Genomic DNA, 72,089 nt, shown 5'->3' with positions numbered 1-72,089 from the left:
GTTGTTTGTGCTATCCTTGCCAGTAGCTCCGGCTTTGAACCTTCATCAGATATGATGGAACCCAGGTATTTGAAGGTCTTCACTGTCTCAAGTTTCTTCCCGCTGACTTGGATTACTGTAGTGATGCCTTGAGGGTTGTTCATCATTAGCTTGGTTTTTTCAGCGCTGATCTCCATGCCAAATGCAGAGGATGCTTTGTCTAGATGTTTCACCAAGCTGGCCAATTCATCTTCATTTCCCATGAGTCCATCGATATCATCAGCAAATCGGAGGTTTGTGATGGTTCTTCCCCCAATGGAGACTGTGCCTACATGGTCTTCTAGGGCATCATCCATGATTCTCTCCAAGAAGACATTGAAGAGAATGGGGGAGAGGAGGCATCCCTGGCGCACACCAACAGTGGTACGGAACCATTCACCTCTACTGCCGTTCAGAAGGACTGCGCTTGTGGCCTTGTCATACAGCTGTTCAATCACTCTGACAAGGTTGGATTTGATGTTGTACTTCCGCATGGTAGACCACAAGGCGGCATGCCAGACCCTGTCAAAGGCCTTCTTGAAGTTGACAAATACATGGTAGAGGTGTTGTTGGTGCTGGAGGCATCTCTCAGAGATTATTCTCAAGTTGAAAATCTGTTCTGTAGTGCTCCTCTTCACTCTAAAACCAGCCTGTTCTTCAGCAATGATGGTCTCGGCTTCAGATTTCAGCCTGTTCAAAAGTATCTTCAGCATAACTTTGCTTGGGTGGCTGATCAAGCTGATGGTGCGGAAGTTGTTGCAAAGCTGAAGGTTCCCTTTCTTGGGCAGTGTGATGATCAGTGACTGTGTCCAAGGGGAAGGCCATACTCCAGTGTTCCAGATGTTATTGCAGATGGTAGTAAGGGCTGTTATCATTGCCTCTCCTCCTGCTTGCACCAGTTCTCCAGGTATATTGTCATTTCCTGCAGATTTGCATTTTTTCAGTGCTTTAACTGCTGCCTCAACTTCTTCTCGTAGGATGGATTGTGTGCCTTCTTCTGTTATTGCTGCGAGACAATTGAGTACTGTTGGGTCACCATTGAGCTGGTGGTTGTAAAGCTCCGAACAGTATTCTGTCCACCTGTCCAGTATCTCTTTGTTATCAGTGAGGCATTTTCCTGCTTTGTCCTGGATACTTGTTGGTCGTCCTTGTTTCTCAGCGGTGAGGTCTTTTACCAACTGATAGGCTTTTTTGGTGTTATTTCTTTTTAAGCTCTCCTCTATTTCTGTGCATTGCTGTTCAATCCAAGATTCTTTTGCTTTCTTCATCTCTCTTTTGACTTTGTTGTTTGCTTCCCTGTATTTCTTGGCTCCCTCTGGGTCTTTCTTCTCCTTCTTCATGTACAGTTTATTGTATGAATTATTTTTCTAATGCATTTTTTCATAATAAAAGTAAATACACTCACATTCAATTTCATTGGGAACAGTGTTGTTGGTCTCCCTTTTTTGCCAGTGCAAAGTTTGATGTCAGTTTGGTTGTGGCAATTCTCAGGACAGATCCGAGGTGTTCATCAGTTAACTGGGATCTGTGATGTGCTTTGGTGATGTTCATCACGCTGAACGTCTGATCACAGATGTAGGTAGAGCCAAACAACACCAGCATCCTCTGTGCCATCTTCCGAATGTTTGGAAACGTGATTTCGCTTAGTGAAGCATAAAAGTCATCCAGTTTAAGGGAGTTGAACTTCCACTTTAAGATGGAGTCAGACTGAAGATCTATCATGCTCCGCCCCGGACATCCACTCCGCAGATTACAGATCTCCCACGCCAGCGCTGATCCGGATCCGGGACGGGAATTCCAGCTCACCTTCAACTCACTTCCTGGGTCTCACCCCTGCCTATATAAAGGCCATTCTGAGACCCTGACTTTGCCAGAATGTCTTGTTTTGCTATTCCAGCTGTTTCTGTGCCTTTATTGCATTTCATGGTTTTTGCTCAAGCTATTTTTCTAGTTTATGGTTTTTGCACTTAGGGTTTTCTTATGTTTTTTTGCTCTAGTGTTTTTGTCAAGTTTTTTGTCTCTTTTTACCTGGACTATTTTGCCATTTGTTTTTGTCCCGTTTGTTCACCTTTTTGACATGCCCTTTTCCCCTGGATTAAATCACCTTTTTTATTGGATTACTGTCTGTGTTCTGCTTGTGGATCCTTCTCACCACACCTCCACCTCCCCTAACAGTACGTTCTGGCCAGCATGGATCCAGCGGAACTCACCCGTCTGAGAACGGCCATCCAGCAGCAAAGGACTCTCCTCGGGACCCATCAACAAGACCTCCAGCAGATCACCCAGAACCTGGCCAACCTGGCCACCCTGTCCAACTCACTCAACCTCCTCACCACACAGATGCAGCGCTATCAAGCCATGCCTACCCCTTCCCAGCCATCTCCTACTTCAGCTCCTGCCATTGCTCTTCTCTATGAACCGAGACTTCCAGCACCTCAGCCCTATGATGGAGAACCAGGTACTTGCAGATCGTTTCTGTCTCAATGCTCTTTAAGCCTAGAACTGCAACCTCTGGCCTTCCCCACAGAACGCTCCCAGGTAGCATATACAATCACGATCCTCACCGGCGAGGCCAGAGAGTGGGGAACAGCGGTCTGGGACGCCGATGCACCCTTTTGTTCCTGTTTCAAGGACTACGCCATCGAGTTCCGGATGTTGGTGACATCATGCAGTTGGAACGAGAGTGCCCAGATCAACGCGTTCCTGCACGGCCTGTCTGACGCCATTAAGGACAAATTGGTATCGTGGGAACTGCCGTCAAACCTCTCCAGCCTCATGGACCTCACCGACCACATCTATGCCCAGGTCCAACAACGGAGGAGAGAGAAGAAGAACCGCCCCAGCTTCACCTCCTCTCCACCCCCTGCCACGTCCGTCGAACCCATGCAGGTAGACCGGGGTTGGGTGTCAGTGGAGGAACAACAGCGCTGGCGGAGCACAGGGGCCTGTTTCTATTGCAGTCAGTGAAGACACATCTGCCAAGCCTGCCCACTAAAGGGAACGAGACCACCAGTGAATCGAGGGGCCCTGGTGGGCAACACTCGGAACCAGCCCCCCGCTGATCGACCGTTACTCCCTGTCATCATCATCCACGACAACCAGCATCACCATCTCCAGGCTCTCGCTGACTCAGGGGCGGACAGGAACCTGATCTGCTCTGCCACCGCCAAGCGTCTGGGAATTCCGCTACTCGCCCTCAACATCCCTCTCCCAATCCTGACACTCAATGGCACCAGCTTAACCACCATCACCCACCTCACCGCCCCACTTATCAGGATTTCCGGCAACCACTCTGAAACCATCCAACTCCATGTCATGAACAACCCCCACATACCCATCACCCTAGGATTACCCTGGTTAACTCAGCACAACCCCCACCTAAACTGGTCCAATAATACTATCCTAGGCTGGAGCCATTCCTGCCTAGCTTCCTGCCTGAACTCCGCTCTGCATCCCGCCAAACCACCACAGGCTTCGGCCAGCGAGTTTCCCGACCTCTCTCACGTGCCTCTGGAATACCAGGACTTAAGACTTGTTTTCAGCAAGACCCAAGCAGTGTCCCTCCCGCCTCACAGACCCTATGACTGTAGAATCAACCTCCTGCCCGGGACGGTGCCACCCAAATGGCAACTCTACTCTCTTTTCTCCTGTTGAAAGGCAAGCCATGGAGAAGTACATCTCCGAGTCTCTGGCAGCTGGGATCATCCACCCTTCCTCCTCCCCAGCAGGAGCAGGATTTTTCTTTGTGGAAAAGGACAAGTCGCTCCACCCCTGCATTGACTATCGAGGTCTCAATGCCATCACCATCAAGAACCGTTACCCACTACTGCTCATGTCTACGGCCTTTGAACTACTCCAGGGAGCCAAGATATTCACCAAGTTGGACTTGCACAATGCCTACCATCTCATCAGGATCAGGGAGGGGGACGAGTAGAAGACGGCGTTTAACACCACCACTGGCCACTACGAGTACCTCGTGGTCCCTTTCGGCCTGACCAACCCGCCCACAGTCTTCCAGGCACTCGTCAATGACGTCCTAAGGGACTTTAACATCTTTGTTTTCATGTACCTGGATGACCTCCTGATCTTCTCTTGCTCCCTGGAGGAACATCGGGGCCACGTCTGGCAGGTCCTCCAGTGCCTGCTAGAAAACAAGCTGTTTGTCAAGGTGGAAAAGAGCGAATTCCACCAGAGCTCTGTCTCATTTCTGGGGTTCATCATCTCCCTGGCTAGGATCCAGATGGACCCCCTCAAGCTTGAGGCAGTTGCAGACTGGCCTACCCCATCCTCGTGACGAGAACTCCAGCGTTTCCTGGGATTCGCTAATTTCTACAGGTGCTTCATCCGTGACTTCAGCATGGTGGCCGGACCTCTCACTGCCTTGACCTCGATTAAGACCAAGTTCAAGTGGGGGGAGGAAGCAGAGAAAGCCTTCTTCATGCTCAAGTGCAAGTTCACCACAGCACCCATTCTCACCATACCCAATCTGACCAAACAGTTCATCGTGGAGGTCGATGCTTCCGAGTCCGGGGTTGAAGCCATTCTCTCCCAGAGGGCCAGCGATAACAAGGTTCATCCCACTCCTTCTTCTCTTGCCAGCTGTCCCCTGCTGAACGTAATTACGACATCGGCTACAGAGAGTTGTCGGCCATCAAGCTAGCTTTGGAGGAGTGGAGGCACTGGCTCGAGGGGTCGGCTCTCCCCTTCCTAGTCTGGACAGACCATAAGAACCTGGAGTACCTCAAGTCTGCCAAACGTCTCAATACCCATCAAGCCCATTGGTCTTTCTTCTCCTGGTTCAACTTCACACTCTCCTACCACCCAGGGTCCAAGAACGGCAAACCCAACGCCCTGTCCAGGATGTTCTCTTCCCACCAAGAGGAGTCCAAGCCACCCAAGACCATCCTTCCTCCACGTTGCCTGGTGGAAGCCGCCATTCTAGAGGTTGAGACGCTCATGCAGAAGGCCCTGGAGCAGGACCCCGGTGAAGGTAACTCAAGCAACATACCACCTAACCATCTGTTTGTTCCCTGTTCTGTGTGAACCCAGGTGCTGCAGTGGGGTCATGGCTCCAAGTTGGCTTGTCACCCAGGAGCTGCTCGAACCCTGGCGCTCATCCAACAGCGCTTCTGGTGGCCATCCATCAAGGAAGACGTCCAGGAGTTCGTGGCAGCCTGCGACACATGTGCCCAGAACAAGACAGCCAATCGACCCCCTGCCAGCTTGCTAAGACCCCTCCCGATTCCTCATTGACCCTGGTCTTACACCGCCCTGGACTTCGTCACAGGACTCCCCAACTCAGGTGGCAACACATGCATCCTCACAGTTATCGACTGTTTCTCCAAGGCAGTCCATTTCATCCCTCTGTCCAAGCTTCCCACAGCTAAAGAAACCGCCGAATTACTCATCCTCCATATTTTCCGCATACACAGACTCTCCACTGACATCGTCTCCGACCGGGGCCCTCAGTTCACTGCGCAGTTCTGGAGGGCCTTCTGCAAACTCATTGGGGCCTCCTGTAGTCTCTCCTCAGGGTTCCACCCTCAAACCAATGGCCAGGCAGAACAGACGAACCAAGATTTGGAGGTGGCACTCATGTGCATGGCGGTCCAGGGATGCCGGTTCTTGGAGTAAGTACTTACCTTGGGTCGAGTACGCTCATAACACTCTCTTCCTTCATCTGCCACAGGTCTCTCACCCTTCTAGTGCTCCCTAGGTTACCAACCACCACTCTTCCCCAACCAAGAGGAGGAGGTTGCCATACCCTCAGCCCAGATCTTCATACGCCGCTGCAGGAGGATGTGGGCAATGGCCCAGAGAAGACTCATTCGCTCTGCCCTAGCATCCAAGAGGCAGGCCGACAAACACTGCTCTAAGGCGCCCACCTACCGGGTGGGGCAATGAGTCATGCTCTCCACATGCCACCTGCCACTCAGAACCGTCTCCCGCAAGCTGGATCCCAGGTACCTAGGACCTTTCCTCATCAGCAAGGTAATCAATCCATGTTCCGTCAGACTGGCATTACCACTCACCATGTGACGTATTCACCCCACTTTCCACGTGTCACAGCTTAAACCTCTGGGTTCCAGTTCTTTGAAATGCTTTCCCCAAACTTAACCAACAGACATGAGAGTGGTAAAGCAAGTCCTGGTGATCAGCATGACGATCAGCATGACGATACTGAAGTCTCCTTGCTCGTATAAAGTTAATAAGCTTTACAACTGGATTCTTAACATGATTAAGCTGCAATACAGACTTACACAGAGATTCATGATGGATGATGCAGTGAAGGAAAATTACATCCTGCTCAGGATTTTCCTCTTTCACTTTATCTTGGATTCTTTTCAGCAGCCTGACATTTTTTCTAGTTAAGTTTGGCGATCCATCTGTGGTGACATTGGCAAGTTTACACCAAGGTAGCGTCAGCCTCTCAATGACCCGGACACCCTGTCATACAAGTCCTCTCCTCGCGTTTTCCCCTTTAGGGATTCCATGGTCAAAAATTCCTCAGTTATCTCAAAATTGTCATTAATCTCTCAGATAAAAATTAGGAGCTGAGCGGTGTCTTTTATGTCCTTACTTTCATCCAGTGCCAGTGAATATAACTTAAAGGACTCCGCCTTTTTGTTTACTTGGTTGGCTATATCTTCATCAATCAGTTCCACACAGTGAATCACTGTCCTGTGTGATAAACTAATTTTTTCAAACTTGCTTTTGCTCTCTGGACACAAGAGACCTGCTGTCTCTACCATGGATTCTTTCAAAAACTTGCCTTTGGAGAAAGGCTTGCTAGCCTTTGCTAATTTGAATGCCAGCAAAAAACTTGCCTTGGTACTTGACTCTTGAATCATAGTTTGTCGGTGAATTTTTTTTTTTTTTTGCTGCATCTGCAAATTGGCTGCCAACTTCTGAGCAGTAGCGGCCCGCTCTTGCACTGACAGCTTGCTAGCATAGCTAGCGTGCTTGGAAGTAAAATGATGGCGGATATTGTATTTTTTTGAAAACTGCAATGGCTTCCTGACATAAGACATACAGCCGTTGATCGGACTTCGGTGAAAAAAATATTTTGTTGTCCACGCCTTATTAAACACTCAGCACTCACTGTTGACTTTCCTTTTCTTTGGTCTGCTCATTTTTACAGAAGGGGTCAAAGGTCAATTGTGTCTGGAGTGCGCCATCTAGTGGGAAACACCAGGTATTATAGGGAAAATGGAAAATGAATATGGTTTTTACCTTAATTTGGACATGTTCAGCGGGCCGGATTAAAAAGCCGAATGGGCCATATATGGCCCGTGGGCCATAGTTTGCCCATAGTTATGCTAGCCTGATAGCTACCCCAGCAGCGGTCAAGAACACGTGTGTGGAAGCACTCGGCCAGAACAGCAGCTTCCTCTAGCTTGTTCACCTCCTGCTCACTCAGGTAGATAGCTACAGATTCAGGGAGACAATTCAGGACATCCTCCGAGAGAACCAGTTGTTTTAAGTCCTCCCTGGATTCTACCTTCTGTGCACTGCAGCACCTGTCAAACAAGCCTTTCTCTCTAGCAAACTCTACAAAAGTCTGCTGCTCCAACTTTCTTGCATTCCTGAACCTCTGGCGATAAGCTTCAGGGACCAGTTCATAGGCATGTAAAATTGTGGCTTTCACCACATCATACTGGGTAGTTGCGCCACACTGGGGGCTTAAAAACACCTCCTGTGCCTTTTCTGAAAAAACACAGTGAAGCATCAGAGACCACACTTCTTTAGGCCAGTTAAAGGGTGGCTGCCACTCTCTCAAAGTGGACAAAATATCTATCCACATCCTTCTCTAAGAAGGGTGGAAGAAGCTGGATGTTTTACCCACATCAAATACAGGCTGTTGGGAACCCAGAGAAGTTAAGGAACCTGATATAGGATGAGGAGACTGATCTTGTTTAAAGGGGAACAGAGGGCAATATATAGAGTAAATATAACAATAAAACACACATTGATGAACCTTATTCAAGACTTACAAAAGTTTTTTGTTCTAAGGTTGGAAAGTTAGTGTTTTGAAAGTAGCTCGAGCAAACTATTTCCGCAGTTTGAACAGCCCGCCATGATATTAATTTTATCCAATCAGAATGCACGTTCATTTTCTCTGCGTAACACTCATGATGTATGTATGTGCCCAGTTGTGTTGGCTCATTGAGGTTGGGAATAGCACGTGTGAAATACCTGTTTCTGCCTCTTGCGACAATTTCGCAAGTCCATGGGTGGCGCCTATCTCATTGCAGCAAATAAATTCTGCTGGACTCGTGAGCAACTCCACGTTACATTTTCCGCACGAGCACCACGCCGTGTCACCTGCACGCAGACGCTCTGCCCCACGCTCGCCATGCCCATGGTCAGCATCAGTCTCATCCTCGCCGTCATCCGAGCTTTCTTCTCTTATTTCATCACCGGAGTCGAGAGTACCTCTCCTAGGTTCAAACTGGTACCCTTCTAAGCCATAGCCTGCTTGCAGTGTGTCTTGCGGGATCTCTTCGTATGATTCGACAGAGCTGTCGCTTTCACTTGATGCACCCGACGCCATTATTACACGCTTATCTCCTCTATTTCGGAGAGTTCCGCTAGTGCAGTGGGTAGCGCTGACGTCACGGTCTTTTAAAAATGGCGACTCTTGTGCGGGTTAGCGTATAAAGTATTATATTTACAATTACCAAGATATTTCGTTGTTTTCTAGTACATAAATTTGATAGAATACTTAAGAATATGTTACTTTGTCACATCAGCAACCGTATATATTATATTTTGTACCCCTTTAAGGGCCATTTCTAACTCAAGCTTTTTGAGGGCGAACACATGTTCTTCATGTTCATGTTCCATATGCATGATTTCTCATTGATGTTCAGGTTTGCGAAGCTCCATCTCTCGCTCAACCTCCAGTTCCTTCTCTTTAAGTGCCCTAGTCTCTCTCTCAGTCTTCTGCTTTTCAAGCTGAAGTTTATCTGATGAAACCTCTGCTTCTTTAAGCACCCCTTTTAAAACAAGCTGGTTTTTAATTGCAATAAACAGTGTCTTAGTTTCTTCTCCTGAGCTGTTGAGTAACTCATAATGCTCAGCCACTTACTAGAGTTAATCTTGAGTTAGATTCAACAGAAACTCTTCAGAAGGGCTGGCAATAAATTCCTCATGAGATGCCATTTCCAAAAATTCTGCAAGTGACTACCAACTCACTCAGTAACAGACAAACACCACTAACACAGGGCACAAACTAGCAATTAGAGTGGGGTAATACGCCCCCGTGGGGTAATACGCCCCTGGCCTGTTTTACCCAAAATAACCACCAGATGGCACAAAGTTACATTCTATTGTTGCTATGGACTGGCTTGACAACGGGGATATACAAATATCCACTGTGGATCGCATATCAGCAACGCAGCGGAGAGAAATCAAATTTCATGGTAAGTGATATAATTTTCAGATATCAGTAAAACTGTATTTAGATAGCTGCTATTTCGTCAGATATCACAGCTGTGTATGTGGTATGAGTAGACAATTCAGTACGTTAAAAAAATACATTAGGTATAAAAAGTTGAATCACATTTTGAAAGTAAGACCCTTTTTTGTAAAAGTGTAGTCTGTGGGGTAAAACGCCCCCTCAATGGCGGGGTAAATGGCCGCCAGGGGGCATCGTTTCCTTTTATCATAATTACTGTATTTCATACATTTCTGAATAGCAGATACATAGTTTTTAATAACATCTCGCTTACCTGGTTGAGTAAAGCAAGTAATTTGAACTTAATATTAAAAATAATTGAAATAAAAAAATTGAAATTAAAATGTGAAATATAATAAAATAATGCATCTATTCATTAATTCAGGGACATTTTCTTGTTTCTTTCACGTTATAGGCTTAAGTAAACACTTTTGCTATCCAAACAGCTTTTTTTTGAGTGAGGGGGCCTATTGCCCCACCTCAGGGGGCCTTTTACCCCACTGGGGGGGGTAAAAGGCCCCCTTGGCACAATGTTTGTTTTTGTTAAAAAAAAATTTAAGTATTAACTTTAGGCAAACTTTAGGTGGCATTATTGTTCATGTCACTGTTGTCAAAAACTATGATTAAAACTAAACACATGGTTCATTTCAACTTGGAGAAAAACTGAATTTTCCTTAAGGGGGGCTTTTTCCCCCACTCTACTCTAAGTGTTAGGTTACCTATTCCCCCAATAAGTACCAATGCCACTAAAGCTACCTTAACATTAGCTTTACTTTATTTAGTAGAACCAGTTAAACAAGCATACACACAGTGAGGCACAAAACACAGGCAACTAACACCCCCCCCCCCCCCCCCCCCACACACACACACACACACAATAGGCTAACCCTAGGCTGACACTTGCACGACTTTTGGCCACGATTTTGTCGTGGCAAGTCGTGCCATTTTGGGGCACGAACTGGGAGGCTCCCGCACTGTTCACGACTAGTTCACGCATAGTTCACGACGAGTTCACGAATGCATGCCCGTCCACATTCACGAACCGGCACGACGAGTTCACGCATAGTTTGCGCATAGTTTACGCACTTCCCGCATTGGCACGACGAGTTTGCGCAATTCGGACGGTGTCGTGCCGACTTGGGCACGCCTGTGTCATGCACAACCTCATCCTCATCAGATACCCACACGCAATTTCAGAAGTGGACCGCGAAGATCCGGACACACATGATCTGATCCCTGGTGGATGGAGGACTGGCCGACACCTGCAGGGGCTGCTGCCTCTAACCGGCCATCATACCCAGAAGGATGCAAAGGATCAGCGAGACTACCTGTCACATTACTACATGTCCCCTGCTGGTGCTGTCCCTTGGCAAGAAAGAATGGGAGTAGCTTCATGAGCTGCATCCACAGTTGTTCCATTTTTGAAATAAAAGAAACGAAACTCCCCCCCCCAAAAAAAAGTCATGAAGGAATAGAAAATAAAAGACATTAAAGAAAAAAGCAAGAAAAAAAATTGCGAATGGCGAGAAGTGTCCGGGAAGCCCTATATATACCCCCGCACCGACGCGAGCGCCACTGTCGCGCAGTAGTCGTGAACTGCTCGTGAACTGCTCGTGAACTCGTCGTGAACTGCTCGTGCCATGCGCAAACTGTTCGTGAAGTGCATAAACTAGTCATGAACTGCTTGTGCCATCAATGCGTGACCGTGTCAGTGGGAAGGCACGGCCATGCTGCGACGTGCACCAATTCGTGAACATGTCGTGAACTACTCGTGAACTCGACGTGAGCTGTTCGTGAACTATTCATGGCAGTTCGTGACAGTCGTGGCATGGCGCGCACTTCTACGCACTGGCACGCATCCTCCCGCATCATCCCGACGAGTTCACGACGAGATCACGAACAGTTTGCGCATAGTTCACGACCCGGTCGTGAAATTTTGTCGTGACCAAAATTTTGAACATTTCAAAATTCTCATCCCGACATGGCACGCAGTCACGACGGGTTTACGCACACTTCACGCCAGTTTACGACTAGTTTGCGCACTGGCACGACTCGAGTCGTGCCAATGCGTGCCACGGAATCGTGCAAGTGTCAGCCTACCCTAAACAAGCCACAAGCAAATGTTACCAATTGCACATAGTAAGCCAACAATAAGGACAAAATACTAGTTCACTTAATATATTGCTCCAACAAAGTCAATATCTCACTCACATTCTCTAAAGACAACATTACTTTCAAAATTCAAAACTCAAGCATTGGCATTGCCTCCCAGCACAGTAACTTTTAATAGCCTACACCTGGGTGTGATTTGCTGAGGGGGATGGTGGGGATCATCCCCCCCCTCTGGTTTTTATCTCTGCTGAAAAAAATCCTCGGGGACAACCCCGTCAATAAAACAAACAAACCAAAAAAAAAGTTGACATGACAGGCATGTTGTGACACAGTTTTCTATGGTCTACATTGCACTCACTTTCAAAATGACCCGAAGTGGCAGCTTTGATGTTCACGAACGTCCCCAGCAAATAGATACATTGTAGATAATAACAATATCCAGAGTGTGAACGTGGATTTAGTGCCATGAATCACATCCTTACTGATGAGCGCAACAGAATGAATGTATCCACACTGACCGCCTTCTTTTCCTCGCTGTCAATGGGCCAGACGTGCGTTCCTTCCCTGCTGAGAAATTTGCAGAAATGTGGATTAAAGAACGGCGAAACACGGCGGATAGCGCACCGACGGGAAAGCAGAAAAGGCCACATGAACTGCGCCATCAGAGCAAACTGTTCATTTAGTATTCATGTATTTTAGTGATTTTCGAGTCACTGTCCATTTAATCCGGAGGGAGAGAAACATCACAGCAACGCGACAAGCAATGCGAACTTTGTTGTGCGTTAGTGTTCGTGTATTTAGTCAGAGAGATAGGAAGATGAATTTACTATCTCTGGTTCGTTTTCATTTAGTGTTTGTGGCAGCGGGGGCGTGGTCAAGCATCGGTCTGTGACAGAAGGACGGCAGGACAGAACTGATTTCACACAACTCGCTTTTATTCAGCTTTTCAGCTTCTATCTGCACTCGCACACACATCAGTCGTCTAGTTGGGGAGAGAGCTCCCTCTGCTCTTGCTCTCTCTCCTTAAATAGGGCGCGGTCACTGGGAAGACACAGAAATACATTAATTAACGACAGGTGTAGTGATTCTGCCACTTACCTTCCCTGACTCCGCCCTCCTGTCACAGACCGATGCTTGACCACGCCTCCGCTGCCACAGTGTTATTCATTTGATATCATCGGATGTTATTGAGCTGTTAGCCTATTGTTACCTTAGTTTTGTGACGTTTCATGATTAAAAAAAAAAAAAACATCCCCCCTTCTGGTTTTTTGACAAATCGCACCCTGGCCTACACGTTTGTTTGTGGAGCCTAAAACCACCCCAGAGATAGGCTACACAAATGACAACGAATGTCACTCGATCTATAAATAGGTCACAATATGTTCCGTAACAAAGCGAAATACAACACAGCAAACACAAACCACAAAATGACAAAAAAAAGTTTCACTTACCTAATCCACAAGCATGGACCAAAATACTCCACATTCATCCAAGTGAAACCGTCAGCTGGTCACCGCCGTTACCCAGCTGCGTGTGATTAAACAGTGCTCTGGTGACCTGGATATCCTATAGAGTGCTTCGAGATCAGCATGAACCCGGTGGCGGCCATATTGGAAGTCAAACGTCGCTGTGTCAGTGATTTGTTGTTGCTCAGCGAAGCAAAATGCCGAATACGTGTGTCATTGTTGGCTGTAGTAGCCGGGGGGAAAAGGGTGGCAAAAGCTTCCACAGACTCCCTAAAGTCGTGACAAACCAGGGAATTGCAGCACAGGAGAAAGGCGAGCGGAGGAGACGACAGTGGCTGGCTGCCATTAACCGATCAAATTTAGGACAACTAGACTGTATCCAGATTTGTTCTGATCACTTTGTGACAGGTAGGTTAAATTGTCTTGAATTTCAGTTACTAAAATAAATGTGATACAAACTATTATCTTTTCTATGTACTTTCAGCAATGATTAATGGATATATTTGTATATTTGTCACATTAGGTAGCTTATGTCTACTGCAGTGCATTGTTGCATCAAATGGCATTTAAGATCTAGGCCTAGTAATGTTTATGTACACATGCTGTTAGTACAAGTTACATACTAGGCCTACATTTTATTCACTGACTAAAATAATTGATAATTATGCGGCAACAAGCTGGGGTCAGCTTTCCATTCCTTCTCACTAAGAGTGTATGGATCTACATTCCCAATGAAACGTACCTTCTCAGCATAACGCTCCCGTGCCTGCTTATCCAAACTTTCACAGTAGTGCTCCATCACTTCAGATGTCTAAATTCTTAAAAAATCAAAGCTTCTAAGCCCTCTAACGCGGAAACGAATCGGTGAATGTGTACTCTATGATGTGTACTCTGCGTGCTCTGGAGTGAGTGACTTCCAAGACGGCCGCGCCGACCGCATGGTTACTATTTTTAACATCATCTCGGAGCACTCTATAAACGAAACTAACTTACCTAGCTAGTATTAAGGGGTGTGTTGGTCTTGGGGTGGCTGGTTAACACTAAACTTCATTGCGGTGTAAAAACTGCACAAAAGCGTGCCCCCAACAGGAATACGTGACTCCCGACCAGGATTACCCCCAAAAACAACAAACTAAAATAAGAAAGGCAAAATAACACAGTGCTCTGATGGAAAGGCAGAGCCTAACTGAAGCACTCTTCCTTACCAGAGACTGATGAGCTAACTGGCTAAAACGACCAAAAGACGTTCTCACCTGGATGCAGTGAGTTTATGATCTCGTTTTCACCTGCTAATCCTGGATGAGCCCCCACAATTATGTTATGGCGGGCTCGTTCCACACAGCAACATAATAAAGGGACATGACAACAAGCATATGAGTTTAAATCAAACTGATAATTTATTAGAAAAGAAAGCAAAAAAAAAACCCCTAAACAAAACATTGTATGTCTAGGGGAGCGTAAGTGAGTATAATGACATGTCTGAGTGGGTGCAATGAATGCGTCAGTATATAGACCAATGGGGGAAAGTAAGCAAAATGCGTGTGAAAGGAAAATAAACTATGTGCCTAAAAATGCCCCACCCCGAGAGAGAGAGAGAAGAACCCCTTTTATAACAACACCCCAGGTACAGGTGCACTCAATATTAATCAGCTTAACCAGGTCTAGCCCTGTCCGTGCACTGAAGGGGGCACGGGGGGTCCCCTTCACACACAGTGGCATGCAAAAGTTTGGGCACCCTTACTGAAAATGTCTGTTACTGTGAATAGTTAAGTGAGCAGAAGATGAACTGATCACCAAAAGGCATAAAAGGTAAAGACGACATTTTTCAGCGTTTTCTGCAAGATTTGTGTATTATTTTTGTTTTGTACAATTGGAGAGTGAAAAAAGAAAAGGAACAATATGCAAAAGTTTGGGCACCCCAATACATTTGAGTTCTCAGGTAACTTTTACCAAGGTTCCAGACTTTAATTAGCTTATTGAGCTGTGGCTTGTTCAAATTCTTTGTTAGGAAAAGTCAGATGACGCAGATTTCAAAGCTGTATAAATTCTCTGACTCCTCAAACTTGTCCCTAAAATCAACAGCTATGGGCTCCTCTAAGCAACTCCCTCGCATTCTGAATAATAAAATAATTGATGCTCACAAAGCAGGAGAAGGCTACAAGAACGTAGCAAAGTGTTTTCAGGTAGCCGTTTCCTCAGATTGTAATGTTATTAAGAAATGGCAGTTAACAAAAACAGTGGAGCTCAGGGTGAGGTCTGGAAGATAAAGAAAACTTTCTGAAAGAACTGCTCGTTGGATTGCTAGAAAGGCAAATAAAACCCCCTGTCTGACTGCAAAAGACCTTCAGAAAGATTTAGCAGACCCTGGAGTGGTGGTGCACTGTTCTACTATGCAGCGACACCTGAACAAATATGACCTTCATGGAAGAGTCATCAGAAGAAAACTTTTCATGCATCCTAGCCACAAAATTCAGCACCTGAAGTTTGCAAATGAACATCTAAATAAGCCTGATGCATTTTGGAAACAAGTCCTGTGGACTGATGAAATCAAAATAGAACTTTTTGGCCACAATGTGCAAAGGTATGTTTGGAGAAAAGAGGGTGCCAAATTCCAGGAAAAGAACACCTCTCCAACTCTGAAGCATGGGTGTGGATCGATCATGCTTTGGAGTTGTGTTGCAGCCAGTGGCACAGGGCATGTTTCATTGGTTGAGTGAAGCATGGATTCGAATAAATACCAGCAAATTCTGGAAGCAAACATCACACCATCTGTAAAAAAGTTGAAGTTAAAAAGAGGATGGGTCCTACAATAAGACGATGATCCAAAACACACCTCAAAGTCTACAATGGAATACCTCAAGAGGCACAAGCTGAAGGTTTTGCCATGGCCCTCACAGTCCCCTGACCTAAACATCATTGAAAATCTGTGGATAGATCTCAAAAGAGCAGTGCATGCAAGACAGCCCAAGAAAGTTGTAGAACTGGAAGCCTTTTGCAAGGACTTGTTAGGACTGGGACTGTTTTGGCCTCTAGAGGCCGCTGTTATTTCCTTTGCGTGTCATGTTTGTTTTGGCCTCTAGAGGCCACCACTGTTCCTGTGTTTTGTGTCTGTGTTAATTGCCTGTTTAGTCCTGATTATTTTCACCTGTGTTCAATTTAGTTTGTGTATTTATACCCCCTGAGTTCAGTTCTCTTGTCACGGAGTCTTTGTGCTGTTATGTTTATCTCCAGTTTCCTCTGTACCGTGTTCTTTGTTTTGCACTTTGCTTTTCTGGTTTTTTGGTTTTTGTTTTGTACCTTTGGATATTTTTATTTTTGTTATCTTCTGAGCTTTTGGATTTTCTTTTTTTTGTTTTTTCATCGGATTGTAAATATTGTACATAGTGTAAATAAACTGTTGTTTGATACTTTTTCTACTTCTGCCTCACGCCTCTGCATTTGAGTCATCCCCCTGGTGGCCTAGTGGGGGTTTGCTGGATTATCACACCAACGAACCAGGCTCGAATCCCAGCAAATCCCTAACAGAAAGACTCCGTCATGACCAACTCAGCAGAGGCTGCTTCAACTGTCTACCCGGCCAACCTTCAGGGAATTATGGCAGCTTTGACATGCTTCGGAGCGACCATGGACGTACGCTCACCAGCCAACGTGAGGCCCTTGCTCGCCACAAGGAACTGCTTCAGCAAATTGGGAAAACCCTGGCACAGCTGACATCTCTGCCTGCATCTCCTGATCCAGCTCCCGCTCCTGCTCCAGTGCCTCTTGCCATGCTGCCTTCTTCACCTCGCGAACCCAGCCTTCCTGCACCACAGAGGTATGACGGCAAGCACAGTGAGTGCCGAGAGTTCCTTACCCAGTGTCAACTCACCTTTGAGCTTCAGCCTACCACTTACACTACGGATCGCCGCAAGATTGCCTTTGTGATAACCTTATTAGCTGGTAAGGCGTGAGCCTGGGCTACTGCTATCTGGCAGAGACAGGGACCTGAGTGCTTTGATTTCCAGCTGTTTTCTGAAGAGATGCTTCGGGTCTTCGATCAGGCGGACATCAGTACCGACGCAGCCCGAAAGCTCATGTCCATCCGGCAAGGAGGAAGCGTCGCAGATTACGCCATCTCGTTCCGAACGCTCGCAGCAGTAAGTGGATGGAACGAGACTGCCCTGGTGTCAGCCTTCCACCATGGTCTGTCTGATCCCATCAAGGATGGTCTGGCCTCTATTGGATGCCTAAGTGACCTCGAAACCCTCATCTCACATGCTATTCGTCTGGACAACAGGATGAGAGAACGCCACCAAGCCTTGAGCCCCCCCGGCCTCCCTACCTCTACCTGGAAACTGTCTACCCCCTTCAGTGACTGTCCAGAACCCATGCAAGTGGGTCGTACTCGCCTCTCTGCATCTGAGAGGGAGCGCAGAAGGAGGGACAAGTGCTGCATCTACTGTGGCAAGCCTGGTCACTTCCGAGCATCATGTCCCGAACTCTTGGGAAAAGGACTGCCCCGTCCAGCCAAGGGAGGGTTGTGACGGGGCCTACCCTCTCTCCCGGACTCCCTGGCCAAGGAATCTACATCCCGGTCTCCATCTCCTGGGGTGAGTCTGTCCACTCTTGTCAAGCTTTGTTAGACTCAGGGGCGGCTGGGAACTTTATGGATATTCACTTCGCCCAAAGCATCAATATTCCGACTGCACCTCTTGAAGTCCCACTGTCTGTGTCTGCCCTCGATGGCCAAGCGTTAGGTGATGGAAGAGTCACCCAAGTTACCTCTCCAGTCTTCCTCCAGTCTCAAGGTCACAAGGAAGAAATATCCCTGCACCTGATTCCTTCACCTGAGTTCCCAGTTATTCTAGGTCTTCCTTGGCTTACCCGCCACAACCCTCGTATAGACTGGGTTACAAGCCAGGTTGTGGAATGGGGCCCTGCATGCCATGCCTCTTGTCTGCTCTCTAGCTCTCCTGTGTCTCCTGCCGAGCCCCCTGATCTCACCGAGTTATCTCAAGTTCCCACAGAGTACTGGGATCTCAAGGAGGTCTTCAGCAAGAGCAGGGCCGCCGTTCTTCCTCCGCACCGCGCCTACGACTGTGCCATCGACTTGCTCCCTGGGACTACCCCTCCTCATGGCAGACTGTTTTCCCTCTCTCAGCCAGAACGCAAGGCCATGGAGGAATACCTCAAAGACGCCCTGGTCTCTGGGTTCATTCGACCCTCCACCTCACCTGCTGGTGCCGGCTTCTTCTTTGTCGGCAAGAAGGATGGGGGGCTCCAACCATGTATTGACTACAGGGGCCTGAACAAGATCACTGTGCGCAACCGATATCCCCTTCCGCTGATGTCCACAGCTTTCGACCTGCTCCAAGGTGCCACCGTCTTCACCAAGTTGGACCTACGGAATGCATACCACCTCATCCATATCCGACAGGGAGACGAGTGGAAGACTGCCTTTAACACCCCGTCTGGGCACTACGAATACCAGGTGATGCCCTTCGGACTCACCAATGCACCAGCTGTTTTTCAGGCCCTAATCAACGACGTCTTAAGGGACATGATTAACCTGTACGTTTTTGTCTACCTCGACGACATCCTTATTTTTTCCAAGACCATGCAGGAGCACCGCCACCATGTCCGCCAGGTTCTCCAGAGGCTGCTACAGAACAATCTGTTCGCCAAGGCCCAGAAATGTGAATTTCATGTTCCCGAGGTCTCCTTTCTGGGATTTATTGTACGGACAGGCCAACTCCAAATGGACCCTGCCAAGACCCTGGCCGTCCGGGACTGGCCTACTCCCAAGTCCATTAAGGAGGTTCAGCGGTTCTTAGGATTCGCTAACTTCTACCGCAAGTTCATCAGGAACTTCAGTTCTGTAGCAGCACCCATGTCGGACCTCAGCAAAGGGACAGGTGGATCTTATGTCTGGTCTCCTCAGGCGGAAAAGGCATTCAAAGACCTCAAGGACCGCTTCTGCACGGCACCCATTCTGGTCCTCCCGGACACCTCCCAACCATTCATCGTGGAGGTGGACGCCTCGGACAGTGGTGTCGGCGCGGTGCTCTCTCAACGTTCGGAAGGAAAGCTGCACCCCTGCACTTACTTCTCCCACCGCCTGAGTCCTGCGGAGTCCCGGTACGATGTGGGGGATCGAGAACTGCTAGCGGTCAAACTGGCCCTTGAGGAGTGGAGGCACTGGCTGGAGGGAGCGCAACATCCATTCCTGGTTTGGACTGACCACAAGAACCTAGAGTACCTCCAGCAAGCCAAGAGACTGAACCCTCGACAGGCTAGGTGGGCCCTGTTTTTCAGTCGGTTTGACTTCACCCTCTCGTACCGCCCCGGCTCCAAGAACACCAAACCTGACGCGCTGTCCAGGCTGTTCTCTGCCACGAACAGGGAGAGTGAAGTCGGGCCTATTATCCCTGTGTCCCAGATTGTGGCCCCTGTCTGCTGGGGTATTGAGGAGGCTGTCTGACGAGCCCAACGCCAGGACCCCGGTCCTGGGACGGGGCCACCGGGCCTCTTGTACGTCCCACATCAAGCCTGGGCCAAGGTTCTCCAGTGGGGTCACTCTTCCCCTCTCACCGCCCACCCGGGAGCTCGGAGGACCCTGGACTTCCTGAAAAGACGCTTCTGGTGGCCTAAGATGGAGAAGGAAGTAAGGTCATTTGTCCTGTCCTGTGAGGTTTGCACCAGAACCAAGAACCCGCGACAGCATCCCCAGGGTCTTCTGCATCCTCTGACCATTCCCCGGCATCCCTGGTCCCACGTGGCAGTCGACTTCATCACGGGTCTCCCTGAGTCACAAGGTAACACGGTCATTTTGGTCATAGTTGACAGATTCTCCAAGGCTTGCCGCTTCATACCACTGTGCAAACTCCCCTCTGCTCTTGAAACAGCTAAACTTATGTTTAATCATGTCTTCCGAGTCTTTGGTCTCCCACAGGACATCGTCTCAGATCGAGGGCCCCAGTTCTCCTCCCGAGTGTGGCACGGGTTCTGCAAGGTCATTGGAGCCACTGCCAGCCTCTCCTCTGGGTTTCACCCACAGTCCAATGGTCAGACGGAGAGGCTCAACCAGGACCTGGAAACCACCCTGCGAGGCCTGGCTATGGATAACCCGACATCGTGGAGCACCTGGCTGCCATGGGCGGAGTACGCCCACAACACCCTGCAGTCATCGGCCACCAAGCTGTCGCCATTCCAGTGCCAATTCGGGTTCCAGCCACCTCTGTTCCCGGACCAGGAGGAGGACGTGGGGGTGCCCTCGGTCAACCAATATGTGAGACGGTGTCGGAAGACCTGGAGCAAGGTCAGGAAGACCCTCATACAGACCTCCAGAACCAACCAGACTCAGGCCAACTGCCATAGAAGACCTGCACACGCTTTCCGCCCTGGGCAGCGGTTTGGCTGTCCACTAAGGACCTTCCGCTGCGGGTGGAGAACCGCAAGCTTGCTCCTCGCTACATTGGCCCCTTCAAGGTGGTGCGCAGGGTGAACCCTGTCTCCTACCGGCTCCAGTTGCCCCGGACTCTAAGGATCAAACCCACTTTCCATGTTTCCCTGTTGTGGCCCGTACTGACTTCTACGTATGCCCCTGCCCCTAGGAACCCCCCACCCCCCCGCATCTTCCAGGGTCAGACTGTGTTCACTGTGCATCGCCTGCTTGACTCCCGCCGGGTCCGTGGCGGGTTGCAATATCTGGTGGACTGGGAGGGCTATGGTCCTGAGGAGCGCAGCTGGGTTCCTGCTCGGGATGTCCTAGATAAAGAACTGTGTCGGGACTTCCATTCGGCCCATCCGGATCACCCTGGGAACGTCAGGAGACGCTCCTGGGGGGGGGGGGGGGTGTCCTGTTAGGACTGGGACTGTTTTGGCCTCTAGAGGCCGCTGTTATTTCCTTTGCGTGTCATGTTTGTTTTGGCCTCTAGAGGCCACCACTGTTCCTGTGTTTTGTGTCTGTGTTAATTGCCTGTTTAGTCCTGATTATTTTCACCTGTGTTCAATTTAGTTTGTGTATTTATACCCCCTGAGTTCAGTCCTCTTGTCACGGAGTCTTTGTGCTGTTATGTTTATCTCCAGTTTCCTCTGTACCGTGTTCTTTGTTTTGCACTTTGCTTTTCTGGTTTTTTGGTTTTTGTTTTGTACCTTTGGATATTTTTATCTTCTGAGCTTTTGGATTTTCTTTTTTTTGTTTTTTCATTGGATTGTAAATATTGTACATAGTGTAAATAAACTGTTGTTTGATACTTTTTCTACTTCCGCCTCCGCCTCTGCATTTGAGTCATCCCCCTGGTGGCCTAGTGGGGGTTTGCTGGATTATCACACCAATGAACCAGGTTCGAATCCCAGCAAATCCCTAATAGGACTAATGTGTGAAAATCCCCCAGGTAAGAACTGAAAGATTATTAGCTGGCTACAAAAAGTGTTTACAAGCTGTGATACTTGCCAAAGGGGGTGTTACTAGGTACTCACTATGCAGGGTACCCAAAATTTTGCTTCGGACCCTTTTCCTTTTTTGTCATTTTTAAAATGTAAAAGATGAAAATAAAAAAAATGTTTTTGCTTAAAATATAAAGGGAATGAGTCATCTTTAACTTTATGCCTTTTGGAGATCATTTCATCTTCAACTTGCTTCACAGTAACAGCAATTTTGACCAGGGCTGCCCAAACTTTTGCATACCACTGTCATATATACACACACACACACACATACATATATGTGTGTATATATGTGTGTGTGTGTGTGTGTGTGTATATATATATATATATATATATATATACACACACACACACACATATATGTATGTGTGTGTATATATATATGTGTGTGTGTGTGTGTGTGTGTGTGTGTGTGTATATATATATATATATATATATATATATATATACACAATGTGTGTGTATATATATATATATACATACATACATACATACATACATTATATATATATATATATATATATATATATATATATATATATATGTGTGTGTATATAGTGCTGTCAAAGTTAACGCGATCTCAATTTAACGCGATTTTAAAAAATAGTGCCGTTAACGCAAATTCTAATTTGGCCCTGCGAGTCACCCGTAGTTCCTGTTGAGGCTTGTCGCGCGCTGCTTCAATAAGAGTACGTGTGAGTGATGGAGAAAGGCATAGACATATAAACATCCTCGCCACCATATTGGATGGGGCAAAGTGGAGAATAAAGATGCCTCATTCATGTGCTGCGTTTAACTGTACCAACAGGTTTACCGTCCAAACAAGATCACATGGGATTACCTTTCACAGGTGAGACTGGAAAAATACTTTTCAATACTGTTCATTCAGGCTTCAGTTTCCCAGCTCATCTCCACCGGGTAGGTGTATAGTTATAAGCAGTGAGAATTAGATAATACAGTGCCACACTATGATGAACTTTTTGAACGTATGATGAATGTTTTTATTTTTGTTATCTGTTTTTTTCTTCTTTTATGGCAAATACTTCTCTTCAAAAGAAACTAATGAAGAGTAAAATAAAATTTTTTTTTACAACCCCGATTCCAAAAAAGTTGGGACAAAGTACAAATTGTAAATAAAAACGGAATGCAATGATGTGGAAGTTTCAAAATTCCATATTTTATTCAGAATAGAACATAGATGACATATCAAATGTTTAAACTGAGAAAATGTATCATTTAAAGAGAAAAATTAGGTGATTTTAAATTTCATGACAACAACACATCTCAAAAAAGTTGGGACAAGGCCATGTTTCCCACTGTGAGACATCCCCTTTTCTCTTTACAACAGTCTGTAAACGTCTGGGGACTGAGGAGACAAGTTGCTCAAGTTTAGGGATAGGAATGTTAACCCATTCTTGTCTAATGTAGGATTCTAGTTGCTCAACTGTCTTAGGTCTTTTTTGTTGTATCTTCCGTTTTATGATGCGCCAAATGTTTTCTACGGGTGAAAGATCTGGACTGCAGGCTGGCCAGTTCAGTACCCGGACCCTTCTTCTACACAGCCATGATGCTGTAAATGATGCAGTATGTGGTTTGGCATTGTCATGTTGGAAAATGCAAGGTCTTCCCTGAAAGAGACGTCGTCTGGATGGGAGCATATGTTGCTCTCGAACCTAGATATACCTTTCAGCATTGATGGTGTCTTTCCAGATGTGTAAGGTGCCCATGCCACATGCACTAATGCAACCCCATACCATCAGAGATGCAGGCTTCTGAACTGAGCGCTGATAACAACTTGGGTCGTCCTTCTCCTCTTTAGTCCGAATGACACGGCGTCCCTGATTTCCATAAAGAACTTCAAATTTTGATTCATCTGACCACAGAACAGTTTTCCACTTTGCCACAGTCCATTTTAAATGAGCCTTGGCCCAGAGAAGATGTCTGCGCTTCTGGATCATGTTTAGATACGGCTTCTTCTTTGAACTATAGAGTTTTAGCTGGCAACGGCGGATGGCACGGTGAATTGTGTTCACAGATAATGTTCTCTGGAAATATTCCTGAGCCCATTTTGTGATTTCCAATAAAGAAGCATGACTGTATGTGATGCAGTGCTGTCTAAGGGCCTGAAGATCACGGGCACCCAGTATGGTTTTCCGGCCTTGACCCTTACGCACAGAGATTCTTCCAGATTCTCTGAATCTTTTGATGATATTATGCACTGTAGATGATGATATGTTCAAACTCTTTGCAATTTTACACTGTCGAACTCCTTTTTGATATTGCTCTACTATTTGTCGGCGCAGAATTAGGGGGATTGGTGATCCTCTTCCCATCTTTGCTTCTGAGAGCCGCTGCCACTCCAAGATGCTCTTTTTATACCCAGTCATGTTAATGACCTATTGCCAATTGACCTAATGAGTTGCAGTTTGGTCCTCCAGCTGTTCCTTTTGTAACCCAGGTCTCCTGTTTACCAATATAACTAAATGCTGAGGGAGACTGGGCCCGAGTTCGTAAAGTAAAAGGTTTACCCCTTATATCTGAAAGTTATTCTAATTTTGCTAACTCACTAATTTACAGTAAGGACCACCACACTGTTTTAGAAAAAACAAAACCTTTACAGGTATTTATTTACAAAAAGACTAAATGAAAGCTGTTATAAAAAAGTAAATAAGAATTTTTTCAAACGCAAAAATAAAAATAAAATAAAGTACAGGGTCTCTTTAAACGGTGTACGTCAGGTTCTAGGAACTCTGGTTTTATACCCTATAAACCAAAACTAAAATAAAATGTCCCTGGTCTCAATTTCCTTTAACTTCAATAAACTCAAAATTCACCCGTGGGCCCACACACACACACACTCCAAATAACCCCAAACTCAGGTTGCAGGCCTGTGCCGAAGCTCGGGTGCGGTGAGACCTAAAACTTTTCGGTCACTTCACTCAAATAAGAGCATAAACTAAGAAGCACGTGCAATGTCAAAGTCAGTAATGTACTCACAAATCCAAATGAGGGACAAAAAGGATAGCAGAGGATAGTTAATGGCGACCACAGAGGCCGAGGGCAGTCACAGTCCACAATGCAGTCCGCATGCAGCAACGAAGTCCGGGAAAGAAAAAAAACAGCAGGGTCCATCCACCAGCAAAACTCGTCTCAATCTTGTTTTCACAGCGTCCGTCTCCTTCTGTAGTTCACAGAAAAGCATATTACACACAGGACCACGGGTAGTCGTCCTCGATGATAATTCTCAAATGTTTCCCACAATTCCTTCGCTTCCTTCAGGACTCTGACTGAAAAAACACTCCGTCACTCTCCGGTTCAACTACGCTTAAAACCACAGCGTGAACTTCCCGCCCCGTTCCAACATAACTGCATGAATTGGATTGGCTGATTACTTGCTTCTGACCAATGAAAACACAGAAATCAAATGACTGACGTACAACTTAAAGGAAAAGTTAGATTTCACAGTAATCGCACTCGTGCTCAAATCAATTTCTCATCTTTTATATAACAGACCTTTTTAACCATATATCTATTTATTTATTTCTTATTATTTATTTTTTTCTGTAAGTAGCGTAACTTATTAAATCGTACATATGTGTTTTATCCAAAACATTTTTCAACCTAAATATTATGAACTCTTTAACAAAACTAATATACATATACTAATTTTTATGAACTGACTTTTAAATGTTACACAGGGTTACACTTTTTTGTACCTTTAACTTTTCCAGCCTCTTATTGCCTCTGTCCCAACTTTTTTGAGATGTGTTGCTGTCATGAAATTTCAAATGAGCCAATATTTGGGATGAAATTTCAAAATGTCTCACTTTCGACATTTGATATGTTGTCTATGTTCTATTGTGAATACAATATCAGTTTTTGAGATTTGTAAATTATTGCATTCCATTTTTATTTACAATTTGTACTTTGTCCCAACTTTTTTGGAATCAGGGTTGTATTTTCACAGTGATATGCACTTTATTTTTCATCCCTTGGTTTTCTCATCTAATATGGAAGTTATGGATGTCAGTGGCTGTGACAAGACGTGTTATGCTCTGCAATAAAAAAAAAAAACATTGGTACAAAGCAAGCCCATTCACTTTTTTATGCTGATAAGAGAATTACAATGGTTTTTCATGTGACAAAAATGTGCGATTAAATTGCGATTAATCGCGAGTTAACTATGACAGTCGCGACATTAATCGCGATTAAATATTTTAATCGCTTGACAGCACTAATATATATACAGTGGGGCAAAAAAGTATTTAGTCAGCCACCAATTGTGCAAGTTCTCCCACTTAAAAAGATGAGAGAGGCCTGTAATTTTCATCATAGGTGCACTTCAACTATGAGAGACAGAATGGGGGGAAAGAATCCAGGAAATCACATTGTAGGATTTTTAATTAATTAATTGGTAAATTCCTCGGTAAAAGAAGTATTTGGTTACCTACAAACAAGCAAGATTTCTGGCTCTCACAGACCTATAACTTCTTCTTTAAGAGGCTCCTCTGTCCTCCACTCGTTACCTGTATTAATGGCACCTGTTTGAACTCGTTATCAGTATAAAAGACACCTGTCCACAACCTCAAACTGTCACACTCCAAACTTCACTATGGCCAAGACCAAAGAGCTGTCAAAGGACACCAGAAACAAAATTGTAGGCCTGCACCAGGCTGGGAAGACTGAATCTGCAATAGGTAAGCAGCTTGGTGTGAAGAAATCAACTGTGGGAGCAATTATTAGAAAATGGAAGACATACAAGACCACTGATAATCTCCCTCGATCTGGGGCTCCATGCAAGATCTCACCCTGTGGGGTCAAAATGACCACAAGAACGGTGAGCAAAAATCCCAGAACCACACGGGGGGACCTAGTGAATGACCTGCAGAGAGCTGGGACCAAAGTAACAAAGGCTACCATCAGTAACACACTACGCCGCCAGGGACTCAAATCCTGCAGTGCCAGACGTGTCCCCCTGCTTAAGCCGGTACATGTCCAGGCCCGTCTGAAGTTTGCTAGAGAGCATTTGGATGATCCAGAAGAGGATTGGGAGAATGTCATATGAAACCAAAATAGAACTTTTTGGTAAAAACTCAACTTGTCGTGTTTGGAGGAGAAAGAATGCCGAGTTGCATCCAAAGAACACCATACCTACTGTGAATCATGGGGGTGGAAACATCATGCTTTGGTGCTGTTTTTCTGCAAAGGGACCAGGACGACTGATCCGTGTAAAGGAAAGAATGAATGGGGCCATGTATCGTGAGATTTTGAGTGAAAACCTCCTTCCATCAGCAAGGGCATTGAAGATGAAATGTGGCTGGGTCTTTCAGCATGACAATGATCCCAAACACACCGCCCGGGCAACGAAGGAGTGGCTTCGTAAGAAGCATTTCAAGGTCCTGGAGTGGCCTAGCCAGGCTCCAGATCTCAACCCCATAGAAAATCTTTGGAGGGAGTTGAAAGTCCGTGTTGCTCAGCGACAGCCCCAAAACATCACTGCTCTAGAGGAGATCTGCATGGAGGAATGGGCCAAAATACCAGCAACAGTGTGTGAAAACCTTGTGAAGACTTACAGAAAACGTTTGACCTCTGTCATTGCCAACAAAGCGTCTATAACAAAGTATTGAGATGAACTTTTGTTATTGACCAAATACTTATTTTCCACCATAATTTGCAAATAAATTCTTTAAAAATCAGACAATGTGATTTTCTGGATTTTTTTTTTCTCATTCTGTCTCTCGTAGTTGAAGTGTACCTATGATGAAAATTACAGGCCTCTCTCATCTTTTTAAGTGGGAGAACTTGCACAATTGGTGACTGACTAAATACTTTTTTGCCCCACTGTGTGTGTGTGTGTATATATATATATATATATAATGTGTACGACTATACATAAACTATATAAAGTTATATTTTCCTTTCCTATGACCAAGGATGAAAATAGGAACAAATGAAGGTAAATGCATGTTTTAGCTGTAGGATTTAAATATATGACTCCAAAGAATATATCATCTACTTGTTGTGAGAAGAGTATTATCTCAGAGTTCCAATTGCATTTAATCTGCAACAGCTTCATGCAAAGCTTTCGTTATAAAATGATGTTCCTATGTCAGAGACTTTTATATAGTATATTTAGCCAACAATTATTCCTTGAACTCAAAGGTTTCTATTGATGTGTAAGCCTGGGCCTTTCTATTTACTTATCAGAGCTTTTGGTTTAGAATTCCAAGTATTAGCCTTTTACTCTAGTCGGTCAAATGTCGCTTTCAAAATGTATCCAACATTAAAACTTTCACTAGAAAACTGTTTCTAATAAACATACAAAATCATATAAACCATGCAATCAATCAATGCACTACACTTTCTTACAGAGGAATTACTGAGTATTAGGAGACACATTAATAAATGAGTATTATATAAAATCACAGAAATACAACGTACAAAAAAGTGGGCATAGGATGCGGGATGGTCAAAGCATCTGTGAAAGCTCAATGGAAAAATGCCTCTCTTACACTAAAATGCATACGCTTTTATACCCCTGAGACTCTTTGAAATGTATAGTGACCAGATTACCAAATTGAATTTATGGCAGAATGAACCCCCAGCCAGGCAGATCACTCTATGACACTATGTTAATTAGATCTGCTGATTAGGAGTCTATATCAGATGCAATTGTGTTGAAAACAATAACATACTCCCAGATTGTTTATAAATTCTCATAACTTCTGAATAGTTATAAAATTGTCCACCCCATTTGAGTAGTCGGTGACCTTCTCAACTCTGAGTTCAGCAAGCGACATCAAATTAACATGGCTGCTTATAGTGTCAGCTGTAAACAAGGTAGCCCTTTAAATGAATGTCACTGTATTTACAACCTTTTGCTTTACATCGGTCAACATACAGACATACAATTGTGTGATGACTGATGTATATTTACCTCCTCAATACAGTGAACTGTTAGGTACTCACCCGTGAGTACGTATGGCTAACGCATTACTCATATCTCTTAACATTTCTTCACCTTGAAATAGAAATGATTTGTGCTATTAAAATAATAAAATAAAAACAATTAAATCATTTTTGGCCCACTTTCTCCAAAAGCATCATAGAGAAAATTCTTAAATGGAAACCATTGGGTCATAGTGTGTAAAGCCAGGATGATTAGGCATTCTAATACAGTAATAGTCCATGAGTAAAATGTGAATAGCATTTCATGATCAGGACAGAACACCAACAAAACAGGGGTAAAGGTTTATCAAACTTTTTACTACATATGTATAACAAACCAAACCCTGCTCATGAGTGATGGTTGGTTTAAAACCAGCCTCTTGAATATTTTAGAAAGATCGGTCAAAGCCCAGACCTCAATCCAATATGGTAAGACTAAAAATTTGCAGTTCGCCAGTGGTCCCATGCTAGAAATGCAGCTAGGCAAACCTTTTACATGATTCTAATTTGTACACAAATAACATTTCCAAGTGACAGTTATGGAGTTGAAATCGTTCTACTTAAATGCAAATCTTTAGAGCAAACTAATGCTATAGAGGCCATATTATATCTAATCAGCGACTGTAAAAAGGTCACTTCTCTTCTGCAATTCAAGGAGTGTGAACATCAGCATCGTTCCTCCTGCCAGAATTAACCAGTAGCGTAGTCCAGGAGTAGTTTTTGGCTCTGGAATGGGGCGTGTCTTGAATGGCTGGGCAACACGTTCCCACTGGGTGAGGATGGCCTGACGAGCCCCATCCCACTTACCCGGCCCACACAGCCGAAACTGATACGGGGTGCAGGGACCGAACAGAACCCTCAAACCCAAACCGGGATCGGTCAGGAACAGCCACAAGAGGTTGGGACGTGCACCGACTTCTTGTGCAATGAAATCCAAGTAAGGGAGATGGTCTACATTGAGAACAGCTTTCTTTGGACAACCGCATCTGTGCAGGGGGGGGGGCACATGAGAAATGAGAATGGTTGGACAGCAAACATGAAGAAAAATATATCAATTCAATTCAGATGAAAAAATGTAAACAAAATCACCTCTTCAGATTTTCTTTGAAGTCTTTCTCAGTGATCTTGCGCATTTTTTCTTTGGGAGGAAGTTGCGTTAACCCTTGAGGAAAAGAGCAAACATGTTTGAAGTTGAGTCAATCATACACACTCTTACACTCTTCATCTCATGGAGTCAATGAAGATGCACAGGAACAAGAAAATACTAAACCTTGTTTTGCAGTAGCAGTCTGGTGTAATGAAAATAGCTGTCAAATGTTAATGCTCAAATTTGCATGTGCAAATTTCACAATTTTGTTTATTCAGGACCGGTATCAAATCAAATCAAGTTTATTTGTATAGCGCTTTTAACAATAAACATTGTCGCAAAGCAGCTTTACAGAATTTGAACGACTTAAAACATGAGCTAATTTTATCCCTAATCTATCCCCAATGAGCAAGCCTGTGGCGACGGTGGCAAGGAAAAACTCCCTCAGACGACATGAGGAAGAAACCTCAAGAGGAACCAGACTCAAAAGGGAACCCATCCTCATTTGGGCAACAACAGACAGCCTGACTATAATATTAACAGTTTGTTCAAAACAGGTATGTTCAAAAAGTTTTGTAGATCTTTAAAAAAATATTTAAAAGGCATATTTAAATTGATAAAGAATAGGAAAATAAAATGTTGCATTTGTTTTTGGTGATAAAGTTTTCTTCAATGTAACTTTTCAAAAAAAGATCGTGGGAATATTGAATCGTGAACCCAATATCGTGAATGGAATTGAATCATGAATTGGGTGAAGCCTTATATGCCTAATCAGTAGCTTAACTGATAAGCAATTTGTACTCATAAACAAGTTGGTATTATTACCAGCCAGTGACCTCAGTGATTTGTCTCATGTCCAGCCAAAGGCAAGAAGCAGCTACGTGACCACTGCCATGCTATATTTCACAGATAACCATGCTAAATGCTGAGCTGAAGTCAACTTTAAGAAGCATCAGCATTCATTTCAGCTGATTTTGTGAGAATCTTGTCACCTTCTGGCAGTGTTTTGTTTCACTGTCTCATCGCTCTAGAATACCTGTAAAGACTCGGGTGGCCCATCGTGCCTGCATTTCCATTATAGGCATTAAAGGTCCTGAGGCAGTGTTTAACCCTATGAAGGCCAGCGTGGGGCGCTCTAGGAACAGAGGGAAGACTCTTTTGTAGAGGCTCACTTCCCCCATAGGATCATTGTCCTTTGAAAACACCAAGAATGGGAAGCTTGGTTTGTATCCTGTACAGAAGACAACTGCATCTATACCATCTTCGATTGCCTCATTCTCAAATACGACAGTCGAGCCTCGGAACTCTCGCACATTTGGTTTCAACTGCACTGCCCCTTGAATGATGCGTCCTGGTAGGTCATCATTAACGATGGGCTGTTGGTCGAGTATCCTATAAGAGAAAGAGATGAACATGCTGCCATTGAAGGAATGCTTTCCTTAATCCTTTACTCAAACTTTCTAGCACGGCTAATAGTGAATAAACACGACTACGGAGCAGCAAGCAGTATTCCGCATCATTAAATGATACCTAGAATAGTCTTTTCTTGGGTGATGTACTATTCCTTTAATAGACTTGCATATGCTAATGGATTTTTTCCTGGGATGTAGTACTTATTGTACCCAAGAATAAATCTGTTATTAAACATTGGCTGCAAATATATAAATATTCAGAAAAGTGCATCATGTCCTTTCAGGTATGAGTTGTAGTGCTGTAGCTGTTTTGTTCCACTGTACCTGTGGCTGGGTTGCAGTCCATACAGTCTGTGATTATATTTCTGATTAAAGAATCTCTCCACTGCCCAGTTAAGCAGATCTCGAGGAAGCACTTGCAGCAGAAGGGTATTCATGCGTGTCAGCACGTTCATGTCCATAGGCAGGCCACCGGTAGACATACGGCCCACAACCCATGTTCCTTCACGCATGCTCAGAAAAGTCTTTGAGGTGAAAATATATAGGACACAACATATTTAATTAGATATGGTATAGGTATGTTTGTAGATACAATAAAGAATAGCATTAATGCACTTGTCAATGTAAAGAGAGGAGCCAAAACATTAACATGACCAGCCTAACATGCAGTTGGTCTGTCATGCGAATGCCTGGACCCAGGGTTTCCCAGCAGAACATTGCTCAGATCATCACACTCCCTCCTCCAACTTGCCTTCTTCTCACAGTGCATCCTGGTGCCATCACTTCCCCAGATAAATGGCACACATATGTTTCACATAAGCTGTCCACCTTATGTGAAAGAAAACGGGACTCACTGGACCAGGCGACCTTCTTCTATTGCTCCTTCCATTGCATGCACATTATATCTACTTTCAGTGGAGGACAGGAGTTTGCATGGATACTCTGACTGGTCTGTGGCTAGGCAGCACCACACACAGCAGGGTGTGATGCACCATTTATGTGTTGACAGATTTCTCCTGTAACCTTCATTAAAACATTTCTATGGTTGTAGTCCTTTTATCAGGATGGACCAGCCTGGACAGCTTCTGTTGTCCTTGTGCATTGATGAGCATTGGGCAACAAAAACCCTGGTGCTGGTTTGTTTTTTGTTCCTCCTCGGATTACTCTTAATAGGTATTCAGCGCTGCTAACCGGGAACACCACATAAGCCTTGCTATTTTGGAGATTCTTCAACCCAGCTCTCTGGCCATAATGACTGGCACTTGTTAGAGTTGCTCAAGTAAGGATGCCTGCCTATTTCTCCCACATCCAACAGATCAACTATGAGAACCAACTTTTTGCTTGCCATTTAATACAACCCCGATTCCAAAAAAGTTGGGACAAAGTACAAATTGTAAATAAAAACGTAATGCAATAATTTACAAATCTCAAAAACTGATATTGTTTTCACAATAGAACATAGACAACATATCAAATGTCGAAAGTGAGACATTTTGAAATTTCATGCCTAATATTGGCTCATTTGAAATTTCATGACAGCAACACATTTCAAAAAAGTTGGGACGGGGCAATAAGAGGCTGGAAAAGTTAAAGGTACAAAAAAGGAACAGCTGGAGGACCAAATTGCAACTCAGTAGGTCAATTGGCAATAGGTCATTACCATGACTGGGTATAAAAAGAGCATCTTGGAGTGGCAGCGGCTCCCAGAAGTAAAGACGGGAAGAGGATCACCAATCCCCCTAATTCTGCGCCGACAAATAGTGGAACAATATCAGAAAGGAGTTCGACAGTGTAAAATTGCACAGAGTTTGAACATATCATCATCTACAGTGCATATCATCATCAAAAGATTCAGAGAATCTGGAAGAATCTCTGTGCGTAAGGGTCAAGGCCGGAAAACCATACTGGGTGCCCGTGATCTTCGGGCCCTTAGACGACACTGCATCACATACAGGCATGCTTCTGTATTGGAAATCACAAAATGGGCTCAGGAATATTTCCAGAGAACATTATCTGTGAACACAATTCACCGTGCCATCCGCCGTTGCCAGCTAAAACTCTATAGTTCAAAGAAGCCGTATCTAAACATGATCCAGAAGCACAGACGTCTTCTCTGGGCCAAGGCTCATTTAAAATGGACTGTGGCAAAGTGGAAAACTGTTCTGTGGTCAGACGAATCAAAATTTGAAGTTCTTTATGGAAATCAGGGACGCCGTGTCATTCGGACTAAAGAGGAGAAGGACGACCCAAGTTGTTATCGGCACTCAGTTCAGAAGCCTGCATCTCTGATGGTATGAGGTTGCATTAGTGCATGTGGCATGGGCAGCTTACACATCTAGAAAGACACCATCAATGCTGAAAGGTATATCCAGGTTCTAGAGCAACATATGCTTCCATCCAGACGACGTCTCTTTCAGGGAAGACCTTGCATTTTCCAACATGACAATGCCAAACCACATACTGCATTAATTACAGCATCATGGCTGCGTAGAAGAAGGGTCCGGGTACTGAACTGGCCAGCCTGCAGTCCAGATCTTTCACCCATAGAAAACAATTGGCGCATCATAAAATGGAAGATACGACAAAAAAGACCTAAGACAGTTGAGCAACTAGAATCCTGCATTAGACAAGAATGGGTTAACGTTCCTATCCCTAAACTTGAGCAACTTGTCTCCTCAGTCCCCAGACGTTTACAGACTCTTGTAAAGAGAAAAGGGGATGTCTCACAGTGGGAAACATGGCCTTGTCCCAACTTTTTTGAGATGTGTTGTTGTCATGAAATTTAAAAATCACCTAATTTTTCTCTTTAAATGATACATTTTCTCAGTTTAAACATTTGATGTGTCATCTATGTTCTATTCTGAATAAAATATGGAATTTTGAAACTTCCACATCATTGCATTCCATTTTTATTTACAATTTGTACTTTGTCCCAACTTTTTTGGAATCGGGGTTGTATATCACAGGCCTTAACATTCACCATTACAGGATAATCAATGTTACTTACTTTGTGAGTCTCATTGGTGTAGTTCACAATGTTAAATGGTTATCTAACATTTGTCTTTAATGGTAATAATGTGGGAAATAATACATTATGAAGAAACCAATGGCTGGTTTCTGGGTGCCAGACTAGCTGCACAAATCAAGATTTTCATTTAAAAGGTGCTGACTGCGGGCGGCACAGTGGTGTAATGGTTAGCACTGTCGCCTCATAGCAAGAAGGTCCTGGGTTTGAACCCAGTGGCTGACGAGGGCCTCTCTGTGTGGATTGTTTGCATGTTCTCCCCGTGTCTGTGTGGGTTTCCTCTGGGCGCTCCGGTTTCCCGTGCAGCTCAAAGACATGCAGGTTAGACTAATTGGTGGCTTTAACTCGACTGTCGGTATGAGTGTGAATGCTTGTTTGTCTCTATGAGTCAGCCTTGTGATGACCTGGCAACTTGTCCAGGGTGTACCCCGCCTCTTGCCCAGTCAGCTGGGATAGGCTCCAGCTTGCCTGCGACCCTGTACAGGATAAGTGGCTGTAGATAATGGGTGGATGGTGCTGACTGCAAAGTTGAATTCTGGGCAAAATGTTCTCCATCTATAGCTGTCAGAGTTTTGTGATGCTGCACACACCGTGTACCCTATGTGTCAGCGTTTTACTAAGATAAAATGCATCTCACATTTTACAATTCCGAAAATTGCCGAAGCAAGCAAGCAGCATGACCACCATGGGATGCGTTTGACCTACTTTTAACCAAAACAAGTTGGTGTGGGCAAACATGGCAAACTTTGTTCTCACACTAGCCAAAAGCCAGCGGAAAAGAAAAGGAAAGCCTGCCTAGTGAGTGCAACTGCAAGATAGAGCAATGCTAGATGACATGTCATTTTTCTGGACAGATAACCAAATCATTCTAGCTAGCACTTAGCTATCTTAGCCTTAGAATACATGGGCTTGACTCTAGTAGTGATTATGTAATTATAAGGGCCTTTCATGTGACGTCATCGTAACTGCAGATTTGTTTTTCTGGCCAAGCTTTTTGTTTGACAATGACTGGCACAAGTGTATGCAAGTGATTGTAAGCCCAAATCATCTACTGTCATACTCCACCCCGGAGTTCCACTCCGGAGATTACTTATCTCCCAGGTCAGCGCTAATCCGGATCTGGGATGGGAATTCCATCTTGCCTGCATTTCATGTCCTGGATTTCCTGCTGTGTATAGACCCCTTCGCATGTTTGTAAACAAACCGACCGTTGCCAGGATGCGCGCGCAGTCTGGACTCAGAAACAATGGCGCTGCCCATAGACCGGCATTATGAGCTGTCAGATTATGCAAAACAATTGTCGTTACAAGATCGAGAATGCTACATAAGTTAACTCTAACAAGTGGACATCGCCTACCAGATCCGTATTTAATTAAAGAGTGGACGGACGATGTTAGTAAGTTCCCTGGTATACAATGGCCAGATATATACTCGTACCTTATTGACAAGACTTCAGTGTACACCCACGAAAAACTTAGTGCCTACAAGTCTTTAGACGCATATGATTATGTTATGTGCGGGCATGTACAACTTGATTAACAATGGGACATTCATATTCATTTTGTTTTAATCAAATTATGCCAGTGATGTGATGGCAATGTGGCTTTAGCTACAACAGCAAATACCAACACTAAACAGCAATTTGCAGGAGGTAATGGCATGAAAGGAATGATAGTGTAAAGAGTGCAGCTAAGAGAAATCAGAGCTGCGTAAAAAGCGAGAGGCAGAGACCAGAAATGAAACTGAACGGGGCGGGAGCTAGGTTAGAGCAGTCAACGTAACTTGGCATTTAGAGTGAGGGCACACAATTTTACCTTTCCATCCTTGCTTTAAAATTGTGATTTTCGGCATACACAAATAATGATGGCACAAAATCTGGACTGCTTGAGTCAAGCGAGACCTCTCCTACAAACAAAATTGCATGCAAAGCTAAGTTAACATGCTAACAATATTCATTACATTGTGTAACTATGACCCAGCTAATCAGACAAACGCTACCAAAGTATTTTGCTACATCAATAAACGAAGACTAGAAAGAATAAAAAAAGATTTAATAAATAGCCTGATCTTACCTCTGATGAAGTGGGTGCTGCAAACCCGCGCATTTTTGATAGTGCTTTCATCCCAGTCTACATGTTTGATGGCTTGTAGATATAGACGTCCGCGTTTTTTTTTTTTTTTTAGAATGGGTGAGATCCTGCTGGAATTCTGTACATTTTAACCCCATCACTGCTACAATTCTGACACCCGACAACACAACAACTAGGCATCGCTGAGTCTTTTTTGAGTCCAGGCTGCGCGCGCAATTTCCTCTTACGTATGAATAACGTTTACTGCAAAGGGGTCTACATAAACACCGTTCTCAGACAGGGACTTCACCAGAACGTCTCGTCAGTTTTTCTCGCCGTTTGTGCCCTTCATGCTTTCATGGTTTTTAGCTCTAGTTTGCTTGTGTCTTGTCACAGTTTTTGCACTAACATTTTGTCTTTTTCATGTTTTTTGTGCTAGCATTTTTTGTCCTTGCCTGCCTTGTTTTTTGTCTGGACTATTTATGTTCTTTGCACTAGTGTTTTTGTCCTTGCCCACCTCATTTGTTTTGTCAAGTTTTTTGTCTCCTTTTTTTCCTGGACTATTTTTGTTATACTGTTTGTTTACCTTTTTTGCCACGCCCTTTCCCTGGATTAAATCACATTATTTATTGGATTACTGTCTGTGTGTTCTACTTTTGGATCCTAATCTCACCACACCTCCACCACCCCTAATATCTACAGATAAACTTGTAGAAGTTACATTTAAAAGAGCAATGCCAGAGACCTGTAGTGCTTTTGGATGCAATAACAGACGTGGAGATCAGCCTGGTTTAACTTTTCACTGCTACCTGGTGAACCCAGACAGATGAGAAAAATGGCAAACTGCAGTTAACCAAGAAGACTGGATGCCAATAAAACATTCCCGTGCGTGTGGAGAACATTTTATATCGGGATAGTATGAAGGCTCTGTGCAACATTAAAATGTATATCTGGACACAATGTGTTTTATTAGACCTAATGCTTGGCGAGACGAGCAGCATGTTTTTTTTATGTAGATGAGGCTAAACACCATAAAATATGCTAGATCCAGGCCCTGGCTTGTTTATTACTATTAGAAGTCCTTGTTTGAGCTTACCTGTGTCATAATAAGATATTTTTCTTCATCAGGAATTTCCCATAACATTCCAGCATGCACGAAACCTGCCTCGAAATATTGGTAGACATCTGTACTTTTGTAATCCTTTAGTCAAGTCAAGATTATTTGTATAGTGCTTAACAACAGACATTGTCGCAAAACAGCTTTACAGAAAATTAAGGGCTATAAACATGAGCCAATTTTATTCCTAATTTATCCCTGATGAGCAAGACTCTAGCATCTCCAGTGTATTTAGAAGTCCCAAATACTAAATAGATCAGGATGTCATAGTATCCCAAAATTGTTAGCTGGTTTGCCATACACATTTCAAATGGAATAAATACATTAAGAAGTGGCAGCACGGTGGTGTAGTGGTTAGCGCTGTCGCCTCACAGCAAGAAGGTCCTGGGTTCGAGCCCCGGGGCCGGCGAGGGCCTTTCTGTGTGGAGTTTGCATGTTCTCCCCGTGTCCGCGTGGGTTTCCTCCGGGTGCTCCGGTTTCCCCCACAGTCCAAAGACATGCAGGTTAGGTTAACTGGTGACTCTAAATTGACCATAGGTGTGAATGTGAGTGTGAATGGTTGTCTGTGTCTATGTGTCAGCCCTGTGATGACCTGGCGACTTGTCCAGGGTGTACCCCGCCTTTCGCCCGTAGTCAGCTGGGATAGGCTCCAGCTTGCCTGCGACCCTGTAGAAGGATAAAGCGGCTAGAGATAATGAGATGAGATGAGACATTAAGAAGCCCTTATTTTTGTCACATGTACACTCAAGCACAGCAAAAGTCCTCCTCTGCATTTAACCCAAGGCATGGCATGCATATTATATCACACACACACACACACACACACATCCATCATATATAGACGCTTATCCTGTTCTACAGAGTTGCAGGCAAGCTGGAGCGTATCCCAGCTCACTATGGGCAAGAGGCAGGGTACAACCTGGACAAGTTGCCAGGTCATCGCAGGGCTGACACAGAGAAAACAACCATTCACACTCAATTTACAGCCACCAATTAACCTAACCTGCATGTCTCTGGACTGTGGGGGAAACCGGAGCACCCGGAGGAAACCCACACAGACACGGGGAGAACATGCAAACTCCACACGGAAAGTTGGAGTTTGAACCCAGGACCTTCTTGCTGTGAGGCGACAGTGCTAACCACTAAACCAGCTCTCTCTCTCTCTCTCTCTCTAGGCGGCACGGTGATCTATACCCTCCTTGCGTTTGGCTCTTTCAGTAGAGCCACACTGTAACTCAAGAAATAAGAAAACAGTCCCAACATGGAGAAAAGTGACCCTCAGCACATCAAAATGATCACAACTTGTCTGCATGATGTTGTTCTTCTGAGACATAGGAAAATGGCATACACAATACATTTTTTTTTTAAAAATCAGATGACTTTGCAGTCAGCACCTTTAAACAAAATCTTTTTATGATTAGTTTTAACCAGTGTCTGGAAAATCAGGAGTGTTTGTTGAGCAGTTCCCTGATTGTACTTACTTTTTCTGCCACTCTGCTGATCTCCACAGCAAGATCTCCACTAGAGTTGCCAGTGCCAATAACCACCACCTTCTTCCCATGGAATGGCTGTGAATCCTTATATTCCCAGCTGTGGGAACACTTCCCTGGAAACGCATCTATTCCTAGAGCAGAAAAAAAAAATAAATGGATCAAAGTAAGACTGATTCTGAAGTCTACATCCTTTACAGGTATGAAGACTGGTAGCATGGTTATACCAGGAAATGCTGAGAGGGGTGTAATAGGGTGTGTGAAGCATCCTGAACACACAAACACCCCATCAAACACCTGTGTTTCTTTGTGTCCATCTTTGTTCTCAGTTACGACCTCCCACTGGCCTGTGCGAGAGAAGTCATGCCTCTGGCTCACACTGAGCACAGTTGTCTGAAACATACACACATTAGCTTTTGCATACGTGTATTAAAGAATAAAGGAAAAATGAAACAACTAATAACAACCTGGAGGCGAATGTACTTGAGCAGGTCAAAGTGCTCAGCATACAGCCGTAAATACTTTAGCATCATGAAGTGTTGCATGTAGTTTGGGAAGTGGGCTGGCATCGGGAAATCACTAAAGCACATCATCTCTTTTGAAGTATTTACAACCAGCGATCGGTATATGCTGGAGCGTTCAGTCTCTAGTGTCTCCTGTACATGCAAAGAAGCACAACACTAATGTAGGACCAGTGGGCAGCAATGAATTAAAACTGACACTTATTTCTATATAGAGGTTGTATGTTTGTTTATGTAGAGTCCAACACAAAGGCTGGTCGTGTTTTAGCTTCTTCGATGACTATTGGTGATATCTCAGTCAATTTCACTAATTATTATTTACAGACCTGCAGGACCATATTGGGAATTTCTTAGTGAATTTGCAAATTTCATTTCAAATCTGGTTGTTTTTTTAAGACAAAGCATTAATTGTTGGACACTTTAATATTCATTTGGATAACAACCCATAAGACCCTCTAAGAACAGTGTTATCCATTCTAGCTTCAAATAGGGGTTAATCAGAAGATAACAGGATAACTACTCATAATGGTGGTCACACTCTTGATTTAATACTCAGATTTGGATTAAACAAAAAGTCCTATATAGAGGACTATATAGTAAGCTCATTGGTAAAATGAAACAAGAGTGATCCGAGAGCACAATATCCCCCCGCTGGCAACTATGCCATAACTCTGGTAAAATGTGACTGACGTGAGTGAAATTACAATATGTGCAGTACCGACATCTAACAATGCCTCTTGTCAAGTTTTGTGAAAGTCCTCCACAAATTGTGAGAGGAGTTGATTTCAGAAGGAGAGTACCCTTTCCTGGGATGGACAGACATCACCACGACATAATCCCCCTTCGGGCCTTTCGGCCAGCGGGGGATAAAAACATTTTCGGACACTACTCCACAGCTCCGTTATTTACATCATTACTGTCGCACAATTAAAACGTGCCAGATCAGTCGGCTGGTGGGTTTTCAAAATAATAAATACATATTATACGAAGCGTATTTCCCACATTAATAAATACAAAGTACTTTGTGTGCTGCAGCTTTCAGTTCTTTTAAATCAAGTCTGAATACTTTCTTCTTTGCTGCTGCTTTTTATTAAATCAAATTTGAGGCTTTTGATTAATTCCTCGCGCTGCACTGTAACTTTTATTCATGTATTTTATATCATTCTAATTTAGCTTATTTTCTATTCTCTTACTGTTTAATTGTACTTGAATATACGTTTATAATGCGTTTCTTCCTCCATCCATTCACCCCCAATACACAACAACATTATTGCCATTTTCGTGCCACAACTTATAAATTTGTCTTATGTCCGTTGTCATAAGGAAAAACAAACTACTGCTATACTCAATCTAAAATACTTAATGGTCCTTATGAAACAGCTTTTACAGCTTTTCTTTCAGTGTGACCAAAACGCATGATGGTATACAGTGGTGCTTGAAAGTTTGTGAACCCTTTAGAATTTTCTATTTCTGCATGAATATGACCTAAAACATCATCAGATTTTCACATAAGTCCTAAAAGTAGATAAAGAGAACCCAGTTAAACAAATGAGACAATTATACATGGCCATTTATTTATTGAGGAAAATGATCCAATATTACATATCTGTGAGTGGCAAAAGTATGTGAACCTCTTGGATTAGCAGTTAATTTGAAGGTGAAATTAGAGAGTCAGGTGTTTTCAATCAATGGGATGACAATCAGGTGTGAGTGGACACCCTGTTTTATTTAAAGAACAAGGATCTATCAAAGTGTGATCTTCACAACACATGTTAGAAGTGTATCATGGCAGAAACAAAGGAGATTTCTGAGGACCCCAGAAAAAGCGTTGTTGATGCTCATCAGGCTAGAAAAGGTTACAATCCATCTCTACAAAAGGTTTGGACTCCACCAATCCACAGTCAGACAGACTGTGTACAAATGGAGGAAATTCAAGACCATTGTTACCCTCCCCAGGAGTGGTCGACCAACAAAGATCACTCCAAGAGCAAGGCGTGTAATAGTCAGCGAAGTTACAAAGGACCCCAGGGTAACTTCTAAGCAACTGAAGGTCTCTCTCACATTGACTAATGTTCATGAGTCCACCATCGGGAGACCACTGAACAACAATGGTGTGCATGGCAGGGTTACAAGGAGAAAGCCACTGCTCTCCAAAAAGAACATTGCTGCTCGTCTGCAGTTTGCTAAAGATCACATGGACAAGCCAGAAGGCTATTGGAAAAATGTTTTGTGGACGGATGAGACAAAGGACCTTTTGGTTTAAATGAGAAGCATTATGTTTGGAGAAAGGAAAACACTGCATTCCAGCATAAGAACCTTATCCCATCTGTGAAACATGGTGGTGATAGTATCATGGTTTGGGCCTGTTTTGCTGCATCTGGGCCAGGACGGCTTGCCATCACTGATGGAACAATTAATTCTGAATTATACAGCGAATTCTAAAGGAAAATGTCAGGACATCTGTCCATGAACTGAATCTCAAGAGAAGGTAGGTCATGCAGCAAGACAATGACCCTAAGCACAAGTCGTTCTACCAAAGAATGGTTAATGAAGTTAATGTTTTGGAATGGGCAAGTGAAAGTCCTGTATTTTTTCTCTAAGTATTTTTTCTACTTGGAGCAGGCTTCACTCTTAAATAATTCCTAATGTAAGGGTGCTGACCCAAATGTGCAACTCAATTTCCAAAGAAAAAGGCCGCACCTTGCATATAATGTCCTTTTATTGCACAAGACGCGGAGGGGAAAGAAAAAGAGGCAGAGGAGCGCGGAAATAAAAGATAGCGTCATCAACGTTTCAAGTAAAAAGCTAAGTCAAGACCAACTTTTAGTTTTATCTAAAGGCCTGTCTTTTGTTCCTGTGAAGAAAAATGATCCCTTTGTGACTAAAGTTGAGATGTTCAAGTTTTTTAGATCTATCCGCCTTAGGGCGTTTTATGTGAAAGGAACTGCAATGCAGTATAACCAACAAATGCCTGTTACATCTGATCAACATACAGCCGTAATCGAAAAGACTACCTTCAAACCTAAAAGCACTTTTCTCCCTCCCATAAATAACTCTTCAGTTGAAACGTTCTGCCGGCTGGTAGAGCAAGATGTCTTCTCTTGTTTAAGGACTGGGGAATATTCCCTAAGACCCAATCTTACGAACTCAGAGAAAGATGCATTACACACATTAATGACTGATGAGGACATAGTGATTAAGCCCGCAGACAAGGGGGGCTCCATTGTTATACAGGATAAAAGTACTTATGTTAAAGAAATTGAGAGACAGCTTGGGGATGTTAACTTTTATATGCGTCTACACAGTGACCCTACAGTAAGGTTCAATGAAGATATAAAAAAGGTTCTTAAGAGGGCATTGTCTGATTCAATTATTGACGAGAAAACATATAAGTATTTGTTACAGGCTAACCCCGTTAGGCCAGTTTTTTTACACTCTACCAAAAATCCATAAAAGGTTAAATGATCCACCTGGCCGTCCTATAGTTTCTGGAAATCAATCTCTTACTGAGCCTTTATCTAAATTTGTGGATCACCACATAAAAGACCTAGTACATAACTTACCATCCTTCCTTAAAGATACAACTGACTTTCTTGTGAAATTGTCATGTATAGGAGAAGTGAATGCAACTGATTTGTTATGTTCTATGGATGTGACGAGCTTATACACAAATATTCCACATGATGCAGGGTTGACTGCTCTGGAGTATTATTTACAGATCAATCGGGTGCCTTATGCAGACTTTTTTATTGTCCTTAGCCAACGAGGTCCTTAAAAAGAATTATTTTATGTTCCAAAATAGTTTTTTTCTGCAAATTCAGGGCACTGCAATGGGCTCTCCCATGGCACCCAATTATGCAAATTTATTCATGGGAAAATTTAAGCATGATTTCATCTATAATGATAATCCATTCAAACAACATCTGAAGGTGTTTTATAGATTTATAGATGATTTGTTCTTTTTGTGGACAGGTTCAAAAGAGGAACTTTTGGCGTTTAATGACTAATGCCGCTTTTCCACTACAAACGCGGCTGAGTCGGGCTGAGCCGTGCCGTGCTGAGTCGGGCTGAGCGGGGCTGTTGGAGTTGCATTTCGACTACAACCGCGCTGAACCGTGCTGGCTGGAAGTGGGTGGACACATTGGGTGGAGTTAGCGAAAGTGGGTGGACGTCACGTGATGTCGTTAAGCAGCGCAAACAGTGACATCAGTGAGCTTTTAAGCGGTAGTCTCACGACCCGGATAGTAAACAATAAACATGGAGGACATGGAGTCGTTAGTGTTGCTGGTCTTGGTGCTGTGGCTTGTTGTCACCGACAACGCGGACAGATACTGGCAAGAGTGTATAGATGAGGCGAGGCGCATAAGGCTTCAGAAATTCTCGTAATTCGTAATTATTCTCCTTCCGGGTTTGCGGTGTTTACAGATCCCAGCGCGCTCGCGGGGCGTGTGTGGGCATGTGAGGACACTCCTCCTCACCAATCAGTGCACAGGGGAGTGTCTGCTCACACCCCCAGCCTCACTCGGCACGGCTTGGCTCGCTTCAGCCCCACTCCAAAACGGTGCGAGTTTTAGGGGCTAAGCAGGGCTGAAGCGAGCTGAGTCGTGCTGGTTTTTGGTAGTCGAAACGCGAGCCATGTCGGGCTGAAGTGAGCTGAAGCGAGCTGAAGTGAGCTGAAAAAGGGTAGTGGAAAAGGGCCATATGTGAATACTCGACTTTCCTCGATCAAGTTTACGTTGAGTTATGATCAAAATGTCATGCCATTTTTGGATGTTTTGGTGAAAAAGGTTGACAATGTCTTGCATACTGAAATATACCGTAAAGATACTGATCGCAACACCTTTTTACATTATCAGAGTTACCATCCACCTTCTCTTAAACGTAGTTTACCTTATAGTCAACTGTTGAGAGTGCGCAGGATTTGTAACAACGAGGCAGTATTTGAGCAACAAGCAGGGGAACTGTGCGAAAGATTCCGCGACAGGGGATATGCGGGCCACTTGTTGGACAATTGCTTAGAGCGTGTGCGCAATATTCAGCGCTCAGATCTACTTACTAATAGCGCTAGACATAACCGTTCTAACATTATTCCTCCTGTCACTCTAGTATCCACGTATGGTCACATCTCAAATGATTTGAAAACTATTGTACAACGGCATTGGCATATTCTGCAGAGTGACCCAAATATTGGTAATTTTTTTCAGGATCTACCACGCAGTTGTTACAAAAGAGCGCCAAGTCTGCGTGATAAACTAGTGCGGTCGCACTTCCCTGCATTCACTCAACCGTTTTTATCTTTTCCTCCACGTGTTTCACAAGGTAATTTCAAATGTTTTAACTGTGCAGCATGTAACTTTATGCTTACAGAAAAAGAATTCACGCACTCCAAAACAGGAAAAACGTACAAAGTCAAGGGAAGAATTACTTGTTTGTCTACCTTTGTCGTTTATCTTTTGACTTGTCCTTGTGGAATACTTTATGTGGGTAAAACGAAGAGACAGTTAAAAACGAGAATTTTTGAACATAAATGCTCAATAAGAAAAAACGATGAAAAATCATCTGTGGCAAGGCATTTCCAGTCTGCTGGCCATGACGCTAGTATGTTGAAATTTATGGGACTAGAGATGGTTTACAGGTCTCCACGAGGGGGAAATAGAGAGAACCATCTCTTACAGCGAGAGGCGTGGTATATTTTTAATTTGAATATGTGTATACCGAATGGGATGAATGAAGAGCTATCCCTGACTTGTTTTTTATGAAGATAATAATGTACTGATGGCTATACTGCATTGCATAATTGTAAATATGCACATAATGTCTGTAATGTTTTGTGAATGTATTTTTCCAATCGAAGGATTATTTTGACACATGGTCTAAATACTTCATTGTCATTGGTTTGTTGTAATGGGGTGTGGTAATGGGTGTGGGTATTTAAAAGTGTTTTTGTGGTTACATTGTTGCACACTGAGGAAGGCACACGCCGAAACGCGTTTGTGCAATAAAAGGGCATTATATGCAAGGTGCGGCCTTTTTCTTTGGAAATCAAGTGAAAGTCCTGACCTTATTAGATTAGATTCCACTGTTATGCTGATGACACAAAGTTGTATATTTCAGCAAAGCCAGATGAGACACCAGCTGAATAAAGTTGAGGAATGTGTAAAGGACATTAGATACTGGATACATTTAAAAATTAAAAATGCTGAGAAAACTCAAATTATCAAGGCAACATGATGCAGTTCTCTCAACTTTTGACTACGGTTATTGACTTTACTAATGTTTTCAAGTTTAGACGAGAGTTCTTCCAACTGAATCTTCTTGTGCCAAGTATGATATTCTTGTGAGGTTAACAATGAAATTTAACAATGAAAATGTATGTTGTTGCAACTGTATTTAAGGAACACTCAACAAATACATTAATATATAAATTAAATGAGCACACAGCTAAAAGCATGTTTATGAACATGAGGGATAATAGGTAAAAGACTGAGGTAAGTCTTGCCTCAAGTACAACATACAAAAATGTGTTGACTGAATATAGTGATAAAGGGCCTCAGCCACTTCACAAACATTGCAAACGTTGTCCTCGACAAAAAGCTACAACTTGCTTGTCATAAACTTCAGGCCACAAGGTCCTTGATCCATAAAATGCGGAACAACCTCCTGCTCACACATCTCAAATTAGGAGATGCATGGGGTTTTCCTCAAGGGGCTAACAAAACCGACTGCAACTCAAAAATCCTTGTTATAGTATTTTGAAAATACTTGTTTGGACAATAATAGCAAGAAGTTTGCTGGAGAGACAAGCCTTTGTTAGTTACAAATAACCAAGCTTTATTTCTGAGTCAGATCAATTTGAAAACTCTTTGAGATCAACAATTACTATTTATCACTTTTACAGTGTACTTGTTAACTTTTCTTCTTAAATCTGATAAGATAGAAGTACTTGTACTCTGACCATACACAGATGTCTGATTACATAGTAACCTCTGGATGGCCTTTCTGTTTCATCATGTGCAGCAGTAAAACACCTTGGGGTAATCATTGACTCCAGTCTTTCATTTGAAGCTGATGTAGATGATCTTACTAGGATAGCCTTTTTTCATCCAAATAATATTGCTAAGATTAGAAATATAATACCACTATATGGGCGGCACGGTGGTGTAGTGGTTAGCGCTGTCGCCTCACAGCAAGAAGGTCCTGGGTTCGAGCCCCGGGGCCGGCGAGGGCCTTTCTGTGTGGAGTTTGCATGTTCTCCCCGTGTCCGCGTGGGTTTCCTCCAGGTGCTCCGGTTTCCCCCACAGTCCAAAGACATGCAGGTTAGGTTAACTGGCGACTCTAAATTGACCGTAGGTGTGAATGTGAGTGTGAATGGTTGTCTGTGTCTATGTGTCAGCCCTGTGATGACCTGGCGACTTGTCCAGGGTGTACCCCGCCTTTCGCCCGTAGTCAGCTGGGATAGGCTCCAGCTTGCCTGCGACCCTGTAGAAGGATAAAGCGGCTAGAGATAATGAGATGAGATGAGATACCACTATATGATTTAAAAAACAAACAAAAAAAAACCCTAGTTCATATTTTTGTTACTTCAAAGTTGATTAATGCATTTCTGTATGGATGTTCCATCCAGTCGGTGCATAAACAAACTTGAGTTAGTCCAGAATGCAGCAGACAGAGTCTTTATTAGAACCAGAAGATATAAATGCATCAGACCCATCTTAGCCACACTGCATTGACTCCCAGGAAAATTTCACATTGATGATAAACAAATTACGTGTGTGCGTGGTGTGCCTGTATCCTCCCACTACATCTGTTTGGTGAAGTATTCTGTCAGTGAAACATCGTAGAGATAGACATAATTGCAGGGAAGAGTTTATTTACAGGTCTGTGCTGTTTACAAACTGTGAGGCAAGGCCAGAGTTATAAACAAACAAACAGACAGAACTGAAACATAAACCAGAGTCATAAACAGAGTGCTATACAGGGTGTTTAAAACAAATTTATATTCTGGGAATATTTACATCTCAAATATTATCAAATTTAGTGCGTGTGCGTGATAGAAATACAACCCCGATTCCAAAAAAGTTGGGACAAAGTACAAATTGTAAATAAAAATGGAATGCAATAATTTACAAATCTCAAAAACTGATATTGTATTTACAATAGAACATAGACAACATATCAAATGTCAAAAGTGAGACTGTGGCAGCGGGGGCGTGGCCAAGCAGCAGTCTGTGAATGGAGGGCGGGGTCAGGGAAGGTAAGTGGCTAGGTCATTACACCTGACGTCAATTTGTGTGTGTGTGTGTGTGTGTGTGTGTTTGTTGCAGGGATGGAGTATAAAGGGAGGGGGCGAGGAGAGAAGAGGGTTCGCTCCCCAACAACAACACGTGTGCGTGCGTGCGTGAGTGAGTGAATGAATGAATAACAGAAAAAGCTGAAATAGCTCAATAAAGTGCGTGTGTGTGAATACGAACTCTCGCCTGCCGTGCTTCTGTGCTCCACCCACATCGGGGATTATTACAGAGACATTTTGAAATTTCATGCCAAATATTGGCTCATTTCAAATTTCATGACAGCAACACATCATAAAAAAGTTGGGACAGGGGCAATAAGAGGCTGGAAAAGTTAAAGGTACGAAAAAGGAACAGCTGGAGGACCAAATTGCAACTCAGTAGGTCAATTGGCAATAGGTCATTAACATGACTGGGTATAAAAAGAGCATCTTGGAGTGGCAGCGACTCTCAGAATTAAAGATGGGAAGAGGATCACCAATCCCCCTAATTCTGCACCGACAAATAGTGGAGCAATATCAGAAAGGAGTTCGACAGTGTAAAATTGCAAAGAGTTTGAACATATCATCTACAGTGCATAATATCATCAAAAGATTCAGAGAATCTGGAAGAATCTCTGTGCGTAAGGGTCAAGGCCGGAAAACCAAACTGGGTGCCCGTGATCTTCGGGCCCTTAGACGGCACTGCATCACATACAGGCACGCTTCTGTATTGGAAATCACAAAATGGGCTCAGGAATATTTCCAGAGAACATTATCTGTGAACGCAATTCACCGTGCCATCCGCCGTTGCCAGCTAAAACTCTATAGTTCAAAGAAGAAGCCGTATCTAAACATGATCCAGAAGCGCAGACATCTTCTCCGGGCCAAGGCTCATTTAAAATGGACTGTGACAAAGTGGAAAACTGCTCTGTGGTCAGACGAATCAAAATTTGAAGTTCTTTATGGAAATCAGGGACGCCGTATCATTCGGACTAAAGAGGAGAAGGACAACCCAAGTTGTTATCAGCGCTCAGTTCAGAAGCCTGCATCTCTGATGGTATGGGGTTGCATTAGTGCGTGTGGCATGGGCAGCTTACACATCTGGAAAGACACCATCAATGCTGAAAGGTATATCCAGGTTCTAGAGCAACATATGCTCCCATCCAGACGACGTCTCTTTCAGGGAAGACCTTGCATTTTCCAACATGACAATGCCAAACCACATACTGCATCAATTACAGCATCATGGCTGCGTAGAAGAAGAGTCCGGGTACTGAACTGGCCAGGCTGCAGTCCAGATCTTTCACCCATAGAAAACATTTGGCGCATCATAAAACGGAAGATACGACAAAAAAGACCCAAGACAGTTGAGCAACTAGAATCCTACATTAGACAAGAATGGGTTAACATTCCTATCCCTAAACTTGAGCAACTTGTCTCCTCAGTCCCCAGACGTTTACAGACTGTTGTAAAGAGAAAAGGGGATGTCTCACAGTGGGAAACATGGCCTTGTCCCAACTTTTTTGAGATGTGTTGTCATGAAATTTAAAAATCACCTAATTTTTCTCTTTAAATGATACATTTTCTCAGTTTAAACATTTGATATGTCATCTATGTTCTATTCTGAATAAAATATGGAATTTTGAAACTTCCACATCATTGCATTCCGTTTTTATTTACAATTTGTACTTTGTCCCAACTTTTTTGGAATCGGGTTGTATATGTTGGCATGCTTGAACTGGTACAGGCTGTTCCGATTGTTACTCGTTTTGGTTAAGTTCCATCCCTGAGATTTATCTTTGCTCACACATTTTGCTCTTTGCTTCATGAAGGTTATATCAACCAGTTATGTCTTCTTTTCATAAGACTGCAAAGGAAAAAAATTACTGAGCAATTTTAAAAGCATTTTCCTCAAAAATAGTTAATTTTGCTCTATTTTGAGTTTAGAGTGTAGAATTTGGAGTTGGAGCAAAATTACAGAGTTGGTTGTGGCTCTGAACTGAGTAAAAGAGTTCATTCCAAGACACACTGAACAGATTCAAATACCACCACAAAGAACAAAATATTAATACTCAACTGAGGGAGAACCGAGTCTGGAAAATCATCTCTATCAAAAGAGTACCTTTTTTTTTTAAAAAAAGAGAGGGACCAAATGTTGTCTGGCGGAGAGCAAAATTTTCTTCAGTTTGAGTAAATATTACTCAGGCAAATTTCCTGTGTATGATTCTGATGGGTGATGTAAGGTTACATGTGTCTTTTTTTCATACAGTAGTGTAGTCTAAACTAGTGACGTAATGTCAGTACGCGCTTCGGAGCCTCAGCTTCAGACGGACCATCACTAGTGTTGGTAGAGTATTGCAACGTCTCCAACGTCATCTCATTCATAATCAAGGCAAAATAAATAGGGCTTATTTAAAGTAAATTTACATTTGTCAATATGATAGTTAGCCAATAGCAAACTAAGATTTATGATAAAAAAATAATTTCCTTCCTGTTTCTTCCTATATTCAAAATGTCACACCTTTGCACACTCGAGCATGGGCACGCCTCAGACTAATTACACACACCTTTTGCGGATTTGGAGTGCAATTAGCGCACGCTTTAAAAGGATGCTGAGAACTCATGCACTTTGCAAAGTATTGTGACTGTTTCCTAGTTCAGGTTTGGGCCTTGCCATGGCGAAGTATTCTGTCAGTGAAGTGGCGTAGAGACAGACATAATCACAGGGAAGGGTTTATTTACAGGCGTGTGTTCTTTACAAACTGTGAGGCAAGGTCCTGGGTAGAGATTCCAGTGACTTACTATCTGGTTACTGTCTACTGGTCTGTTTCTGAGTCTGTCAGGAACAATATAAAATAAGTCTAATTTCTCCATCAAAACATCTCACCTTAAACCTCCAGAGTCCTCCAATGTCATCACTGCTTTCGAAGCACACTGGCTCCAGACCCTCATCCAAGCAGCACTTTATGCTGGTCAGTCCAGCACAGCCTGCTCCGATCACAGCAACATGTCGAGCCATACTACATGCAGACAAGTGGAATTAGGAGCTTTACGATGAAAGGTTGAACCTAAATAGCAACTGATAGCATTAAATAAGTCACTGAAGGAACATTATGCTGCCAGAACATTTCTCAACGAAGAACTGTGCATTGCTCTTATTATTGTGCATGGTAAATGTCATAAGAGATGTCTAATACATTCTGCAAGTGAGCTTTAAAAATAAATAAACAATCATCAAGCCTGATATTTGATTGTAAGGATTATGACTTTTTGTACCAAGTAAAAATCTCTACACACTCAGTACTAAAGTTGTACTGTATAATTTCCCAGCAGTCCACCTTATTCCACTGCTTATTGGGCAGCATGGTGGTGTAAGTGATTAGCACGGTTGCCTCACAGCAAGAAGGTTCTGGGTTCGAACCCAGTGACTGGCGAGGGCCTTTCTGTTTGGAGTTTGCATGTACTCCGGTTTCCCCCAAAGACATGTGGTTAGGTTAATATGGGATGGCCTTAGGCTGAGGTGCCCTTGAGCGAGGCACCGAACTCCCAACTGCTCCCTGGGTGCTGTTAGCATGGCTGCCCACTGATATGTGTGTGTTCACTGCTTCAGATGGGTTAAATGCAGAGAGGAAATTTCACAAGTGTGTGATGAACAAAGTTGTGCTTTCTTTCTTTCTATTAAGACATTTCAGAACAGCACCGCTGAATGCAAACAAAATACATCAATGCTTCACTGAACAGGGTGTTTCATGCATCCATTATATCCCTTCACTTTTCCTCTCTCCACTTACTGTATTTTTTTTTTATTCTACCTGAAACATGGGTTATTTTAAACATCTTGAAAATGGATTACATGATAAATATCTCTAGATGATTTAAACCAGTGCTTAATTTGTGAAGTGGGAGGTCCCGGAACGCAGGAGGTGGGTGGGTCCAGCGACTCAAAAAAAAAAAAAAGCAGGGGGCGGTTTACTATTGAGGTATTTCACCTGACGTCACAGGGTCACGTGACGCCCCGGTGTCCGCCATTTTGAAGGTCAAGCTAGCTAATGTCAACAACATAGTAGCTAGTATGTTACTGTAGCAATGTTTACGTTCAGTCATTTGGATGACTGTTAAAACCTTTCAGTCTCAAGTTTTTCCTTTACTGTATTTACTAGTTTACTGTAATTATGATCCGGCAGCTATTTACACCGGATCCAGTGTAAATAGCTGCTGGAGCGCGCTCCGGCTTGCTCCCCCTCAAATTAAGCAGCGCGCTCCGGCTTGCTCCCGGAGTGCTCTGGCCGAGGTTCCGGAGCACGCTCCGGCTTGCTCCCCCTCAAATTAAGCAGCACGCTCCGGCTTGCTCCCGGAGTGCTCCGGCCGAGGTTCCGGAGCGCGCTCCGACTTGATCCCCCTCAAATTAAGCAGCGCGCTCCGGGAGCAAGCCGGAGCGCGCTGCTTAATTTGAGGGGAAGCAAGCCGGAGCGCGCTCCGGCAGCTATTTACACTGGATCCGGTGTAAATAGCTGCCGGATCATAATTACAGTAAACTAGTAAATACAGTAAAGGAAAAACTGGAGACTGAAAGGTTTTAACAGTCATCCAAATAACTGAACGTAAACATTGCTACAGTAACATACTAGCTACTATGTTGTTGACATTAGCTAGTGCTAACAGCTAGCTGCTAGTACACTGCTACAACACAGACACCGACCCTAATAATACAGTTCTTGGTCATTGCCTGGTAACAGCAAATTTATAACGGGCCATGTCTCAACAAACTAAGAAGTTATTTCAATGACATTTAATAACATTTTGTTTATCCTGAGGACTGAAAGTAAATGAAAATGTAAACAAACCTTAGCTGTAATAAGATGGCGACCACCGGCTCCAGGGACGACCCACTGATGTAGGCATGTTACCCAGCCTGACACAAAATATTTGTAGGCATCCAAACTCTTATACGCTTTCAGATCAATACCTGTGTATGGCGATGGGTTTTTAACGACATAGGTATACAGATCATGTGGGCCGAAGTCAGGTAAAGACAAGGGCTTCGTGTACTTCCGTACGTCAGTGAACAATCCTGGTGGAAGCAGGTAAACGTCGTTCTCTAAGCCTGCTAACCAATATTTTTGCAAATACCTCTCCCTCTGCTCGCCCTGTAAATGCCCTACGTCGCTGGATAGTGAAGGTGTTTTCTGCATCTCGCTCCTTTTTCTTTTATGTTTTTCGTTTGTCGCCTTCCTCGCATTCAAACTGATTCGAGCCGTGACGTCCAAAATGGCAGCCTAACGATGCATCACATGACTTGGTCACGTGGGTGAAAAACCTCAATAACTTTACGCACACACGCTTATTGCATGACATGTATTGCAACAGCACCAGTTATCAAATCCTGGACAACAATGGACAACGCTCAGAATGTTCTCCAAACAGGCACTCAAGTTCACCCTCGCTCTCCACACATAGGTTAAGGCAGGGGTCGGGAACCTTTTTGGCTGAGAGAGCCATGAAACCACATATTTTCAAATACATTTTCATGAGAGCCATATATAAAAAGTGACGCTGAATACAACTAAAATGCATTTTTACGTATGACCAACAATTTGAGTGTAATATATTCTTTTTCATAATGAAGAGGCTCTTGACATGCCGTCTTCCTCCTGTCCCCCGCTGAATATTTTGATGCAAACGTAGCTTGGCGTGTTTCGAAGTGCCGCTTTATTGCCTACCAGTCACCTTTTTCCCTTTTCGCCATGTTCTTTGTCAAAAGGCTTTGCTTTGCGGACAGCTAACTGACTTTCATTAAATGGAGGTGTACTTCTTGATCTCAATGTGAGCTGATTAATCTGCGAGCCAGATGCAGTCACCAAAAGAGCCACATCTGGCTCCTGAGCCATTGCAGACCCCTGCGTTAAGGCAACAGCTAGATCAACAATTAACAAATCAAACACAGGTTACAATATATTGATGGCCATAATAAAACACAGCAGAGTAAAGACTTAATCTTGCTTGTGTATCTGACTGAGATTATAAAGAAAGTAAATAAATAAAACGGTCCTGGCACTTGCACCCACAACGCAGCCCCATAGACCGTAGAACGCATTTGAACAATAGACCTACAGTGGTGCTTGAAAGTTTGTGAACCCGTTAGAATTTTCTATATTTCTGCATAAATATGACCTAAAACATTGTCAGATTTTCACACAAGTCCTAAAAGTAGATAAAGAGAACCCAGTTAAACAAATGAGACAAAAATATTATACTTGGTCATTTATTTATTGAGGAAAATGATCCAATATTACATATCTGTGAGTGGCAAAAGTATGTGAACCTCTAGGATTAGCAGTTAATTTGAAGGTGAAATTAGAGTCAGGTGTTTTCAATCAATGGGATGACAATCAGGTGTGAGTGGGCACCCTGTTTTATTTGAAGAATAGGGATCTATCAAAGTCTGATCTTCACAACACGTTTGTGGAAGTGTATCATGGCATGAACAAAGGAGATTTCTGAGGACCTCAGAAAAAGCGTTGTTGATGCTCATCAGGCTGGAAAAGGTTAAAAAAAACATCTCTAAAGAGTTTGGACTCCACCAATCCACAGTCAGACAGATTGTGTACAAATGGAGGAAATTCAAGACCATTATTACCCTCCCCAGGAGTGGTCGACCAACAAAGATCACTCCAAGAGCAAGGTGTGTATTAGTCGGCGAGGTCACAAAGGACCCCAGGGTAACTTCTAAGCAACTGAAGGCCTCTCTCAGATTGGACTCATGAACATTAACATTAGCCACCATCAGGAGAACACTGAACAACAATGGTGTGCATGACAGGGTTGCAAGGAGAAAGCCACTGCTCTCCAAAAAGAACATTGCTGCTCATCTGCAGTTTGCTAAAGATCACGTGGACAAGCCAGAAGGCTATTGGAAAAATGGTTTGTGGACAGATGAGACCAAAATAGAACTTTTTGGTTTAAATGAGAAGCGTTATGTTTGGAGAAAGGAAAACACTGCATTCCAGCACAAGAACCTTATCCAATCTGTGAAACATGGTGGTGGTAGTATCATGGTTTGGGCCTGTTTTGCTGTACCTGGGCCAGGACAGCTTGCCATCATTGATGGAACAATGAATTCTGAATTATACCAGCGAATTCTAAAGGAAAACGTCAGGACATCTGTCCATGAACAGAATCTCAAGAGAAGGTGGGTCATGCAGCAAGACAACAACCCTAAGCACACAAGTCGTTTGACCAAAGAATGGTTAAAGAAGAATAAAGTTAATGTTTTGGAATGGCCAAGTCAAAGTTCTGACCTTAATCCAATTGAAATGTTGTGGAAGGACCTGAAGCGAGCAGTTCATGTGAGGAAACCCACCAACATCCCAGAGTTGAAGCTGTTCTGTATGGAGGAACGGGCTAAAATTCCTCCAAGCCGGTGTGCAGGACTGATCAACAGTTACCGGAAACGTTTAATTGCAGTTATTGCTACACAAGGGGGTCACACCAGATACTGAAAGCAAAGGCTCTCATACTTTTGCCACTCACAGATATGTAATATTGGATCATTTTCCTCAATAAATAAATGACCAAGTATAATATTTTTTGCCTCATTTGTTTAACTGGGTTCTCTTTATCTACCTTTAGGACTTGTGTGAAAATCTGATGATGTTTTAGGTCATATTTATGCAGACATATAGAAAATTCTAAAGGGTTCACAAACTTTCAAGCACCACTGTACTGTACCACGTGTCGACCGACCCGGCAGTGGCCCCACTTGGCAAAAAAATAAAATAATATCAGACATTATGATCTTAGAAAACGCTTTAGTGACGAACAGTTACAGACAGTAATATGCTGTGATATTATGTTACAAAATATTTTTTATTAGGCTATATATTAAATTATATATTAAATTTATCTTCTAAAATAACAGACTGTACTCATATCACAACCGGTTTATTTCACCATTGGAGATCAGATCACACAAGACAAATGACTCATTTTAAGGATTTAAGTAGGGTATTTAAAAGCATAGCCTCGGATTTCAAGCATATTTCAAGTTTAAAAGCAGTGCCAGCAAACATAAGTGCAATCAATTCAAGTAATAGTTAAGAAATAAAGGGTTTACAAAACAAGTTGGAGAATTCATTTTAAGGATTCAAGTTTTACTATATTCCAAGGATTCAAGTAGCAGTTATAAGTGCAATCGATTCAAGTAATGGGTAAGTAATAACGGGTTTTTACAAAGTGACGTGAACCATTTTTTCTTTTTCAAGTAACACGGTTAATTCTTTTCTTAAGTAATAACGAGTTGACATACAATGGTTTTTTTTTTTTTTTCAGGGCAGCGGTCTGCCTACACCCTTCACATAGTCAAGGATTTGTTATGTAACTGGGATTGTTCGCAGGTGCTCGGCAGGTTCAGGATGCACCGGAGCGTGTGTGTGGTATCACCCAGGTGGGGCGTATTCTGCGGCGGGATAAGGAGAAGTGCCGGGCCATGGTGCAGCTGGAGCGCTATGGAGTGTGTGTGTTGGGTGGAGGAGCATGTGCATCTCTGGAACATCTCGTGAAGGGGCCGCCAGCGGAACAATGTCCTTAAAGATAGAATGAAAGATAATATAAGCCTTATTTTAGGTTGTTTAGGATCCGGCTGTCCTGCGACTTTGGAAAATTTTAGTAAGCTTTCTTGTTTTTTTTGCCATTTTTTCCACAGCGCAAGCTAACGGCTACAAAAAACCCGGTGTTCTATTGAGCGGAAGTATACACCCGGGGCGCAGATACGTTTTTTGAACTGGGGGGGGGACAAAGCTGCCAGCAAACCAACCCCAACCCAACCCCCAACATGTGTTGTCAACATGTGTTGACTTTCTAACTATGCCTGTGTGTTGCGTGAGCGGCAGTCAGTCAACAACTCTTCGCAAAGTTTCCTTATGAAACAATATGCTCGCTGAAATTATGGCAGGGAACGCCAGATTAAACATTAAAACTGCCTTCTGAGCACTGTATCTACAGGCTACCACCGAAAGAAGGAGGCTACCAGAAAGGCATCTCTACTCCGTACGATTTTACTTTCACTACGACATTACTTTGAACAGACTATCAAAAAATTGCAAGGTGATATGATAAAGTAAGGCACAGTCGTTGTTTTCTGAAAAAACGATGCAATCGTTTTCTGCCTTTTCAGTTTGGCACCCTTCATCATGCCATGTTGGGGTCCTGAACTAGGAGCTGTCCCCGATATGCCTGTCAAACTTGTTGTGGGTAACCATAGCAACCAAGATCGAGCTCGCAACCTGTGCAGTCTGCGCAGCTCAGCCAACCGAATATCAGTCTTTGTTTTGTTGAGTTGTTGCAACTATGTATGTACTGCTGTGCACAGTGGCGTGCACAGACATTTTGGGGGGCAAGTGCTCTGGGGGGAAAAAAAGGGCACTTTTTTGCGCATGTGGAACACCTTATTATAAAAGTCTGAGATTTAACCCTCCTCTTGTGTTCGGGTCGCCACTGACCCGTTTTAGTTTTTAAAGGTGTAAAACAACCACTTAATGTTAATTTATTACATCAAGGCTTTTTGACTTTGCCAGGAATCTCTAGTTGAACAAAATAGAAAAAGAAATTTTTGTTTTCCTAAATCTGAAAATGGTCTAGCAAAAAATATAATACTTATGTGCAGTTGTTTCTGTATGCGACGGGCTACTTCACGACAAAATAATTACAGCTTGGGCTTAGAGGGCAAACAATACATTTTCACTCGATTCATGTGTTACCTGGCTGGTGGGGCAGGGGAAGAGCTGACTGACTGCCCGATGTGTTGTCTGCGCTACGACAAGGCCGTGGCTTCCAGGACGCTATGCTGCTGCAACCTCACATTGAATGCACTGCACGCTTGTTCACACGACAGAGCAAGAGAGACAGAGGTCCGGTGTGTGTGCGGAGGGGGCACACATCGGGACATTATTTTCACACACGCTTTTAATGCCACGGCTTTTCTAAAAGATCATGTTGACACTGGCCTCAGTAAACTGTAAAAAAAAAAAATTCAAAAGGGCACTTTTTTGGACAGAGGGCAGAGGGGCAGGTGCTTGAGCACCACCTCGTGTCTATCTGTGCACGCCAGTGGCTGTGCACCTCAATAAACCGAATGGTAATTAGTCTTTTGATTTTTCCGTGAGGTTTGCCTTATGCAAAGAAAGGCAGCATAGACGTTTTTTCCTCCCTATAAGTGGGGGGGACCGAACGAGGTGAATTTAAATCTGGGTGGGACGAATCCCACACGTCCCACCCTCTTTCTACGCCCGTGTATACACCCCATGCCCCCCCTTCCCCTTTCGCATAGATTTTGTGGATGTCATAGGAGAGAAATCAACAACAGATATCAAAAATCAAAACCGAACACTAACACATTTTTATTTACTTATTTAATTTATTGTTTGATTTTTTCCCTTTGTGATGGTCACGGAGGTGATCTGATCCATTTAAATAGCTGCCGGAACACCGAATGAAATGAAAATAGCTGCCGGATCTGATGACGGAGGTTCCGGATCTTGTTCCGTCATGTTCCGGCTTAAATTAAGCCCTGATTTAAACTAAATTAATGCTTTTTTTTTCTTACAGTAGTACATATGTATATAGGCATCATCAATATTTCTAATATATTAGTCATGGTAATCTTTTAATCTTGTGAAAAAATGGGCAAGGAATATTTTATTTTTTCTTATAACACGGGTTTATTTTATAATATTATTATTATTATTATTATTATTATTAAGTTCAATTTATATAGCGCCTTTCACAAACCCAAGGACGCTTTACAAAAGAATTACCACCAAAAAAAAAAACTAGGAAGAATAGAGGGCTCCGAGATGATGCTAAAAATAGTAACACTGCACGTGAGTGGCCATCTTGGAAGTCACTCGCTCCAGAGCGCTCATAGAGTACACATGATCATAGAGTACACATTTAGCGATTCGTTTCCGCGTTAGAGGGCTTAAAAGCTTGGATTTTTTAAAAAGAATTTAGACATCTGAAGTGATGGAGCACTACTGTGAAAGTTTGGATAAGCAGGCACGGGAGCGTTATGCTGAGAAGGTACGTTTCATTGGGAATGTAGATCCATACGCGGTTAGTGAGAAGGAATGGAAAGCTGACCCCAGCTTGTTGCCGCATTTAACATACATAGATCTTGTGAACTATCTAGTGTTTCACCCAAGTCCATTTTGTGAACTAAAGGATTTCCAGAACTACAAGAGTATGGAAGCATACGATAGATTTGTGTCCGGTTGGGTCCGCAATGTGTCGGTGTTGACTGCTGAAGACGGAGAGACAAAAGTGATCAGAGGGAAAGCGTTACACTCGCAGAGACTATCTCAGCCTAGTTTACACCCCTGGATAATAGTTGACAAGAGACATGCTATTTTGTGTGCACATTGCAACTGCATTGCTGGACTTGGGGAATGTTGCTCCCATGTTGCTTCCCTGTTTTATGTTGAAGCGGCCACTAGACTGAGGGAAAGAAGACGGTCACACAACAGCCGGTATACTGGATGCTACCGGTAACTATGAAATTAAAATAACTATTTTAGTAACTATTTTAGTAACTATGAAATTCAAGACAATATTAACCTACCTGTCACAAAGTGATCAGAACAAATCCGGATACAGTCAAGTTGTCCTAAATTTGATCGGTTAATGGCAGCCAGCCACTGTCGTCTCCTCCGCTCGCTTTTCTCCTGTGCTGCAATTCCCTGGTTAGTCACGACTTCGGGGAGTCTGTGGAAGCTTTTGCCACCCTTTTCCCCTCGGTTACTACAGCCAACAATGACGCACGTATTCGGCATTGTCACCCCTTTTTGCTTCGCTGGACAACAACAATGCACTGACACAGCGCGCTTTGACTTCCAATATGGCCGCCGCCGGGTGCGCGCTGACCTCGAAGCACTCTATAGTGTGAGGTAAAGAGAAAAGTTTTCAAGTTGGCTTTGAAGGAAGAAAGAGTGGAACAGTCACGAAGCGATTGTGGTAACGAGTTCCAAAGTTTAGGAGCAGCAACACTAAATGATCTGCCACCCATAGATGCAAGTTTAAAACGTGGAACAGTCAGAAGTCCACAGACAGAAGATCTGAGGGAGCAGGAGGGACAGTGCAAATGAATTAGCTCACAGAGATAGGAAGGAGCGAAACCATGAAGAGCTTTATAGGTTAAAAGCAGGATTTTGTATTTGATCCGAGAGATAACTGGCAACCAGTGCAGTTGCTGTAAAACAGGAGTGATGTGAGCAGTGCGCTTGGTGAGTGTGAGGACTCTTGCTGCTGAGTTTTGGATGTACTGCAGGTGATTGAGCAATGTGGCAGGGAGACCATAAAAGAGAGAATTGCAATAATCAAGACGAGAAAAATAAATAAATGCACTGACTAACATATTGGCATCAGTTTCCAAGAGAAAAGGGCGGAGACTGTGGCGATCCTAGAGTGATTTACTCCCCGGGCGAAACCCCCTGCCGGTGCCCCCCCCGTCTTGTTTTTTTTTTTTCGGGGTTTTTTTTGGGGGGACCTTTTTTTGGGGGGGGACCGTTTTTTTTTCGCGCCCGCGCTCGTGCCGCCCCCCCGCGTTGGGCTCTGTATTAGCCAACAGAATGTTAACAGCTTTACATGGTCGTTTAAACATTTCTCGTCGTGTGTTGTACGCAGAGGCGATTTTTCTCACCAGGCAAGCCAATCAGCTGCTTGGGGCCCCCACCAGGTGGCGACAGAGAGTCGAAATTTGCACAGCAGTTGATAGAGAAATTTGCGAGTCGAGAGTGAAGAAGAATCGAAATTTGCGTTTTGAAAAGTCATTCGCTGAGTCTGACTCTCACGGGTTTCCCGTTTACAATAAGCTGTTGGGAGGAACAAAATGTTAAGCAGCCAATTGTGTGACCACATTTTTGAGTGACAAAAGTCTTCAAGCAATCAGCGCTTGCAGTCTGCAGAGGGATCCCTTCCTGCGCGTGCAACCACATGTTTGCACAAATCGGAAACCCTGTAGGCTATTAACGTGCACATATTGCGTGTTGGTAGACCTCCATGGCTAAATTATTATGAAGAGAAACTATCCATCCGGGAGTGAAAAAAGAAAGAAGAAAAAAGAAGACGAGGGGAGAAGAAAGCAAGATGGTGGTAAGTCAGTAGCAATAATAATGAACAGAGACAATAGTATTTTTCCCTACCGTTGATAATGAATGATGTAGTGCAAATGGTGCTAGTCTTGTTTCACTCGCGCTAGCATGACCATACTTTATTTATGTTGTTTTTTGTTGTTGTGGGAGGGCGGTGGTGGGGCCCCCCAATGAATTTCTGATTGGGGCCCCACTAGACCCTAGAATCGCCACTGGTTGTACGTCGCGGACACGGCCCGTTATAAATTTGCAGTTACCATAATGGCAATGATCAAGTCGTAATGTATTACTTAAGACTCTGTGTAATGTCATAGTAGTGTAGTACTATGGTAGTAAAGTCTTTTTGATGACTAGTACAACGTTCCGCTGGCGGGATTGTGCATATTATGGGGCTACGACAAGTTAGGCACACACACACACACACACACACACACACACACACACACACTGATGACGTCACCTGCGCAACTTTGGTATTGGGCTTCCCCATCCAAAATGTTCACCCTCCCCCCCGCCCGTCTTGTTTTTTTTTCGGGGGTTTTTTGGGGGGACCTTTTTTTTGTGACCGTTTTTTTTTTTTTCGCGCCCGCGCTCGTGCCGCCCCCCCGCGATGCCGCCCCGGTAGGCTGCCCGGTCGGACCGCCCCCAGGACCGCCCCTGGGCGGAGACGAGCAATATTGCGGAGGTGAAAGAAAGCATTCTTAGTAATTAGTTTAAGATGGGGTTCAAACGTAAGGGTGGAGTCAAAGATAACTCCAAGGTTTTTTATAACTTGGGAAGGATGAACAGACACAGCAGCAACATCAATAGTAAATAGTTTTCTTTGGTTTCGTTTCCTTAAAACACCGTCTTAGGTTATTTCTATTAAATATTCATATTCTCTCTCTCTCTCTCTCTCTGTCACACACACACACACACACACACACAAGTGACAGAATAACAGCAAGTGTAATATAGTGTTGAAGTACCACAACCAGCATACAGCCAACAGGCAGGAGCGGAGAGGAGGCGGGGCCAGGCGACCAGATTTACCTCTGTATATTTAATACAGCTGCCCAGCGTAAAGCAATTGCATTGAGAGGTTGAATTCCAGACTCAGACTTACCTTACTGCCGAGAGAACAACACACACTAATCTCTATAAATTCCACACGAACTTCCTTTCTTTAAACTTTCTGAAAGGGAAGAGCCAAGGACATGGTGCTATTTGATTGGCCAAGCGATCAAAACCCCGCCCATTTCTCAAGGCAAGGCAAGTTTATTTATATAGCACATTTCATACACAGTGGCAGTTCAATGTGCTTTACAGAAGTAAAAGCAAAACAGTAAACAATAGAAAATAAAATTACATAAAATAAATGGGGAAGAAAATTAAGAATTAAACAATAGTAGAAATAAAATAATAAAATGAGATAAAAGTTCAATTGAAAAAAACAGCAGAATAAAATAGAATAAAAGTCAAGTAAAATTTAAAACATGGAGAGACTGTAAAAGTAAAGAGTTTAAAACATGTAGAGATGGCAATGTTAATAATTTAGCAGAAAGCATCTGAGAACAGCTTGGTCTTTAGTCTAGATTTGAAGCTGCCAACAGCAGGAGCATTTTTGATGTTCTCTGGCAGTTGGTTCCATAGCTGTACTGCATAGTAGCTAAAAGCTGCTTCACCACACTTTGTTTTAACAACAGGTTTTAACAGTAAATTTTTCTGCTGCGATCTGGTAGATCTGATTGGGTTAGGCCGCTGCAACATATCAGAGGTAATTGGGCCCTGTACCATTTAGAGATTTGTATACCAGCAGCAATGCTTTAAAGTCAATTCTGTAGCTTACTGGAAGCCAATGAAGGGACCTTAGAATTGGAGTAATGTGTTCTGTTCTTTTTGTTCGTGTGAGAACCCTAGCTGCTGCATTTTGAACCAGCTGAAGTCGTTTGACGTTTTTTTTTGGCAGGCCTGTGAAAAGGCCATTGTAGTAATCAACCCTACTAGAGATGAAGGCATGTATAAGTTTTTCCAGATCATTTTTTGACATAAGTCCTCTTAGTTTGGAAATGTCTAAACTCGTTTGTAATACACTTATGTTAACTATATATATCTGCAAACGGAGCGCCGCTAGAAATCTTGTGCCCTATGAAAGATTACAATTTAGGCCCCCCGGTAAAATTTTCAAGCTCAAGCAACTGAATTTGAAGTCTGTTTTTGGCTGGCACTTCTACTTTACTATGCATGTGATCAGCTACCTAGCAAGTTTAGGTGATACAATTATTTGGTATATGAACATTTTAAATGCAGAACTGTCAGAATTAGACTGAATAGACTGTTGCCTGAAAATGAAAATTCCATGATATATAAGGAAGATATATATATTTTCTTTTATGAGCAACTATTATTAGGCCACTCAGTAACCTATGGAGCTCATTCGATCCAAATGTTTGTGTTGAGAGAAATTGCATGCATCACCGTATCAGTATGGATTTATAACATTCTGTATGCACATTATGGATACTCCAGAGCCCTCCAGCAAACATCATCAATAATCAGGATTACAAAATGTATTCCTTTGTTTCCTCGATTTATTGACTTATTGTATGTGATCAAATGTATGCCTTGATGAATAACTACACTAGTTTTTTGATACAATTACATAGTGGACTGCAAGAAATCCACTAAGTGTTTTTGGTTTCTTTTAGGCATCACACATTTATTAGAAAACACAGCAAATGTTCAAATATTCAAGTTAAATACTTAGCAACAGTATCAATAAATCCACACATGAACAATAGCAATGATATCTATGACCACAGCTAATGTGCAAAATATTAAAGTTAAATATTGCAAAATATTGCCGTGTTAACCTTGATCCTGCAGGGTTGGTGGAGCAAGAGGCAGTACAAAGGGCCACGACCCATAATCAGATGGGAGAACTACCAACTAATCTGCAGCAGCAGGGAAACTAGCGCCCTCTGGTGTGGGGAGCCAAACACTAGGAGGGGCAGAATTAGGCTCTAAATCAGGGGTCACCAAACTACGGCCCGCGGGCCAGATCCGGCCCGCCACCCCCCTTTGACCGGCCCCCCAGCCCCTCTGCCCCCCATCACTTGAACCGGCCCTATGAGGCAATCCCCAAAAGTGGTCATGGCCTATTTTTTTTAAATTGCTTTTTGGCAAATAATAACATGTCTGCATCTTGTATTTTGTTGATTTTATCAATTAAAATTGATATTTAGTTATAAAATGAACTATTCATATTTTCCGAATTTTCGTCATATGCTCGCGATCAAGCAGTGACAGGCAGCGCATGCGCAGAGAACTGTCAGTGTTCAGGACAGCAAAATGGCTAGCGGTCAGCGAAAAGCTGACAGAGAGTGCAGAGTTTTTAAAGAACAGTGGACCACCGATTATTTTTTCGTTCAGTGTAAGGACCGTGCAGTTTGTCTTGTATGTAAAGAAAGTGTGCCGGTTTTCAAAGAATATAATCTGCGTCGTCACTATGAAACCCGCCACAAAGCAGGGTTCGAATTATAAATTTGACCCTATGGGGGTCTCTATTTAAAAAAAAAAAGCAATGCATACTCGCTCTCCTGGACCAGCGCACTTTTGCGCACTGCAGTGCACAGCTTTCACACACAGGCGCGCGCATGCACGCACACACACACGGTGTTGCATATATATATATATATATATATATATATATATATATATATATATTGTTAAACAAAGGAAGATCGTTGTGAGATAGAGGACAAGTCTTCTTCAAGGTAGAAGATCAACCAGCCAGATCAACCAGGCTGCTGTCCGAGCTAGCTAGCTACCCATGGAAAGCCGTTTACTGATGGGGACTTTGTTAAAGTATGCATGCTTGCTGTGGCCGAGGAGGCGTGTCCCGACAAGAAGGATGCGCTCAATGCGGTGAGTCTCTCCGCACCTACTATGACCAGGCGAACCGAAGATTTGGGGGACAACGTGTATGACCAGCTGAATGAGAAAGCGTCAGAATTCGAGTTTTTTGCTTTGGCCATGGATGAGAGCAATGATGTGCAGGACACAGCACAACTGCTGTGATCTATTGATCTATTGCTCATATTATTATAATTTCACTGTTTTTTTAAAATGTATTTATTTTATAGGCCTATTTATTTGACCTTTATTAAGTGCTGCATACAATTATTATTAATATTATTAATAATATCAACAGGCTTACCTACAATTTATAATTTTCCACTCACCTTTGCCAGTGTCAATCACCTCAACTAGGCAGATGTTTCTTACCTTGACAGCTTTGATATTATTTTTATTAGAAAATAAATAAATGGAATATCAGTGGTATTTCAAATTAAAACAAAGTGTGAAGACTTGATTACTACTTTTGCAAACCACTAGTAAAGATAAACAAATATGTGCCAGGAATCAAGTGTTGATATAGTAGTATGGATATAGTAGTGTGGATATAGTAGTGGGGATGGCCGTGCCAGGCTAGTAATCTCTACTACACAATGAGGCCTGCTGGTGGTCATATTTGTCTGGGTTATACAATTCTATGTGATATAGCTGACCCGACCCCGGCCCCCATCACAGTCAGGAACGACAATGTGGCCCCCAGAGAAAAAAGTTTGGTGACCCCTGCTCTAAATACTCAATTGAAGAGGGCATCTCGCAGCTTATCGGGTAGTGCCCAGTGGTTCATTTGTCAATGGGGGGGAAAGAGGTTGCCTGCTTACTCGACACTGGTTCCATGGTTTCTACAATAATAAACACTTTTCCGTGAGAACTTTCCATCAGATGAGTCCCTTAAATCATGTAATTGGCTTCATTTGTGGGTAGCAAATGGATATGAAATTCCTTATGCGGGTTACCTTGAACTTGACGTTACTGTAATGGGAAAAACACTTCCAAGGATGGGAGTTTTAGTTGTGCGTGACCCAGCTAACCCCTTCATTTGTCGTCAGCGACAGGCGGTTCCAGGTCTGCTGGGGATGAATATTATTCATAGTTGTTATAAAGAAATTTTTGACACACTAATTTCACTTCCCCAAACCCATTGTCGCAAAGAACACAAGATATGGCAGCATGCATTTTCTATTTGCCAGTCGATTGAGAAACTTCAGGGAAAGGGGTATTTGGGGAGGGCGAGAGTTCAGGGAGCAGCAGTATTCATTCCCAAAGGTTGTTTGAAACTCCTCCCCGTTGTTTGCCCCAGTGCTGCTAACTTGTCCTTACAGTTGGTCCTGTTAGAGCCATCTAGCAAAGACATCCCATTGCCCTATGTAATTGCTATAAGGGTGTATGTGTGTGTGTGTGTGTGTAAGTAGTTCTTGCCAGGACGGCAAGTTTGCAGAATCGGGGTGGGTGTAACTGGGTGTATATGGGGAAATCGCCTGCTGTCTGCTCCACCCCAGCAGAGGGAGTCGTAGGGCTTAGCCCTTTGGAGGCAGGCTGGTTGGCTAGGAGAGGAAGCCACTTGAACAGTGCACTCATAGATATATATTGAGGTATTTCACTCACGTGACCAAGTCATGTGATGCTGCCATTTTGGACGGCATGGCTCGAATCAGTTTGAATGTGAGGAAGGCGACAAACGAAAAACATAAAAGAAAAAGGAGCGAGATGCAGAAAACACCTTCACTATCCAGCGACGTAGGGCATTTACAGGGTGAGCAGAGGGAGAGGTATTTGCAAAAATTGAGGTTAGCAGGCTTAGAGAACGACGTTTACCTGCTTCCACCAGGATTGTTCACTGACGTACGGAAGTACACGAAGCCCTCGTCTTTACCTGACTTCGGCCCACATGATCTGTGTACCTATGTCGTTAAAAACCCATCGCCATACACAGGTATTGATCTGAAAGCGTATACGAGTTTGGATGCCTACAAATATTTTTTGTCAGGCTGGGTAACATGCCTACATCAGTGGGTCGTCCCTGGAGCCGGTGGTCGCCATCTGATTACAGCTAAGGTTTGTTCACATTTTCATTTACTTTCGGTCCTCAGGATAAACAAAATGTTATTAAATGTCATTGAAATAACTTCTTAGTCTGTTGAGACATGGCCCGTTATAAATTTGCTGTTACCAGGCAATGACTAAGAACTGTATTATTAGGATCGGTGTAGTTGTAGCAGTGTATTAGCAACTAGCTGTTAGCACTAGCTAATGTCAACAACATCGTAGCTGGTATGTTACTGTAGCAATGTTTACGTTCAGTCATTTGGATGACTGTTAAAGCCTTTCAGTCTCAAGTTTTTCCTTTACTGGATTTACTAGTTTACTGAGCTAGCGCGCTCGGGCAAGCCGGGAGCCATCGCGCGCTAGCCGGCCAAGCCGGGAGCCATCGCGCGCTAGCCGGCCAAGCCGGGAGCCATCGCGCGCTAGCCGGCCAAGCCGGGAGCCATCGCGCGCTAGCCGGCCAAGCCGGGAGCCAGCGCGCGCTAGCCGGCCAAGCCGGGAGCCAGCGCGCGCTAGCTCAGTAAACTAGTAAATCCAGTAAAGGAAAAACTTGAGACTGAAAGGTTTTAACAGTCATCCAAATGACTGAACGTAAATATTGCTACAGTAACATACCAGCTACTGTTGTTGACATTAGCTAGCTTGCCGTCCAAAATGGTGGACACCGGGGCGTCACGTGACCCTGTGACGTCAGGTGAAATACCTCAATAGAAGACTAGATGCCTCGTCTCCGTTGCCCGTCAATGAAGTCGAATGTCCGCACATGGCGGCCATCTTACCTCAGACAGCTGGCTTACCCATTACATTGTGTTGGTAGCGATATGTACTTTTCAGATGACCGTAACTTCCTCAAATTTCAATCGATATTCAAACGGTTTGGTTTGTTATATAAAAAAAAACAAAACGGAAGTATGTATTTATGATATTAATGATGAATAATCATTTTATGTTTTAAAAAAATACATGCTGAAATTCCTATGCTGTGAGAAGCCTAACACTGCATACTTATGGATAACTGCGGCCTTAGGACAAATAACCATACAACTTATTTCCAATTTTTAGTGAAAATATTTTTACATGTGATAGGGCCATAGGGGAAGCTAAAGTTAAATAAACAGCTTACTCACTTCTGAAACTTCAGAAATACTTCATCCACCTCAAAAACCTAATGCACTCACATCATAGCATAATAACAAATGTAAACTCACATCATAGCATAATAACAAATGCAAACTCGCATCATAGCATAATAACAAATGCACTGCCCGAGTAAGTAATAGTATAAAACAGTGACAGCGACTCACGGTAGTTTGTGACAAAAAAAAGGAATTAATTAATCATGTGGTTATACTTCCAAGGATAAAAATATATCTTTACATTTACAAAAAGAACATTCAAAGTTGATTATCATGTCAAAGTCAATATATGTTAGTGCAACTTCAGTTATTGAAAATATTATCGCATGACCTTCCATGTAAAATTACTTGGTGCTACGAGCTAGCCTAGCATGAAACACAACTTTGACTAAAAGCTGCAGTAAGTCGTTTTTGAAGAGAAAAGGTACGATTTTAGCATGTTCAAGCACCCAGAATTACAACCACATTAATAATGTTTTAAGAAATCAAACCATTTGTATATACGTCAAAATTTCAGCGAGATAAGAGTATAAACATTTAAGCACCTCAATGGTCTTACCTCAGTTTACCGCAAATTCTGTGGAAAAGCTTGTCTGTGGTAAGATGGCCGCCCTGTGCGGATGTCCTGGAATACGCGGTGAGGCATCTAGTCTTCTATGTATATCTATGAGTGCACTAGAGTGCCAGTTAAAGCACCAGCAAAGCAAAGACCATTCCTCGAGGTTGGTTGTTCGGCCTGCTAGCTCGGAGCAGATGGGAGACGCGGTGGTTCACTGGGGTTAAGCCTCAACTGTGAACATGGGAAAGAATGTTAGCAGAGCGTCTGCGTCGTGGAACTGTTGGGCTGGTTTTGCTGTGGTGTGTTGCGGTGCACGCATTGCTGGTGTTAGGCCAGAATTATATTGGTAAGGCGGTTTTTCTTATTTTAATTTATTTAGTATGTATTTTAATTTATTTAGTATGTATGATAAAGGATAATCATACTATGTTTTGTTAGTTTATTGAGCAAGTGATTTATTGTATTGTATGTTGTCTTTTTAGCTGCTATACCAATTACCAATGGGCAGATAATTGCCGCTTTTCCCCTGTGGTAATTTTAGTATTGTAAGGTCACACCTCCAAGGACCAAATTGTTTTTTTTATTTTGTATTGAGAGCTCAGCTTTACTTACTACCCCATACAGAGGCCCAGTCTTGATTTGTAGTTTCACACTTATGTATTTTGGTTTGGCCATATAGTGTGTGTAGTGCATACAGGTTGTTGTGTTGCCCTTCTTGAGGGGTGTGTAGCCATTTGCCAGTTGCTGTGCTTCCTTTTTGATGTGTGCAATTTACTAGTTGCTGTGTTGCCTCTCTTATGAAGTTTTTTTTTTTTTTGCATGAAGATGTGTTGTGTCATTGGCTAAGGCCGACCTGGGTATGTTTCGGGAGACTTTGTATTGCTGGTCCTCAATATTTTGTTTGTACACAATAAAGAAATCATTTGTATTTTTGATCAAATCAGCCTCAGTCCCTCTTTAGTGAACTCTGCAGCAGGGAGGTAGAAGGAGGAGGTAACACTCATCTTGTTACAAATACTTAACAATATCAACAAATCCACACATGAACAATGGCAAAACATCTAGACTTTATTGTATAATTAAGATACCTATGAAAAAAGGTGATTTTTTTTTCACACAGTGTGATATCCGGACTTCATAATTTATCACACCTGCTCCTGCTTAGCAACTTCTAGAATGTACACCTTTGTTGCGCACATAGAAAAACTGACAGCTAATCTAAGCTGCGCTAACACTGGTTTGGCCATATAGTGTGTTAGCACTATATGGCTGCACTAACACTGCTCCTCCTACTCAAGCGAGTAGGATGCTTCTTTGCTTTGCTCCTGCTTTCTTGATCTTTATTTCTATACTTTACTTTCTCATTTCATTTCCACTTTTTTTCTCATTTTATTTTTCATCTTTATAAGCTTTTAATTTAATTTTAATTTAATTTCCACTTTTTTTTTTTTTTTTCATCTTTATAAGATAAGTTAGTTTTCAAAACAAAATGCCAGGGAGCAAAAAATCCTGCAGAAAATGCATGGAACTAGAACAGAGGATTTCTATTCTGGAATCAAAGATTGATGCTCTGCCAAAGACGGACGAATTAAAAGCGATATCTCAGGAAAGGAGTACAGAAACAGTGGCTGAGAATGCAGAGATTGCACTCCGACAGACCGAGGACATTGCAGATCAAGTGGAAGAATTCATCAATCAAGCTGGGCAAAATGTGAGTACAGAAAACTGGCAAATGATGGGTGGCAAGCCCAAAAATAAAAACAGAAGAGTAATTACTTCAACACCAGCTCGTTCTACAAATTACAATAGGATCTACAATCCTATGGAAAATCCACAGCCCATAAGGCTTCAGAACAAATTTGAATGCCTCAGGGATGTGGAAGAGGATTTTTCAAGCGGACAAACACATAGTAAAAAGAGATTGCACCAAGATCGAAGAGCTGTGGGAAGAGGCAAAAAGCAGCTCGTAACACCACCTGATCCCACAACCCTTGTTCTTGGTGATTCCACTGTAAGACAATTAAAAGTTTATGGGATGATTATTTGTTGCCTTCCAAATGCATCCATCTCTGACACCAAAGACAGCATTTTGAAACTCATGTCCGAGCATAAAACTATTAAACATATTGTTGTGCATGTGGGAGCAAATGATGTTTTCAGAGAACAGCTGTTTGTCCAAGATGATTTCAGAAAAGTTCAGAAAACTTTTTTCTGAGCTCTATAAGACTGGAATTCAATCTTTTATCAGTGGCCCACTCCCAGCGAGAGGAAGTTTTGCTTTTTCTCGACTCTTCAGTCTTAACACCTGGCTTGGAAAAACTTGTTTTTCATTTGGTATGAACTTCATAGACAATTTTAACCTTTTCTGGAATCGCAGAGAATTTTACAAGCCAAATAGTACTGAACTCAGCTGGATTGGAGCCAAAGTCTTAGTAGACCATTACAGACTTGCAATCTTTTCTCAGCCAGCATTGAGGAAAACAGTTGATAAGATGTCACAGACTGACATAGTTACAAAGCCTAAACAATCATCTTTGCAAGTCGTCATCAAGGACACACAGACATCTGACCTGCAAGACTCCCAACATTCAAAGACAGAGGACTCCACTTCCCCTCGGATGGATTTCCCAAATAGCATGAAAAAATTGCTCCCAATGGCTACACTCTCTTTTTCCAGCCCAAATCTGTCGCGACAAGCAGTGTACCCAGTTCATCAAAATTGTGTTCGCCCAGGACTTTCAGCTGGCTACAAATCTTTTTCACCATCCAAAAGATACATGTCATCTCCAATCCTTTCACCCTCAAACCAAATGGAACATTTAGAAAGTCTTGTTTGATGTACTCTGGGTCCCTGCAAATGGGTGTAGTGTTGAAAACCAGCTGGGACCCAATGTGCCTATGCCACTCTCTGTTCCTGTGTTGATAAGAAACAGAAAACATAGAGCACATTTAACCCTGGGGGTGAACCAATCTAATCTCCTTCCTGTTTTAAAACAGCATCAGAGTGCACAAGCAGATATTACTTCTAGACTTTCTGTAAAGCTAGCTCTTCTGAACATTAGATCACTTTTAAACAAGTCATTTTTAATTAATGATCTTATTTGCAAACACAATCTTGATTTTTTGCTTCTAACTGAAACCTGGCTGGATCAAGCAAATAGTGCTACCACCCTTATTGAAGCAGCTCCCCCAAATTTTAATTTTTTGAATGTTACCCGACAAGGGAAAGGTGGAGGGATCGCAAATATATTCAAAGTCTCTTTTCAATGTAAACAATCCTCACTTGGTGATTTTATGTCCTTTGAACACTTATGTGCACTTGTTACATGCTCTCCTAACATATTATTATTAACTATTTATAGGCCTCCGAGACATTCAGCCAAAGTCTTTCTTGAAGAGTTTGGTGAACTGTTATCAGTCATTTGCTTAGAGTTTGATTGTCTTATTATATCTGGGGATTTTAACTTGCATGTAGATAATACTGATAACATTTATGCCAAAGAACTACTTGCAATTATTGACAACTTCAACCTAGTACAACATGTACAGGGGCCGACCCACTCTCGTGGTCATACTCTTGACCTCGTCATCACAAAGGGTCTTACTGTTTCTAATACTGTTGTTGACCTGGCCTTATCCGATCATTTCTGTGTTTTCTTTGATGTTTCTATGTCTCCTCACATTCAGAACAGCTCAACGACTATAGGTAGGAGATTCATAAAAGACAACACATGTGCTCTCTTTGAGCAAGCTCTCTCTCAGAACTCAACCAAAATGTCAGACTCTGTAGATGATTTACTGAAAATTTTTTATTTAAATATGACCCAAATTATGGATGATATTGCTCCATTCAAAATCAAAAGAGTCAATGATAAGCAGAAAGCACCATGGAAG

General features: G+C 43.2%; 1 protein-coding gene across 3 annotated transcripts; it reads right to left on the bottom strand.

Annotated features, from left to right (window-relative positions):
• Positions 1-27,565: 27,565 nt before the first annotated feature.
• Positions 27,566-61,745, bottom strand: LOC132883659 (flavin-containing monooxygenase 5-like). 3 transcript variants are annotated; one of them, XM_060917547.1, is made up of 10 exons: positions 61,669-61,733; positions 59,036-59,348; positions 50,309-50,441; positions 39,099-39,287; positions 38,859-39,024; positions 38,623-38,765; positions 31,255-31,454; positions 30,555-30,910; positions 29,521-29,593; positions 27,566-29,417 (listed from the first exon to the last, which is right to left on the bottom strand). In XM_060917547.1, the coding sequence occupies exons 3-10, from the start codon at positions 50,438-50,440 to the stop codon at positions 29,042-29,044; spliced, it is 1,635 nt and encodes a 544-aa protein (XP_060773530.1). In that variant the 5' UTR covers position 50,441; positions 59,036-59,348; positions 61,669-61,733; the 3' UTR covers positions 27,566-29,041. The 3 variants fall into 3 exon arrangements, with proteins under 3 accessions (XP_060773530.1, XP_060773529.1, XP_060773531.1); XM_060917546.1 differs by lacking the exon at positions 59,036-59,348 and having other exon boundaries at positions 61,669-61,745; XM_060917548.1 differs by lacking the exons at positions 39,099-39,287; positions 59,036-59,348 and having other exon boundaries at positions 61,669-61,745.
• Between the last annotated feature and the right edge of the window lie 10,344 nt (positions 61,746-72,089).

The sequence above is a fragment of the Neoarius graeffei genome, chromosome 3, assembly GCF_027579695.1.
Source record: "Neoarius graeffei isolate fNeoGra1 chromosome 3, fNeoGra1.pri, whole genome shotgun sequence".
Lineage (NCBI taxonomy): Eukaryota > Metazoa > Chordata > Actinopteri > Siluriformes > Ariidae > Neoarius > Neoarius graeffei.
This window is presented reverse-complemented; position numbering and strand designations above follow the sequence as displayed.

Bases quoted from the DNA above. Each gene is read 5' to 3' on its own strand.
- LOC132883659 (XM_060917546.1), bottom strand. From the start codon at position 50,440: ATGGCTCGACATGTTGCTGTGATCGGAGCAGGCTGTGCTGGACTGACC. The intron at 30,911-31,254 runs GTACAGTGGAAC...TTTCTCTTATAG, and splicing joins GGACTGCAACCCAGCCACAG to GATACTCGACCAACAGCCCA. The intron at 29,418-29,520 runs GTGATTTTGTTT...CCCCCTGCACAG, and splicing joins TTCAAAGAAAATCTGAAGAG to ATGCGGTTGTCCAAAGAAAG.